The sequence below is a fragment of the Sorex araneus genome, chromosome 6 (assembly GCF_027595985.1).
Source record: "Sorex araneus isolate mSorAra2 chromosome 6, mSorAra2.pri, whole genome shotgun sequence".
Taxonomy (NCBI): domain Eukaryota; kingdom Metazoa; phylum Chordata; class Mammalia; order Eulipotyphla; family Soricidae; genus Sorex; species Sorex araneus.
This window is the reverse complement of record NC_073307.1, coordinates 56321679-56393767: the sequence shown is the minus strand read 5'-3', so window position 1 is coordinate 56393767 and position 72089 is coordinate 56321679. Positions and strand designations below refer to the sequence as shown.

Genomic DNA, 72089 nt, shown 5'->3' with positions numbered 1-72089 from the left:
CTTGATATGAAAATAATAAGAAATTTTTATCCTAAATTATGAACTAAATTGTGCCTCCCAATTTTGTGAGTTGAATTCCTGACTCCCCTCCCCCGCCCCAATATTAAAGAAGATGGCAGTGATTGGAGAGAAGAGTTTTTAAAAGATAAAAATTTGATGAGTTTGATAAGACAAGAGTTTGAAAAATATGATAATGTCAAAAAGGAGCTTATTTGGGTTGGACTATCACTGGTGTCCTTATAAGAGGAGCTTGTTTATTTATTGCTTTAAGATATTCATTAAGAGGGAGAGAAAAAGAAAGAAGTTCAAAAGAGAATGTGGGCTTCTCCAGAGAGAGAAAAGACTCCCTTGAAGTAGAAGAAAGGATGCAGCCCCCGAGTTCAGATGTGGGGAATTTCAGAGTGCAAAGAGATGCTTAGAACAGAGACCCAACCAGAGAGATATTGGGGAGAGGACATGGGTCAGAGAGCACGGGCATGTCAAACAGAAACCAGCCTTGCCAAAACCTGAGCTCAGCTTCCATCCATCAGCACTGGCAGAAACTAAGATACTGTGGGAGTTTTGTCTGCAGTCCTGGATTTGGCATTCCTCGCAAATTAACATACCCTACTTTACACTGGTCCCGGAAATCACTTCCAGGGGATTGGACATCTAAAAACCAAAGTTTTCCTGTTTCTTGTTCTGCTGCCCTCATATTCAGGTATAAGTCCCCTGCTTTGTCCTTCCATAAGCACCCTTCTCAATAAACTTTGGGAAAGAAAGAATGCTGTCCTCTCCCGAGTTTCTGTTCCTTGGCACTAAAGCACGTGCATGTAACCCTTTTCTCATAAGCTCACTAATTACACAGTAAGGTCTCATGCTCATAGAGGCAACTAAACCTAATGATGCCCCAAACATTCCCCTCCAAATATCCCCACATAGAAGATGAGAGCTCCACCACATGAGTTTTAGGAGGAGGGAAGGACGCAGTGGGCACCACAGAAGTTAAAAGGCATAAGAGGCTTCTCTGAGTTGACCTTTCCCCGGAACGTGAGGCCAGCCTCGAAGCCATGGAGTCAACCTCCTGGTACTTATTTCTACAGTTCTTGGGTGTTAGTCTCCCACTCTGTTATTCTATATACCATAGATGAGTGCAATCTTTCTATGTCTGTCTCTCTCTTTCTGACTCATTTCACTCAGCATGAAACTTTTCATGCCCATCCACTTGACTACAAAATTCTTGACCTCCTTTTTTCTAACAGCTGCATAGTATTCCATTGTATAGATGTACCAAAGTTTCCTCAACCAGTCATCCGTTCTGGGGCATTCGGGTTTTTTCCAGATTCTGGCTATTGTAAACAGTGCTGCGATGAACATACATGTGCAGATGTCAGAGAAGCGATCACCAACTACATTGTAGTCGAAGGCCATGTGGGGGAAGGGAGTTGCGGGCTGAATGAGGGCTAGAGACTGAGCACAGCGGCCACTCAACACCTTTATTGCAAACCACAACAGCTAATTAGAGAGAGAAAACAGAAGGGAATGCCTTGCCACAGTGGCAGGGTGGGGTGGGGGGGAGATGGGATTGGGGAGGGTGGGAGGGACACTGGGTTTACGGGTGGTGGAGAATGGGCACTGGTGAAGGGATGGGTTCCCAACTTTGTATGAGGGAAGTATAAGCACAAAAGTGTATAAATCTGTAACTGTACCCTCACGGTGATTCTCTAATTAAAAATAAATAAATTTAAATAAAAAAATACTATTAAAATAGAGAACACATATAAATAAGATATAGTTAGCATTTTCAGTCAAAATTAAATATATTAACAATAAAACTTTGTGCATGTGAACATTTCAATGAAATATGAAACAAAATATTTTTCTACAAAAAAAAAAAAAGGCATAAGAGGGATGTTCCCCTGCTTTTATTGGTCAGGAAAGGCAAATTGGAATGGTTTTGAATGGGTGTGCAAGCCCAGCAGAAGGCTGACAGTGTTGGCAGACAGTGGAACAACACCAGGCCACGCTGGAGAGGGTGTTCTTGGACTGACCTCCAAAGGATGAGACGTGTCCTACCTGCTCCAATTAGAAACAGGAGTCCTGTGACCAAGCCATTCCTGCCAGTGGGTCCAGCAGAGAAATGGGTTTGTTGCCAAACAAATTTCACCACAACAAAGCTGAAGTCACAATAAAGCAAATCAGCCAGCTCTTTTGTTTGTTTCTTGGTGCATATATAAATCATGTCTATACTCCACTATTGTTTATTAAATGTGTGCAATATTGTGATTTATAATATACCTTGGTAGAAGATATTGGTGGTGGTGGTGGTGGTAAACTTGCATTTTGGTGGTGGTGAACTGTGTGTCCAAAAAATAAATGTGTGTAAGAAGAAAAAAAAAAAGAACAACAACAACAAAAAAGAAACAAAAAAAAAAAAAGAAGAAGAAGAAAAAAAGAACAACAACAACAAAAGAAACCAAAAAATAAATGTGTGTAGGTGGCGTGATCTCCCCCACCATGTGGGTTCGGTGGCCATGAGCCTCTTCCCCACCCCAGCCTGTAGCCACTACCAACAGACGCATGAAGAAGGGAACAGGGCCACCAGGCTGGTTAGTGATCAGTTGCCATTTATTCCATCTCCTCTCCCTCTGCCTCCTTCCAGTCTCACCCACTCCCAAATTCCTCCTCTTCCCTATGCTCAGCTCTCTGTGTGTTCAGTGTCGCTGCTTTAGCCTATCCCTCAACCTACAAGCTTTGGGAGTAGTAAATACTCCTAGGTGAGGTAGCACAATTAACATAATGTAAGGCCCTTCCTTCCAGGGAAGCTCTTCTAAATCAAAGATCTCCCCCTGTGAGGAGATCCCTCAAGGGCATGTTTTTATCTAAGGACATCCTTCTCCTTTCCTTAGTCCTTAAACAATCATCTTAGGTTTACTTCTTAATAATCTTTCTAGTCATTTTGTATGGACACAGTAAGAGATATATTAATCATATGGGGTGATCATGGCTCTCCTGACATCTCACTATAGATCCCAGACTACAGTGCTCAGGCCATTCCTGAGCACTAGCAGGGTCCTTGTCCAGTCACTTTTCTTAGGGTCATGACAGAATTCATCCACAACCATGCTCCTAGCATATTATAAGTTTTATGGCACTTAGCCTGTCCTATTTTGATGCCAGGGTAGCTTACTGCTTGCCCTGGGTTCATCCAGTCCCTTTGTCGGGACCCTGCTTTAGGGTGCTAGAAACTAAGGACAATTGAAGCTTAAGTCAAGTACATATGACAGATGCCCAGGAGTAAATATTATGCAGAGTCCATTAACTCCAAAATTACAAAAGCATAGCATTAACTGTCTTCCTGTGTCTACACAAAAAGGGCATTGCTCTGAAGTAAACTGTGCAAAGGACATAAAGGAAGGAGAACAACAGTATTTCACTTACAAATACAGAATCCAGAGTCCTTAGAAGGATCTGACCTTACAAATCACAAGTCTGATTTGGGGATATAGGTGATTAACCTGTTGGGGAAGCAGAGCACAGAGAAGAGTTTAAAGATTAAACACAGAGGAATAGGAGTGCCTCAGGAGCACTGTGATGGATGTAACCCAATACCTAAGCTCTCTGTGGCCAGGGAGAAAGGACAAACCAATGTTATCCTACAGTGAACTTGCGATAACTTTGGACATCAAAACAAAATCATAAAATTAATACTATTGCAACCATGTTACCTAACTATAATTAAAAATTGTTTATTTATTTATTTTTTGGCAAAGAAATAGGAGAACATAAAGATAGTAGCAGTGTTATGGAGAATGCCTTGTATATAGCTGACCGTAGTTCTTGCTTGCCTGGAAGTCTCTTAACCAGATGCAGGGGCTCTGTTTTTTCCCCTCTGCTGCTCATTTGGTAATTATTGACTCATTTACATTTCTGCTCTGTATTATAAGTATATAATCCTCATAAAATTATGAAGAAAAGAACTAGCTTTTGATTCAGCATCTACTGTTTGTGCTTTGATATTTTTAGGGCACTGCCTACATATCTCTTAGATATGTAAAATGAAAAATTGAGATCCCTTGAAATTGAGTTCAAGAACTACTTATAACAAGTAAATGAAGAACTAATGGGATTTCTTTTCTGCTGTACACTGATGAATTTCAGTAACAAATCCAACCCCATTATTAACCCACGGATCTGAGTCTCTCTTTTCTTAAAGAACTATTTCAATAATCAAGTGTAAATTCCAATATAATTTCATCCATATCCACATAGAACCACATACCAATATTTATAAACATTTTCATATATATTAAGTAGTATTTTATTTGAATATATGATTACATAAAATAAAATATAATGCATGTTATATTTCTATAAATTATAACATATATTGGGGCCAGAGCAATAGTATACCAGGTTGGACTCTTGCTTTGCATGTGACCTACCAAGATTCAATCAGCATCCCATATGGTCCTGGGAGTAATTCCTGAGTAGAGTCTGGAGAAACCCCTAATTATCACAGGATATATGACCCAAAACAGCAAACAAAAATTTTAACAAATATTAAATCATAAAAATATTTTTAAAAATAAACTTGATACATTATGTGCATACATGTGTCTCAAATAATATTGTATCTACACCTACATAATATATTCATATATTAAAGACAAGACCAATTATATGAAAAGGGCATTAAACATTTGAGTGATGGCACTAAGAATATATTTACATCCTTTTGCCCTTATCCTTCTCTTGGTTCCGTTGATAGGATCCTTGAAAGATAGATGGCTATCCGTGGTCTGTTCTGCAAATTTAGGAATATCCCTCGGTTTCCCTCTTCTTTTATATCTCCATTTCAAAAGAAGAAATCATATGATGTCTCCTTAAAGCCAAGTAGCAAGGACAGTTTTGAGTGCATAAGATGAACGGACATGGAATCACCAAGAGAGATCTGGGCATTTTCCAAACACTCCTCACCCCCTCATGTTGAACACAGGAACAGTCAAATCAAGCTCTGAAACAATTCGGAAGATAAACGAGTGCTCAGAAAGGAAGGGAAAATGAAATTGCCTTTCTCCAGTTTCTCTTCCAAATGAGAAAATGCATTTCTGGGTCTTCCTCTAAGAGCAAGTAAATCAAAAGTTGGAAAATATTATGTGGTTCTTTCGGGGGGAAACAGGGATAATAATTTAAAACTACTTGTTTCTTTCTGAGTTCAGATTCCTAAGTGGAATTGAATTACACTGATGTAGCAGCTGAAAGACTCTATCCACGCTTCTGACGTTTCTGCTCCCTTCTTGGTATTTGCTGGGTCACTCTGGAGTACTGTGGCTCATTGGACTCTCCCCCAAAGGCATAGAAAATGCCATTCATTTGATTTCTAAGAAGAGAAAATGGAATCAGAAATTAGGTGAACTGTTGAAGAGCAGATAGCTGGAAAGTGACAGCAGGACTTGAAGTCAACTTGTATGAGTCCTAGTTCCAACTTACAGTGAACTTTAAAAATCATTTCTAGGATAGATAGATAGGGTACAGAAGGTAAAGCACTTGCCTGGTACGTAGCCAAGGCTCCTTCAAACTCCACATCACATACCCAGCACTGCCAGGAGTCACTCCTGAGCACAGAGAAAGATGCAGCCCTTAGGTAGGTTTCAGGATCAAAATAAAATCACTTATTATGTGCACAAATAGATCCAGAAAAGGCAAATTACATTCATGAGATCATCCCAATTTGCTCAAAAATTCTCCTGAGTTCCACATGTGCAGAGTTCTGTGTTGGATATCAGGGTACAAATTTTCATTATTCTTGTTTATTTGGGGGCCGTACCCAGTGGTGATCAGACCTCACTTCCTGGCTTTGCATGCAGGAGACTCTATGTGGTTATCAGGGGTTAAAACCAGATCGGCCATGTGCAAGACACCCTCCCTGCTGTAGAATTACTCTGGCCCAAGAATACAGATTTTTTAAATGTGTTAATAATAGAATAAGTATTAATAATAACAATAATAGCATAATAATAACAATAGCAACAATAATAGAGTAGAATATATAAATTAGATATAAACATAAGATAATATCATCTGTATCACCTATCATCCCATTGCTCATCGATTTGCTCAAGCAGGCGCCAGTAATGTTTCCATTTGTCCCTATTGCATGCTAGTGTAGCCCAGTGGTGTCTGCTCACTCCAGGAGCATGAAGAGCATATTTTATTAGCCTCTCTTTATTCGTCCTTCCCAACGCTGCTGTATTTGGGGGGCTCTTTCAGGGTCATGGGAATGAGGCCCATTATTGTTACTGTTTTGTGCATATTGAATACACCACAGGTAGCTTGCCAGGCTCTGCCATGCAGGTGGGATACCCTTGGTAGCTTGCCAGGTTCTCCGAGAGGGACAGTGGCTTTTAGGGCGTTCTCTAATTGCCCTTACAGGTGCTCTCAGTCTACCAAATGCAAGCTTTTGATCGACTGGCATGTTGTAACGATCCGCGTTGTTACAACATGCCATAAAACAAAGCTTCCGGAAGAGAGTGACGCAGAAGATAATATAAGTATGATATATATTAAAATATGATACAAGCATAGAGAATATAATCATTACCATTGAGTGCCCTGCCATAAATGCAGCTCTAGTTACAACATAATGGAGCAGGCTTCTTCTCCTGAGATATTGTTGTAGAGAAAGATTAGCTTCTTCACTTATGCTTGAAAAGTATCGCTTGAAGCAAAGATATCATTTAAATTCTGAGCTTGGATTGCATAGGATTTTTAAAAAATCAGCAAAATTAATTACTGCCCAATCGAAGCAGGCAGGTAGATAGGGAAGGGCCCATGGCAATGGAATTCCTGGGAACTAATAAAACCAATATCCCTAAAGCTGCAGGAAGCTCACCTATGAACACAGGAGCTAAGGCCTGATAAGACCTTCTGGTGCCAGCAGCAGACCCTGAGGAGGCTGGACCCTACAGAAACTACAAAGGTCAGCAGAGACAGAGACTACAATTAAAGGACTTGGAGGAGATTAACTGAAAACTTCAAAGTTATTCCTTTGTGACAATACCTGATCAACCCCCACCTATGGCAGAATACTCCAGACCGAAGCAACCTTAAGAATATCCATATGGTGGTGGGGAATGTGCACTGGTGGAGGGATGGGTGTTGGATCATTGTGAGATTGTAACCCAAGCATGGAAGCTTGTAACTATCTCACGGTGATTCAATAAAATTAAAAAAAAAAAAGAATATCCACATAAAAGTCAGTCTTAAAGGTCATTCAAAGTTCTTTCTGAGAATCCAACCTTCTTCTCTTGGGCATGTTACTTTCTCTCTCTTTCTCTCCCTCCTCCCCTTCTTTATCACAGACTTTATAAGTCCTAGTCTTCCCAGTCAGTGCTGGAGTGTCAGAAAGTAGATCAGGAGAGAGCAACCATCTCTCTCCTCTTGGCCTCATGTAAGTCACGCACAGGGCCCACTGACTTCACAAGTCTCTTAAATCGCCAAGCGTCTTAAATTGAATTCCCTTAAGAAAGTGAGACTCTAATTTGTCATTACTGGACTTCTGGGACACCTCAGATCTGAGCCAACAAATCTACGTCTTTACCATGGCCAAGTCAGTTTCCCACTTTTTAATTTTTTTTATTTAATGATTCTGAGTTTAGATCTTACTTTTGGACCAAGAGGTAGTACAGTGGGTAGGGTGTTTGTCTTGTAAATGGCTGACCCAGGTTTGATCCCCAGTATCCCTTATGGTCCCTTGAGTCCTGCCAGGACTGATTCCTGAACACAGAGCCAGGAAAAGCCCTGGGCATACCTGGGTGTGGCCCAAAACCTAACCAAAACAAAACAAAAATCTTAGCTCTAAAAAGTTCCCTAAAAACTCACACATTTATTATACATTTCTTCTTCAAGAAAAACTTGAAGAAAGAACCTATACAAATCACTTAACATTTGTTAACATTTTTTATTGTTTTCTTTTAATGGGTTATTTTTTCCACTTCTTAAGTTGAATCATGTAGTTTGTGTGTTTGTTTGTGACACCATGATTGACAAGACTGTTCATGAGAGGGTCTCATGCATACAGTGTTCTCGTATCACAATATCCACCAGAGAAGCTGATTGCCACAACCAGTGTCTCAGGATGCCCTCCTACTCCTGACCCCCACTCTATTTAGCTTAGTTCTATGGATCAGGGGCTGTTGCCTTGTTCATGACTGAGTTTTAGTCATTTACTGTTCCAACACTCATCTCTTCACCAGTGTACATTTCTGCCCACACCAATGCCCTAAGTTCCACCCATCCCCTCCCCTCAAGCCTACCTCTATGACAGACAATTCTTTCCCTCTCTCCCTCTCTCTATCTCTCTCTCCTTTTCAGTCGCTGAGATTTACAATATTGCTACTGGAAGGGTATCATGCATCTCACTTTACCTCCTTTCAGCACTCAAGCACTCAGTTCTTGTACAGAGTGATCATTCCAATCATCAATGTCATTGTGGTCCCTTCTCTGTCCTAATTGCAAGTAGTAGTATTTTATTGTGTGTCTGTGTGTGAATGTGAGTGTGTGATGGGAAAGTTAAAGTGATTTCCTTGCAATCTATTGGTCCCCAGTACTGCTCATAATCCCTATCCCTGAGTACAAAGTCAGGATTAAGCCCTGAGCATGGCCACACATGACCAACCCTACCCCCATCCCACTGGAAAAAAAACAGCACTGTAGCACTGTCATCCCGTTGTTCATCGATTTTCTCGAGCGGGCACCAGTAACGTCTCCATTGTGAGACTTGTTGTTACTGTTTTTGGCATATCGAGTATGCCACAGGTAGCTTGCCAGGCTCTGTCCGGCGGGCAGGATACTCTCGGAAGCTTGCCAGGCTCTCCAAGAGGGGTCAAGGAATCGAACTTGGGTCGGCCGCGTGCAAGGCAAACATCTTACCCACTGTGCTATCACTCCAGCCTGGAAAAAAATCCTAAAAAATAATTTTCACATTCACAGGACAATAAAGAGTAGATCCTAGTTAAAATATGAGAGGTGTCTGGTAATCCAGGCTGTAATCTCATTGGCTCTGTTGCTTTCTAATCATAAAGCCCCATTCATTGGCATCCCTGGGGCCTGCCAGAAACACAGTTAACAAAGTGAAAGAAATTAATGCTTGGCTGAAAGCATGTCCCTGAGAGATTCAGCGAGGACCTGCCCTTAGGGGGAGAGAATGAAGAACTTTCCTGTACATTCCTGGAAGGAAATTTCATCAGCCTCTCCAACACACCTGATGAAAATTGACTGCATTTGTCTGCTTGGAGCTACCTGCCCCTCTCCAGATGCTGGAATATTCCAACAGCTTTCTAGCCAACATCTCTCAGGGTAATTCTCAGGCCAAGATCAGTCCTTGATCACATTTGCGTTCTCACTGCAGGCCACTGCACTGTACCACTGCACTGTCTTCCCATCGATTTGCTTGAGCGGGAACCAGTAACATCTTCATTGTGAGACTTCCTGTTACTGTTTTTGGCATATCGAATATGCCACAGGTAGCTTGCCAGGCTCTGCCATGCGGGCAGGATACTTTCGGTAGCTTCCTGGGCTCTCTGAGAGGGACAGAGGAATGGAGGAATCGAACCCAGGTTGGCCGCATGCAAGGCAAATGCCCTACCCTCTGTGCTATCGCTCCAGCCCAACAGTTTAACTTAATTTTCTCTTCTTTGCTTCTTCTTCAGAGACTTAAGCCCAAGAGGACCCTTCCCACATGTGCTTCCCTTTTACTGCAAAATCAAGTTCATCTGGACAGGATCTTTATATAGCTCTAAGCAAATCACAGAGAGGAAGGGAAGGGTAACTTTTAGAAAGTCAGGAAGGATAGCCAAACCTACAGAATCCATATGGCCTCTGCCTTCAGCTAGAGTGCCAACCCCTTTCTCAGATGGTACCAATGAGCAACAAGAAGTAAGACGAGGGGGCTGGAGAGATAGCACAGCGGGTAGGGCGTTTGCCTTGCACGCGGCCGACCCGGGTTCGAATCCCAGCATCCCATATGGTCCCCCTGAGCACCGCCAGGGGTAATTCCTGAGTGCATGAGCCAGGAATGACCCCTGTGCATTGCCGGGTGTGACCCAAAAAGCAAAAAAAAAAAAAAAAAAAGAAGTAAGACGAAACCAATGCCAGCTGTGGCCCAGGTTCAGTCAATTTCAAATAGATCCCTGAGACTTGGTGCTTCTGAGAGAATCAGCAGACACAGCGGGACAGGGCCCATAGGAATCCACCCGAGGGAGCTAAGATCAAATGCATGGTCTCACTGCCATGTCAGTAATTACAGGAGCCACAGATGAGGCACAACCAAAAGGCCCATGTCCAGTGGAACCACCTCTGATGACCCATGGGATGCAGCCCTTCTGGTTAAGATCCACATTGTTACTGTCACAGTTTAGGTTGTCTCATAGGTCCTGCCACTGAGTAGCTGGAGTCTGTGCCAGCCCCCAGGCCATACTCCAGACCACTTAGAGTAGCTTCTGTTTGGTAGGACTTGGATTGGAGCATACCTGTCCAACGTGGGGCTATAGATACAGTCTCAGCTAAGCAGTGCAGTGAATGGTGTTAGGCACAGCAGGACAGGGCCCAGAGGTGTCCAGGGAGCATGCTCATGCCTCCTCAACAGGAAAACCCAAAGCCTGTCACATGCTGTAGTGACTGTTTGGGTCAGCTTGTTGGATCTAAGGGGCCAAGAGTTGCCATCCCTGCTCCCACCCTTGTCCCTCCCACAGCCTCCCTATATGGCAGGGTCTTACTTCCCTCCCCCTTTCCAACATTGCAGGTCCCTCCTCATCCCTGTGCCAGCACCTCTTATCTGATCACACCTTTTGTTCTGGAAGTATCAGAACAGACACCCTGAATTTCACGTAGCTCATGTAAGGCCAGAGTACTGGAATGAGGGTTAAGGCATTTTGCCTTGCAAGCAGTCGGCTCCTGCTGGCTCTGACAACATTTAAAAGAGTGGCCAATGGAATTATCAGAAAATAAATCAATTAAAGTTCATTTGTACTGATTGATAGCTAGGTGATTTTAAGCTAAGTAAATAACAAAATTCAAATCATGTCATATAATATAAGCACGGGCTGTTAACAGGCACTAATTTTGTATGCACCATTCAGGGACCCATCAGGAGCTCTCCATCCTGGTGCTAACATTAGTTTCTCAGTCTTTTTGATGCTGTTGACATTCAGAAAACACACAGGGGATCAAGAAACGTCTCTTTGCCTTCTTGGAAATGGGATCAGAGAATTGCAGGCTACAGGACAATGAGTCTTCTAAGTGCTTCTTATCCACGGCACCGCCCCCCCCCACCCCAACCCCACCACACACACCAATTCAATTGCTCCATGTTAGATGCAGAAAACCTCTTTTCTTTCAGCAGAAATTTCCCTTCCCCTAGATGAATTATGAGCTGCACGATTTTCTTCTGCTCTCTGAAATGGTCTGTAGCAACCAGGTCACAGAGACTCGGCTGAAATGGATTTTATTAAAATACTCCGGTAATGGATTTCAAAAGGAATGTGTATTATTAAATGAACGGAATATTCTGAACTTGAATTTTGACAACAAGGTCTTAAAGAGGCTTCCTGGAAAAGACCTCTATGCTGTTTTCTCATATTCTTCCTTGGGTGCTTCTGTAGTCTTTCATATATTTTCTTTAGCTGCTAAGAGCCTTTTAATGCATTTCCCTTCAGTATTAGAAATTCTAGTCTTACAGGACTGTCATTATCTGAGCAATTACATAATGAAACAACATGTCATAGTTTCTTTCAGGTTCCTATTTGCCTGTTGAGAAAAGCTGAGTTTGGGTTGTGTGTGAGTGTGTGTGTGTTATTTACAAAAATTGCAAAACTAAAAAATATCTAGAATTGACATCCAGGACCACTCTACACCACTGGCCAAGAAAGTAAACCTTTGAGTCCTTTTGCTGCTGGGGTGAGTAAGGAGAAACAGGAGCATTGATGGGTAGCTCTCCATACTGTTCTTGGTATTTCAAAAATGAGAACGCAAACCACAGGTTGCTAAGGGTTTGATTTCCTGCTCTGAATTGTGCCTGACAGTACAGCAGCAATAACACCCCTTGTTCATTGCTAATTTTTCCTGTCTAATTTCAGAACAGATGGGATTAGACATTGGGCTCTCTGCCTTGATGCTGGAAGCAATGAGGCACACCTCTTTCTACTTGAAGGAAGCAAACTACCAATGAGCTGTCATCTTATTGGAATTTCTTGGCTCTATTGAGACCCAAGTACATGGGAGGCCAGAGAATCCCACATGGGCATATCCAAGCCCTGTCTCTTGACCTTGGGATCACCTCAGCTAATGCTAGATCCTTAACTCTCTGTCCTGAGTGTCCTCATAGGACGGCCATTCTTGTGAATTTATGATATATGATAGCACAGTGGTTGGGCATTCCCCTTTCATGCGGCCAACCCGAGTTCGATTCCTCTGTCCCTCTCGGAGAGCCCTGCAAGCTACCGAGAATATCGAGCCTGACAAGCTACCCATGCGTATTGGATATGCCAAAAACAGTAACAATAAGTCTCTCAATGAGAGACATTACTGGTGCCCGCTGGATTGTTCTATGAGCAACGGGATGACAGGGACAGGGACAGGGATTTCAAGCTCTAATGAAACAGAAATAACTCTTTAAGATCTGAATCAGATGAATACCAGATTTGAGTTGGAAAGACTCTTTTGATGGCACTAGTGTCTACAAGAGGAATAGAAAGATATTTCTAAATGATCCTTCCATAGCAATGTCTGGATTGTGGCCATATTACTCTGAGTTCCTTTAATGAACACAAACACATAATGAGTTTTCCAGCAATTCCAACATGGCAAAGGGAGAAGCTTATTTGGCTAAACCTGTTTTCATCTCTGAAATGTCCAGTCCATAATACTCAACTCCCAGGACCTAAGGGAGAGTTTTTGAGTCCAAAGATGTCGAGGTAGTGACTGAGAGGTGTCCAGGTGAAACTCAGATTCCCTGGCATAAAATGTGAACAAAGATGAGGCTGAAAGGAGAAAGACGGGTCTCTTCTGGGTTCTATACTAGGCTGCCATGGCCAAACCACTGGTGATGTTCAAGTGATAGAGCATGATACATACTTGAGTGTAATCGATGCACCAGCAGCCTGGGGGCAAGGACAGAGTCAGGATTGATCTTGAAACTTAGATGTGGGAAATCATCTCCCTAACAACAACAACAACAACAAAACCCCAAGGGTGGGGTATTCTCTGAGGTAAATGGTTTGCAGCCATGCACCGAGGAAGGAATATAATAGCAGGTAAGAATAGATGACAAATGTTTGCGGACTGCAAGAGTGCACTGTCACTGTCGTTCCGTTGCTCATTGATTTGCTGGAGCGGGAACCAGTAACGTCTCCATTGTGAGATTTGTTGTTACTGGTTTTGGCATATTGAACACGCCGTGCGTAGCTTGCCAGCCAGGCTCTGGCATGTGGGTGGGCGTGATACTCTCGGTAGCTTGCTGGCCTCTCAGAGAGGGGTGGAGGAATCGAGCCCAGGTCGGCCTCGTGCAAGGCAAACGCCCTACCCGCTGCGCTATGACTCCAGCCCACAGAGTGCACTAGGGAAGTATAAAACAAGACTGTTTAGGGCATTTGAGGTATAGGAGAGCATGGGCAAAAATAGAATAGGAAGCTCTAGGACCTAACTCTGCTTTAAGGGTATATCCTGATAGCTTGTAAAACACCACAGGCTTGGATCTTCGTGTTCCTATTGAATGTTGAGGTGCTTGCAACTTGCCTTAAGGTCCCTGTTAAACAACAATCACCTGTTCAGAGCATAGGAAGGCAGGTTTGAACAAATGCCTGTCCAGGAGTCCAATGAGGACTTCCCAGGTAACCTTAGCGCTTGTATGTGTTATAGGATGGCACCCCAAAATTGCTCCATAAAGTCCAAATTTTGTCTCAAATCAAGGAACCTTATTAGCTGGCCAGGGACTGCTCTCTCTATCCCAGTGTGGGTGAGAGAGGCAGCCCTGAGTATAAAAAGCAAGGGAGTTTTAAGGAGCCAAATCACTTCGTGGAATTTCACTAAGCAAGCAAGCAAAGTTACAGAAGCAATTAGTTAAACAATCCATTGATTAACACTGCACTGCACTGTCTACACTGTCATCCCATTGTTCATCGATTTTCTCGAGCAGGCACCAGTAACATCTCAGTTGTGAGACTCGTTACTACTTTTGGCATGTTGAATACGTCCACGGGTAGCATGCCAGGCTCTGCCATGTGGTCGGTATATTCTTGGTAGCTTGCCGAGGTCTCCGAGAGGACGGAAGACTCAAACCCGGGTCAGCCGTGTGCAAGGCAAATGCCCTAAAAATAAAGCAATCAAACAAGAACTAAAACGTAAGTAGTTAAACAAAGAATCAAGTGGTTGAGTAGATACTATTAAGGAGTTAAATGGTTACACGGTTAAGCAAAGAGTTAAGTAGTTAGACAAGGAATGTGACAGTTCAACAGCAACAAGATACTCAAACAATAGATTGATTGGTGCAGGGTAGAGGGGAAGAATGGAAAAGAAAATGGCTAGTTCCATTCTTTAACATGGCTAGTTCCATTCTTAACATGGTTAGTTCCATTCATTCTTTAACATTCTTTATTGATTCCCTAGAGTTTTGCATTTTGTCTTTCTGTCAAGTGAGTGAATCCATTCTGGATGCCCAGGTCAGATCAGTCTCCCACACTACAGTGTGTGTGTGTGTGTGTGTGTGTGTGTGTGTTTGTGTCCTTGTGTGTCTGTCTCATTGTGCACATCCAACACGAGGAAGCACAGGCATGGAAGTAAAGAGGGAGAAAGACACAGTGAGGATCCAGTGAAACACTTGACAGAGGGTATTTGAACAGGGCTAGAAGCAGGGGGAGGCATGCAGGAGAGAAGGAAGTTAGTCAGACAAAACTTGAGGCTCTGGGTGGGGATTGGTGGGTGAACTTGCAGGGAACAGTATTTCCCTGTGAAGTGACCATAGCAACTTCAGACAGATAACTGGTCAATTGTTAGTCAACAAGATAAATGATCTAGATGGATAGGTAGATAATAGATATAAAGATAGAGATGACATGAATGGACAGAAATAGAGATGGTAGAGACACTGAAAACTAGATTCTAACACCTCCTCTAGTTAATGCTTAAACACTTGAGTCCCTGGGCCCAGAGTGAGGCTGCTGGCCTGTCATGCAGCGGTTCCAAGTTTGATCCTGCTCATGCTGTATAGTCCCCTGAGCTCCATTAGAAGTGATCCCTGTGCATAGAGCCAGAATCAACCCTGAATTCCACGAGATATGTCCCTCTCCCCACCAAAAAAAAAATGGTTGCTGTGATCATATGTTGCCATGATAGAAACAAGAAGTCTCATCTGCTTCTCCACCCAATATCTAGAGGCAGTAAACTATTAGTTTAATAATGTCATATATTTAAAGCAATGAAATTAATATTTATATATTTGGAACAAAATTTAAATAATATTAAAACATCACTTTCAAATTCCTTTTTTGTACTTAAAATGATGTTTATGCAAAATTTATTTAATCAACATATTCAGGACTAATTTATTTCTTGTAATTTTGGGTTGGAATGTCATTAACATAAGCATGCCTGCAGCTTACATATTTACTTTGGAATGCAATTTCCTTTACCATGCTTAATGGATAAAAAGATGACTACTAGAATAGTAAAACAAAGTATAAATTATTATCTGAAAAGAAATAAATGACAAATATTTATATCATATCTGGGAGCAAATTACATCATTTAAGTCTTATAAAAGTCTCGTGCTAATAGTGTGCAATTTACTAATTATATGCTATTAGCAGTGAGTATTTTCTGATTTGTTGATGAAAAACCGTGATATACTTATTTTGTTATTTGATGTGCTAGTGAAGATAAATTAAGGTCCACAAAGTGAACATTTTATTTAGTATTTTGAAAGAAAACTGGGCAACACACATTATGAGTATGTAACTAGAGCCAGGAAATATAGCCCACTGGACAGTCCATGCCTTTTTGAGTGAGACCCAGAGTTCCATCCCAGCACTGGGGATTACCTGGATCACCTGTCCCCAAAAGGGTCAGGGTCGTCCAGGGTCCCACCCAGTTGTGCTGATACAAGGCTGCACCCAGCAATGCTTAGGGGATAAAAGCAAATTCAGTCACATGCACACACTTCATACCCACTGTACCATCTCTCTGTCTCCAGGACTAATTTTGAGTGATAGGGCCTTGCATGAGGCAGACCCAGGTTCTATTCCTCTGTCCCTCTCAGAGAGCCTGGCAAGCTACACAGAGTATCCTGCCCACACAGCAGAGCCTATCAAGCTACCCATGGCACATCCGATATGTCAAAAACAGTAACAAGAAGTCTCACAACGGAGACGTTACTGGTGCCCGCTAGAGCAAATTGATAAACAACAGGATGACAGTGCTACAGTGCTACAATAGAAGGTAAGGGATAGTTCCATTTTTCCTATCATCATCATCATCATCATCATCATCATCATCATCATCATCATCCCGTTGATCGTCAAATTTCTCGAGCAGTCTCAGTAACGTCTCAAAAACCTTTTTACACGTCTTTTCCAATGGTGCGGCATTGGAAACCTCTTTCAGGGTCAGGGGAATGAGATCCATCATTGTTACTGGTTTGGGCATATAAATACACCATGGGGAGTTTGTGAGGCTCTCCCATGTGGGCAGGAAACTCTCAGTAGCTTGCCAGGTTCTCCCAGAGGGAGAACTAGGCTAAAAGAGGTCACGCAGCCTCGAAACGTGAGGCTTGTCCAAATGTGTGGAGAATCTCTTGCCCCCCCGCTGGCTGTCTTCCCCGGGGTCCCTCGAAGTGGATGGGCCTCAGCTTCCCTCTCAGCCCAGAGCAGAGCTCCCACGGCCAAAGACCTCCTGAGCCTAGCCACAGCCATTTTTCCTATATGAATACTAAATTCCCCAGTCCCACTGATGTGTTGGTGTGGTGATTTACTACTATAAGCCAATTGGATTGGCACCATTCCCCTCTGTCCAGCAGGGTCACTCTGAAAGAATAAAATAGACCCTGTGATGTGTCCAGCCCCAAACCCTGGCCCAGCTGGCCCTTTATCGCACATAGTTCCTGCCCCTCCACCCTGGCTCCCTGGCTCCACACTTGTGAGCCCTTCTTTACATTAATAGGCACATTGTAAAAATACGTGTTGGGGATTTGCAATAATGGTTTCTCATGGACATAATTCCATCACCACACCCACTACCAGTGTACTCATATTCCTCCCCTTCAAGCCTCAGTCCCCCTCCCTCTTGCCACCCAGCTCATTTGTGTGTCAGTTCCCCTGTTTTGCAGCCTTTAGGTCTTTGTTGCTTCCTCACTGTGTGTCTTTATGAGAGTGATCATTCCATATCTATCCCTTTTCTTCCCTTGGGCTTTACTTAGCATCATCTCCTCTTTTTCCATCCACACTGCTGCAAATTGCATGATTTTGTTCTTTCTTAGAGCTGCACAGCATTCCATTGTGCATGTGGAAGACTGACTTGACCTGGGCATCCAGAATGGATGCACTCACTTGACAGAAAGACAAAATGCAAAACTCCAGTGAATCAATAAAGAATGTTAAAGAATGAATGGAGCCAGCCATTTTCTTTTCCATTCCACAACACCCCCTCTCCCCCAGCCATGTCCAATCAATCTATTGAGTATCTTATTGCTGTTGAACTATCACATTCCTTGTCTAAGTACTTAACTCTTTGCTTAATCGTGTAACCATTTAACTCCTTGATGGTAACCTCTCAACCACTTGACTCTTTGTTAACTACTTACATTTTAGTTCTTGTTTGATTGCTTTACTTTTTTTTATTTCTGCATTAATCAATGGATTGTTTAGTTAACTGCTTTTAGGCTTCTATGATTTTGCTTACTTGCTTAGTGAAATTATAAGAAGTGGTTTGGCCCTTTAAAAGCCCTTGCTTTTAACACTCAGGGATACCTCTCTCTCACCCAATATGGACTGGAAAGAGCAATTAATGGCCAACTAATAAAGGCTCCTTAATTTGAGACAAAATTTGGACTTTATGGAGCAATTTTGGGGTGCCAAGCATAGTTCTAATAGTGCATATATACACCGCAACTCATTTTGTGAGTTCAAGTGTGTGATGCATTCAGTGGCCAAGACCACCTCCTCAGGCCTCCCCAGCAAAGGAACAAGACAGGGGACTCATGGATATGTGATCAAAAAGGCCCACTCAATACAGAGCTGTTAGCATAGTTACCGCATATCTGAGGGTGTTCCAGGTATAGGACTACAGATAGGTGTTATTGATCATTTATAGAGGCAAAGCATTTTGATTGAGGCAATTCTTTTGGGGGAACTAACTTAAGGGGGCACTACATCTCCCAGGAACATCTACATTGCTTTTCTCTTTCTCTTTGGTTGTACATATTAAACAATTAAGTTTACTTCTCATTAATACTTGCAGTTATTTGGATAAACACAGTAAGAGATAAAGAGTCCAAAACTTAGTCCTTTGGGCTCTGAGGACAAACAAGTATTTTACTGTAAATCCCAGACTAAGTCCTCAGGCAGGTCCAACTTGCCCTTCCCCACAGGTCCTGTCTCTAAGTCATAATGGCTTTCATCAGACTGTGCTTTTATGCTTTCTAGATTGTCCCATTTCGAGCTTTGTTGCTCGCCCTGGGTCCATTCAAGTCCCACAGTGAGGACCCTTCTTTTGGGGGTGTTAGGAACTAAGGGAACTGAAGCCTGAATCAAGTTATTATGACGGATGCCCAAGAGTAGATATATTTCAAAGTCAATCAACTCCCAAATATAAGGAGCACAGCATTAAGGTCTTCCTGTGTTTAAGCAAAGAACATTGGTCTATAGTACAATATGAAAAGGCTTTAGGTGAAATAGAAAAGCAAGCAATTCATTTCAAAGACAAAGTCCAGAATCACCAGAAGGTCTCAGTTTATAAGTAACCAACCCTGACTCGGGGAATTGTGACAATGAGAGGTAAAGCACATAAGAAAGATTAAAGATAAACTTGGGGGCTGAGGGGTTCTTGTAAGAGCACTGTAAGCTTCTCTGGGGGGAAGAAAGGGGGCAATTCACTCATGAAGCCTAAAACACTTAGAGTTAATATCCAACACTTTTTTAACCCAAATTTTATTTTATCAAGGCAGCATGGTTTATGTTGCATGAACATCCTTTTCACTGGAGGCACAGAGACAAGACACACGAGAGGAATGTACAGAGCATGGAGGGCCAAGGCGTCGATCTGGCTTGATGCAAACAGCAACTGCCAGAGACCTCCTTTTATTCTATTTTTTATCACTTACATCCTAATAACTTCATCACAGAGAAAGAATCACTAATGAGAGCACTAATAATTATAGGATAAGCATTTGTGAAAAGAGCATCCAGGTGCATATTGTCCTGTCAAAGTTATGCTGTCAAAGCTATGTTGTCAAAGCTATGATGCAATGATTTAAAACGTCAGAGGAAGCTATTGACCTGGATGAGTAGGCTCTACAGATTACACCTCCCACATTCTTGTGGCTGGTTTCACATAGGGTGAAGAGAAGTCTCATACTGAAACATAAAGGTCAAACCAGATGAAGGATGTGTAAGAGAGGGGGAAACTTCTGCTTTGTACTGTATGACCACGCGGGGATATGAGAGCATGCTATACTTTTCCAGATCATCCAGACTCACAAACTTAGCTTAACTGAAAGTGGGGTCTTGGTGCTGCTTCCTGCTTGCAAGGCAACATCCAGAAGCTCGTCCTAATGTCCTGACTTAGCACCAACAGATTTACAAAGTTTTTCATAGTTGGGTTGTGAACATACAATGTCCCATCACTGATCCTGTGATCAGTATCAACTTTCCTCCATCAGCATTCACAGGTTCCCAATTTTCCTGATCCTCCCCTGAACCTCAGTCTGCCATCTCAACAGGCACATTTTTAAATTAAATTTATTTATTTTTTCATTGAATCACAGTGAGATACACAGTTACAAAATTGTTCATGATTGAGGTTTCAGTCATAAAATGTTCCAACACCTGTTCCAACACCAGTGTACATTTCTCATTACCAATGTTCCCAGTTCTTCCCCCCCATCCAACCCCCCTACTCATCTTTTGGCATTATAGTTTGCAATACAGATACTGAAAGGTTATCAGGTATATCCCTTTACCTACTTTCAACAGCCAGTTCCTGTCAACATGATCATTTTCTAAGTATTATTGTCATACTGATTCATTCTTCAACAGGCAACTTTTAAAGTTTGGTTATTAAATTCATCCATAGTTGGGCATTTGGGTTGTTTCCATATCTTGGCCATTGTACCAAGTTCAACGGTGAACAGAGGTGTGTGTCTGTCCTTTCAAATTCATGTTTTTGTGGTTGGGAATAAATGCCAATATCCAAGGTGTGGTATTGCTGAATCATTAGGGATGGTTTACAGGCACATTAAGAGCAATGATTGGAATATTTGCATGGCTGTGACCATTGGGTGATACTCAATCAGCACGTGCCTTTGATGGATAGCATTGAATTGATGATAAACTCCTACATGGGAGTTTATTCTATTCCTACACGGGCACAGATCTGCAACCCTTCTTGTTTAAACTGAACACTTTTGTCCTGACTCTGCAAGGTCTCTAGAGCAATGCAGGACAACCTCCAGAGCAAAGCTCCCAAGCAGCACTTGATGTGCCCCATCCCAGTTACTGTTTTCCAAATGATATTGAAGCTAAGAAAAATTCATATCATACCATCTACCCTCCTCCTTGGCTTCAGAATGCCAAACTATAAAATCTCCCCTGCCACAGACTTTGCCTAAAATGATTTATGTTGTCCAGAGTTCTAGGATCTGCCTGAAAACCTCGGTTCCTCACTGCAGCTTGGACCAGGGGAGGGAAATTAGGCTGCTAAGCGGTAACAGCTTACACGGGATACATTCCCTTAGGCTGGAAAAGCTCCAGTATTAAAAGTCCACTTGACATTTGCTGGGCTTTGTAGTTTATGAAAAGGTCTAGTTCTAATTTTAGTCGCACAAAGAACATTCCATCTAGAATTATATAAAACACAAGATCTTGTTCTTCAGGGTTGTGTCTCTTTTAATCATCTTTCATGAGGATTAATAAGACCATTTTGTTGAGTAGATTGTTTGATGCAAGCAAGTAATTCTGACTTGAAAGACACATTCTCCTAAGCGTAGAACTGAATAGTTGTTTGCCCTAAAATTTCGTTCAAAACCTTTTGTCCACTTGCTCATTTTGCAGGCCCTGAGCCTGAGTTTGAGAAGACCTTAGTGCCATGAAGTGAAGGAAGAGACAGGACTCACTGAGATGGAGGAAGGCTTTGCCTGCAGGAGGTCTGGTTTGACCCCCAGGAACATGCAGCTCCATCAGGAGTGACGTCTGAGCCCAGAGACAGGACAGACAGCTCAGATACTGTTTATCAGTGTGGGCTTCCCTCCTTAAAAATAAGGGAACAACACAGGGCTTTTCCTTTAGAAAATGTGCAGTAGACAAAATCAATAGATAGATGAACAGTCAAAGAAACACAGATGGGCCTGAAGCATGCATGGACCATTCCTGACCTCAAACTTCTGTGAGTGTGGATTTTTGACACAGTCAAACACAGACAGTCCCAAACTTTCCATCTTATTTGAATCCCTTAAAATGTCCTATTGGCATTCTAATCTGCCTACTAGGAGGGTTGAGAGCCAGCACACAGCCAGTGAAGTCAGAGTAGTGGTTGAACAGGCTGACGTGGTTTTCGGCCTATTCTGGAGGTCCCATGTGTGAGGTGAGTGTTGAGAGCGGCTGCACTGTGTTTTCAACCTTTAGTCCATCCTGGCCTCCTTCCAAACTGTTTTATTCCTGTGGAACCCTGATGGCTTCATATGTTGGTGCCCATTAGAATGGTTTTTACCTGTAGCCCCCTCAGAACATCCCAGGAACCCTCAGGACGTCATATGGCCCCCAGCAGAGAAGTGTTGGTCTAGAAAGTCCCCAAACCCTGGCTCTGGGTGTGCATTCTCCTGGACACCCTTACCTGAGTCACACTAGTTCTCAGGGTGTGATAATCTCTAACCATCCTGAATCTGGAGTTTTATTTCTTCATCTGGTACTGGGATCCTTGCCTGAGAGAGCCAAACAGGTCTGGTCCCTGGAGCAGGGCCCAAAGGATTTAACACTAGTGAGACTTCTCCTATATCACTGTATCACTGTCATCTGTTGTTTGTCAATTTACTCGAGGGGGCACCAGTAACGTCTCTATTACACTCAACCCTGACATTTTAGTAGCCTCTCCTTACTTGTCTTTCCGAAAGACGAGGCTCTTTCAGGGTCAGGGGAATGAGACCTATCGTTACTGTTTTTGGAACATTGAATACGACACGGGTAGCTTGCCAGGCTCTGCCGTGCAGGTGGGATACTCTCAGTAGCTTTCTGGGCTCTCTGAGAGGCATGTATATATCTTTTACTGTATTTGGGATATAAATACGTCATGGTGAGCTTGCAAGGCTCTCTCCCATGGGGCAATAGAATCTTGGTAGCTTGTCAGGTTCTCTAAGAGGGAGAACATGGCTATTAGAAGTCAAGGCTGTCAAGGCTCTGCTTGGGGCAGGGAGGGAAAGGCAACCTATCCCCTCTGTGGGGCCCCAGTGAAGACAGCCAGGCGCAGGGGGTTTTCTGGGAGCTTGGTGTTATAGTCTCTGGATGTTGGCCGTTGGTGGGATTACACAGCACCAGGGGCAGTTTGTGGGTGTGGCTGACAAGTTGCTGGAAAATGGGGAGTCTGTGTGGAGAAGGCCCAGTCCCAATCCGAGCAGGCTTGGAGATCTCAGCCCTGGATCCCACACACCTGGGTTCCTCTGCCAGTTTCTTCATGTGTGAGGAGAGTGGCCGTGAGCATGGCTGTGGCTGAGGCTTCTCCTAGAGCAGAATAACATGAATAAACTATTACAGGCAGTTGCACATGACATTACATACATAACCAAGCTCAGGAGGGCTTCATGACCTTGAACTTGTTCAGAGAACATGAACAATACTGTTGACACTCTGAAAAAATAGATTCTTGCTTTTGTATATTATTTTCAAAATAATATTGACAAATGAAAGGAATCATCTTTTTAACATGAAAGGTGTTTCCCAATGAGGGCTGGGCATTACTGGGGCTGACACTCTGACATTTATTTGGGGACAAGTCATCCTGTCCTCAGTGTCATTCTTAGCTGAATGTCCATATGGAGCATATATTTGTTCCTATCAACCCCTCTGAGCCTCTTTATTTCAGTTCCTTGTGGCTTAACACCTGGGTGACTGAAACACTTAGTAATTACCTGGTTGAAATGTTTATGTGTGAATCCAGCATGGTGGCCTGAGCTGAGACTTCTTTGCAGAGGAGAAATGTTTTAAAAGAATTCCAGAAGACTATATTGCAACTGTCATAACTTCAAACATTCTCTCTTCTTTTCTTTCTGATTTTCTCTACTGGAATTCATTTTAAACGTGTTTAAATTAATCTCCCAACCAGCCATCACTTGCATCCTGCTTTATGTTTTCTTTTTTAAAATTTTTATTTTATAAAGTTGTTTACAATAATCAATTACATTCAATATTCAAGCACCACTCCCACCACCTTCTCACCACCGTATTTTGAATGTTTCCATCCCGAACCCCAAACCTTGATCCTGAAACAGAACTGAAGTAATTTATTTTGTATTGCTGGTTATGAATAATCCACTAAAAATGATCCAAAAAGTTTTTTTAAAGGAAAGTTTGTGCATATTGTTGCATTTCACCCAGGAGCTATTAAACCCTTCTATAAGAGATTAGTAACATGTTGTTAAAGGTTGAGCCTTATGTGCATATATATGTATGTATATATATGTATATGTATATATATATATGTATATATATAATTTGCCCCTAAGATTGGTTATCTTCTACTTTAAACCCCCATCAAATCTGGTGAGCAACTCTTGGTATATCAGTAGTGTAAAGTATGAGATGTCCACATTTGAGGCCCCGAGGTCCAGGAATAGATTCACTCATGGGTGAGGCTTGCCCAAGCCATGAGCACGGAGGTGATTGAGTTCTGGAGGTTTTCGGCTGCCAGGGCTGGCTCCATTGGGGCAGGAAGGGGAACTCACTTGCTCCCCTCCGGGTTGCCCTGAGTGAAACACCTGCTTCATGTTTTCTAGTTTTTTTCCCTCTGTGCTATTTTTCAAATATTTCTTCCATTAATTCCTTCTCTCTTAGCCTATGTCTAACAAGCTCTTTCACACTATAATGTTTAAGCTATTTCTTATCTCCAGAAATTCTCTTACTGCACTTAAAAATCCACACTTTTGTTAAAAATAATTTGTGTTTCCCCCCAATTTTATCTCATATGCCTTTAATGATTCTCAGTAATAGTTGGAAGTGTTGATAGTTTTATCAACCCGACAGTAGTTGGCTCTTATCATACAATTAATTCCTTCTGTTGGCTTGCCTTGATGATGAAGACTTTCCTTTTACACTTTATGACTGTAAATTCTAAGTTATTCCATCAGGAATCATGAGAATTTGTCCTTCCAAACAAGGATTACATTCTCTTCTGCCAGAAATCCCCCAAAAAGGGAGCCTGGAACAAGTTTGGACACAAATTCTCAACAGGGGAATTATTGGATAAACCCAGTGATAACCCAAACCCCCAAACCATATCACTGTCAAACAAGAAATTGTCCCTTCCTCCATTCAGAACCCTCTAAGGGAGTTAGGGGTGCACAGTAGGGTCTCTGCATTTCTAACTGGATATTAGGATCCAAATTTTAGATATGCATCTGCCTAGGACCCTAAAAACCTCGTCTTTGACCCAGAGTGAAGACCCAGCCCTGGAAATAAAAGCAAAGCATTCCACAGCTCCTAGTCAGTGTTCATCTGTCTTTTCTTTTTTTTCACTTCCCTGGAAATTTTCCTCACTTTATTTCAGTTTTGGGTTTTTTTTCTTTAATATTTTCTGGGTCACACCTGGTGGTGCTCAGGGCTCACTCCTGGCTGTGCACTCAGGAATTACTGCTGCAGACTTGGGGGACTGTATGGGATGCTGTGTATCAAACTTCAGTCAGTCACATGCAAGACAAATGTCCTAATCGCTGTGCTAATACTATAGCCCCACCTCACAATTTTTTACCCTCCGAAAGTGAAACATGCAATTTAAAGAATTTTTGTTAGAGCTTCCTGACACGTTATATTTAGCAAAGGATCAGCGTTTCAAATGATAAGGTCTGCATTGTTATAGACAGAGAGTTTGCTTCTTTAATATTTATCTGCTCAGACGGGCTTAGAGGCCATGTAAAAGTATGATGTGAAATTTTTTACTTCCAATCTCTGATATTCATTCATTGTTTGCTCTTAATCTTAATTCATGAATCAAAATAATCATTGTTTTTTTATCGATACGTTTGATGGCAAAGAAAGTCCGGTTGTAGCTGTCCAGAGCAGTAAGATATTCCATATGGAGAATTGGAGATATACAAAAGTGTTGGCAGAACCAGATTTGCTATACTTGGCCTCTGGGATGGTTGCCCAGACTTGAGGAGCCAGCCCCTAGCGCAACTGCTGTCTTCTGGGAGACTGGCGTCAGCTGCAGACAGAACCAGAAAGAACCTGCACTCAGAGGAAGCTGGTCTGGAACCACCAGTTCACATCAACAAATGCCAACCTCACCCCTTCCCCCAGCACCTTCTTGTATCCAGGCCTGAATGAGGCTGATGGTGAATTCTCATCTCTCCCTCCTAGTCTGCTGAGCCACCTCTGGCTTCAATCACAAGGAGTATTTATCTGTGCTCAAGCCAGGGTCTTGCTTGGTGCTCAGAGAGCCAGCTGGACTTGCCACTGCCAGGGAAATGCTGTGAGGGAAACATGTGGAGTGAAGTGTAGGCCCTGAGCCCCATTTGCAGCACATGCCCATTTCCGGTACCTGGAGTACTTCCAGGTCAAGGCTCAGGAAGGTAGAATTTGTTCTGCCTCAAAAGCCCCTCAGGCATGGGCCCAGGGGCCTATACAGCCAAGGGCTCATTTCACCAAAACCTGGTGTGTGGATGAGAATAAACAAGGTGTCCTCGGGCTCAGCATTGTTTCATTCCCATGGGACTTCCTGTAGCAAGCATGGACTATTGCCTCACAATTTAATTTGTCTTCCATAGTGAGGGAAAAACCTGAGCATTTCAAGGTAATTTTTGTCTTTTTTGGCCTATGGTACAAGTCTGGTACCAGAAATCAACCTCATCCTTAGATTAGTGATTGATTATAAGCCCCAAAGTAGGTGCAACAAGGCTTGGACAGATAAAAGGAGAAATTTCCTATACTCTAGAAAATGTATATAGTATTATATATGGTAAATTTATAATATTTTACTTAAAAATAAGAGTGGATTATAGTATATAGTATACAGCGGGAAAAGGCACAGGGATAGGTATGTTTAGCAAAAAGATGTCAAGACTTTCATTATGTGGCACACCATCTTTTCTTTGGGGGGGTGAATGGGGTCCCCACCTCCAGTATGAATGCTGAGCTGCTTTTCACAAACCTGATGAAACTGAGCATCGAGGCTGTCTCCTCTTCCTTGCAGATCTCTTTATTCAGCCTGTATTCAAAAATCAGGATCAGGGTTACCAATTTTTTTTCCAGTGGACATTCTTTCGGTCCTCTGAAACCAGGGACTAAATAGCAAATAAGCAATCGGAGATATCTGCATTTGGACACTCTGAAGTAGTGGGCCTACATCTCAGCCACGTATCTCTTAATGTGTGCACTGACAGGCATGGAGTGGCCAGTACCTGAGTTCTCAGAATTCAGGGCTTCCTTTTCAGAGCCCTGTCAAACAGACGCCTGCAAGCCCAAGGGAGATGGAAAACAGGTCCAAGTGTGCGTGTCACTCTGAACTTGATCTTAATGTTCTCAAACCAAAAATTGCCTGGTCCTTTTGTCCCCATAGGGGAAAATGTTCTAATGCTATAATAATCTATTTGTTGAAGATAAAAGAGACAAGTCTCCAAAGAAGATACGTAAATGATCAACAGGCGTGAAAAGATGCTCAGCATCTGGAGTTATTAGGGAAACAGAAATTAATGATACAGGGAGGTGTCATGTCACCACATTTGAATGGCAGTTTTGAAAAAGAAATGTGTCAGGGAGGTTGTGGGTAAATGGGACGTTTGTGCTATTGTAAATGTTTGTGCAGTGTTGGAGGGATGTAGAATGCAGTAGGGACATGAAAAACAATGTCATTCTTAAAAAAAATAAACCTAGAATTTCCATATGATCTGGCAATCTCCATGGCTAGGAATAGTGTCAGGTGTATTTTTGCTATAGTTATTAATGACATCCAAAGAGAAATTTTCTAACAACTTGGAGAATGATTTGAAACAATTTTGAGCTGACTAATATACGTCTTCACCTTTGGAACTTGCACATACCATCTTGGTTGTGGGAACCTGGTTTTCTGATTTAGCTTTCAGACCTGAAGAATCCATGTATGATGCAGAGGTGGAGTTGGGGGTAGCAGGAGGTACCACAGTTAGTTATTCTGTTCTTATAGATCTTGATGGGCGTTTGAACGCTTTCATTTTGATTACTGTGAAGAGTGTTAGGATGAAATAGGCTACATATATATCTCCATCCCTACCATTCACATTTAGCTTATAAATCTGTATATGCAGAGGGAGGAAAAAAGAAGTAGATGAGATATCAGAGATTCTTTGGGGGGAACTTCTGAAAGAAAAAGCCTCAGTTTCCCCTTGCCAATAAGAGAGGAGCCCACAATTTCCCTTGCCAGCAGTCCCATTTCTTCTCATCGACTGATCACACCTCATCCTCCAGGCCCTATCTCTCACATTCCTGGAGTTCTCCAGGACCATATTTTTGTGTCACAGAATTAGGAATCACAAGACCAAGACAAAGAAATACCTGAGGCAGGTGGCCAGAAAGACAAATCAGCCCAACCACCCTGCAGATTTCCCACATTCCCTGAAATAGTTGTTGATTGATGCAAAGGGCCTTTACAAAGCCTGACACAAACTCTTGCTTTTAACTTAATCCTATACTAAGTTCCTTCCCACTTCGGGATCTCCTGTTCTTTACTCTTCTACTTTCCAATAAACTTTTCTACCATCCAACTCTGCATCTGAGCATCTTTATTATTCAATATTTTCATCCTTGGGAACCTGGGAACCGTGAAGTGACACAGAGACCCACCACTGCCACTTTTGCCTCAGCTGCATCATTGGGGTTATTTGCCATGATAAATTCTTCCTGCTTGCCTCAAGTGTGTGTGTGTTGGTGCGGGGGTGGGATTTCGGGGAGACCAGTGAAGAGCAGAAGGGCAGTTAGCATAGAGACGGGACTAGGATGACAATAATAGACAGAAATGATCACTTATTGTATAAGAACTGAGTGTTCAAAGTAGGTAAAGGAATATACTTGATAACCTTTCAGTATCTGTATTGCAAACCACAATGCCCAAAGGGGGGAAAGAGAGAGAGAGAGAGAGAGAGAGAGAGAGAGAGAGAGAGAGAGAGAGAGAGAGAGAGAGAGAGACAGAGGGAAAGACAGAGACAGAGACAGAGAGAGACAGAAAGAGACAGAGAAAGAAGAAAAGTTGCTGCCATAGACATAGAGGCAGAGTGGGGATATACACTGCTGAGGGGACATATGTTGGAACATTATATGACTGAAATCCAATCATGAAAAACTTTGTAACTGTGTATCTCACTGTGATTCAATTTTAAAATAAATAAATGTAATTTTTAAGTGAAGGAAAAAATTAAAAATAATGAAATACAACTACAAGTACAAATAAAATAAAATAACTTAGGCGGTTTGGTCATTGTAAAAAAATTCTTTTTCCTATTTCTCTGTTCCCTAAATTTTTTTGCATGCAAGTAACTTAATTTTAAAACTCAAACAAATCTAGAGTTAATTGGCTTCCTTTTAGGACAGTACCAGAAACAAAACAGGCCGAAAAACTCACCAGCTGTAAACAATTTTAAATGTTTCTTTTTTTAGTGTAAAGATTTCCTTTCTGTTGAGTTGGGAAGGACACCCTATGCTGGCCAGCTGCTCAGAAATCACTTCCAGCAACACAGGGAAACCAGGTGGTGCCAGGGATCAAATTTGGGGTTCCCACACACAAATACATGCTCTGAGTCATCTCCCCAGCCATTTAAAATAGAATTTGAGTGGACAAGATAATAAAGAAATGCAAGCAAAAAAGCCATGAGTTAATTGGCAAATCATTTACAGCTACTGTCTTTTAGGGGCCCCACAGCTAGTAAAGGAATGGGAGGGAAGGAAGGAAGATCAAGATCCACCGCTAGATTCAGGGGCTGCAAGGGCGCATCAACAGACAGCGCCCCGAGACCTCAAAGGCTGATGAAGAACTGTGGGGGCACATTTGCCCCGTTTCTGGGAACCCCGCATCCCAGCTCTGCCCCGCAGAGCTGAAGCTGAAATTCCAACTCCTCCTTGAGTTAGAAATCTCAAGCTGAGAATTTATTCCCAGAGGTCCCCATGGATTGTGGGCTCTGGGTTTAGTGGGATGCAAAGTAAGGTCAGCAGCAGGAAGGGAATCAGTCAGGGAATGATGGCTGGAGGTGGGTGGGGCTGGGGTCAAGTGGTTAGGAAAGCAGCAAACGCTGGGATAGAACGACTCGCAATGACAACTCAGTATCACTCAAGAGTGCTGCAGCAGGCAGCCGGAAAGGTCCAGTCACAAAGGAACACCTCCCGGGAGGTCCCCAAGAAACAAAAGCTAAAGCAAAAGCAAGCTGTCTTTCTTCTTCATGCCCTACTCAGCAGGTGGATCCCTCTGTGGCCCGTTCATGGCGACCGCATCCTTCATCCCTTGGTATAACCGAACGAAGATGTGCTAGATGCCACATAGTGAGTTTAACCAGGATGGCTTTGATGACACAATGTTAAAGAAAAGCACTAGAGCTTCAAATAATGAATTTCTAATGTTTGGAGGTTGGGGGGCTAGTACAAAGGTTCAACTGCTTGCCTTGCATATGGTTGACTCTGGTTTGATCCCCCAGCTCAGCCTGGTCCCCCCAGCATCACTAAGTATAGGCCCTGAGGGTCCCTGAGTACTGATAAGGTCTCCAAAGTACTCCCCAGGACCGGAGGGAGTAGGGAGCTAAGAAATTGCTGAGAGGGCCCCTGACTCTCTGGAATAGTGCTTGGGAGACCCTCCCAAAACTAAAAGAAACTGCCCAATTCTGCAGACTATGCACTTAGTCACATCTCTCTGCAAAAGGCAGATTTAATCATTCATAGAAATCAGGACAGAGAGACTTGGGGTAGACAATCACAGAGCTTGCATATATTCACAAAACAATGGTCTTTCTTTGCCAATATATCATTTTCACAATGAATTAACCATGTTTTGAACCTCAAAGGCAATCTCCATGAGTTTTGAATTAATATTACTCAAGCCACATTTATTTTCACAAAGCAATGAAATTAGGAAAAAGAATACCCAAATATTTACATAACCTTAAGTGAAAAATCAATGAGAGCAGAAGCTACAAGCCATTTGTAACTAAAAAATAAACAAGAACACAATATTTCCACTTCCATGGAATGAGAGATGCCAGAGGGACATTTAGAAAATCACGTATTCTTGAGTGCATACATTAGATTCAAGAGTAGATTAAAAATAAATTAAATGAAACTCTCTGCTCAGAAATCTAGGTAACAGCAACACAATAATCCCCAAGAAATGATACGGAAAACATTAATAAAGAGAAAAACAATTTAATTCAATAAAATACCTTCCATACACATACACACACAAACTTTCAGATAATAAACTTGATCCCAAGAATATTCTGTGCAAGCTCCAATAAAACAAACTTTTGGCAAATGCAATAAAAGGAAAACAAGGAAGACAAATATGTAATATAAAAGACAAAAGGCGCTCTAAAATGCCACTGCAGGGAGAATTAAGATGTTATAAAAGATTTATGTGCAACGTTAGTTCAAAAATACAGGTTGTTTGGAGACCAGTGGCATGTATTGGCAATTCCATCCATCCTCTTTTATTCCTGAAAAAGGGTTTCCTGGTAGATAACAATTAAGCGGTCACCTCCTGTCTTTTATGTGATAAACCACACTCAAAAGCAGCCCTTATAAATGAGGATAATTCTGAAAAGTAGAGACTTGGGAAAGACAGCAAAGGGCAAATATCCCTTCCAGCAGAAGACGCCTACCTGGAAGGCACAAGGGAGCTGATCAAATAGTTTCTACTCACTTTCGTGTGATTTAAATAAATGGGAGGTGCACTGATATCCAAAAGCTATGTACTGTGCTTTTGAAGACTGGTTCCATCTCATCCTGCCACCCCTGGTCAATTCAGAGGGCCTCATAAATCACTCCCAGGGCCAGCTCTGTGAATTATCTATGACCCCATTGATGCAGGGGCTGGGAGCAAACTCAAGTACCCCTTGTGTAGTTCTAGTTATGGAGGGGGAAAATACATCTTCATCCTCTTTCCCCCCAGACTCTACCTGCTTTCAGAGCTAAATGTTCCCCAGGCTTGGCAGCGTAAGGTATGCTCTGCACAGCCCTTCCTGGCCACTCTCATATAGGCCTTCTAGAAATCTCTGAGAACAGGGTGAAATTGTCACATACAGGACCAGAAAGTCAGGCCTGAGAATTGGGAGTTAATCTGTAGAATGAGCTAATGGGCTGAGCTCTTGCTTTGCATGTGGGAGCTCCAGATTTGATCCTCAATACCACACAGCCTCCTGAGCAATGCCAGGATTGATCCCTGGAGTACAGAACCAAGAGTATCCCCTAAAGACTACCAAGTGTGACCCAAATCGCTCCACAAAAAAAAAGGCCATAGAGTCGAGTATCTCCAGGTGGCTGAAGTGTAAATCAGACATCAGCTTTACTTGTTAATTTATTTTTTTTAAAGTACAGGACACTTGCCTTACTGACCTGGGTTCCAATCTCGTCATCCCATTACGGTCACCCGAGCACCACCAGGAGTGATTCCTGAGTGCAGAGCCAGGATTCTTGAGCATCACTAGGTGTGGCCCAAAAACCAAAATAAAGAAAAAATACAAAAAATTTAAAATATTAATCTCACTTGTCAACACTTCATGAAGCCAATACAAAAGTTTGTTCTAAGTGACAAAAATGATGAGGTATCTTTGGCAAATCTTCTGACTCAAACATGTCAGAATGCTTAAGTTATCCTTTTCTTTCTCCGACTGTCTTGGGTGGGAACAAAGTACATATTCTCTCGATATTAGCTGCTTTCCCCCTCATAACAAACTCTGCTCCTAATTCCCCCAGGGCTACAGTCTTGGTTCATTCAACAGACAAATTCCCAATTGTCTGTCTCTTTCCAAAGTGTCCATTGAGACTTGTCTCCAGTGCTTTCCTGATGATCCACTTCAAAGTCAGATTTTCAGTATGAAAATGAGATTTTGAAGTTTGTTTCACTGCCTTTGTAACAGATACATTCCTTGTCTTGGAACAGAATTTCTGCTGTATTTCCCAGACTGTAAAGTCTTAGAAAATAGCATCCTACTGCCTTTTCAAAACTGGGAGCACCTCACAGGGGGTGCTGATTGGGCACAGGGGACACCCCTGTCACACTCTCAGCCCCAGTTGTGCAGGTATGATATAGTGTTGGCCAGGCCTCCCAGTTCTGGGGACTCTCCCTCTCTCTCCTCTCTCTCAAATTTTTTGGGTCACACCTGGCGATGCTCAGGGGTTACTCCTGTCTCTGCACTCAGGAATCACTCCTGGTGGTGCTTGGGGAACAATATGGGATGCTGGGGATCAAATCCAGGTCAGTATCCTCGAAGGCAATGCCCTCCCCACTGAGCTATCACTTTGGCCCCTGGGGACTGTCTCTTAATGGGGAATGTTTATGTTCAGGCCTGAGCTTTGCAATTAGTTGTATTATGGTTCTTTCTTCATCGTTTCTCACTAGTACCTAATCATCTATGTGAACACCAAGGAATTGTCTCTCTAGTTTTGATGTTCAGTCATTTTCCAAGGATACATTTAATACCTCAAATTTGGACTCAGACTTTCCTGTGAAATTTAATATAATGTTCACATTTTTTAAAAGGGAATGCTTTCTTTAAATGCATCTTTAAATATTTTCTCAAACTTGTGCTTACATCATATTTCTTGTTTTGGTCATCTTGATTTTTTGATTAGTGGGGGACTCCCAAGCTGAGTGGAATGAAAGCCTTATGATATTAGGGGGCCACACCTTATGATATTCAGTCATCTGGAATAAAGCAAGTTGGTGCTCTGCTTGAACCCAGAACCACGTCTGGCAGGGATTGGGGGGCTCGGGGCACTACTAGGCAGGGCACACCATTCTTTTTTTTTTTAATTAGTGAGTCACAGTGAGGGTACAGTTGCAGATTCAAACATTTCATGCTTGTTTTTCCCTCATGCAGTGTTCGGGAGCCCATCCCTCCACCAGTGTCCATTCTCCACCACCAATGAAGCCAGTATCCCTCCCACCCTCCAGTCCCATCCCCCCTCCCCACCCTGCCTCTGTGGCAGGGCATTCCAATTTGTTCTCTCTCTCTTCTTTTGGGTGTTGTGGTCTGCAATCAGGGGTATTGAGTGGCCATCTTGTTCGGACACTAGTCCACTTTCAACGTGCATTTACCTTACCACTTGGGATCTCTACTCACAATTTACTTGGTGTTCCCTTCTCCATTTGGTATTACTTTCCCCCAGCGTGTGAAGCCAAGTTCCCAGCTATAGAGTCAACCTCCTGGTATTGTATACTACTATTCTTGTTATAACTCTGTTATTTTATATTCCACAGATGAGTGCAACCTTTCTATGTCTGTCCCTCTCTTTCTGACTCATTTCACTTAGCATGATAGTTTCCATGTTGATCCACTTATATGCAAAGTTCATGACTTCATCTTTTCTAACAGCTGCATAGTATTCCATTGCATAGATGTACCAGAGTTTCTTTAACCAATCATCTGTTCTTGGGCACTCGGGTTTTTTCCAGGTTCTGGCTATTGCAAACAGTGAGGGCACACCATTCTTGAGATCAAACCTGGGTGCCTAGTATTTCCCCCTGATCCTGAGCTCTCTCCCCAGCCTGTCTCAGTAATCTAACACATATGAGTTCTGTCAAACTCTATACATTCGGATTTTAGATACTGCAAGCAAACTTCCCAGGGATTGAGATCACTCTTTTGAGTACCAGAAACCCTCACAGGGATTTATGCCTCTTACAATTGTCAAGCGGTATATTCGAAGTTAGGACGCGTCCAAAATTCTCTTCTTGAGTCCCTACCCCAGTAGCTGAAATAACACAACTTCTTCCCTCTGATCTTCTTGTATAGTTAGTTCACTGTGTCTCATGGCAGAGACCAGAAAGGGTCAAACAATATTCCTGTTTCAGCTGTTTTTAAACTTTGCAATCTGAAACTGTTTTTTCTTTATTCTTGAAATGTCAGAATTTCAGAAAGATACGATTGGCAGTTGGGTTTCAGCTGATTCTTTCTCTATCCCTTGAGGTTTTTTCTTCCATCTGCAAACTCAGACTTTATTTTTTCATTTTATTTTGTGAAAGAACAAAGTGTGAGATAAACTTAAGGGACAAAGTTGTAGCTCATCTCTCAATTTATCTCTCCTGCTGGACTGAACTTTTGAAACTATGCATTAGCATTTCCCCATACCCTACTCCCAGCTCCCTGTAACCTCCATTTCACACTGATTCTGTTTATTTGAAAATGTGTAAAGAGTAGGTAGATTGATCCATACCCTGCAGTGCTCAGGGTTTACCCCTGACTCTGTGCTCAGGGATCACTCCTGGTGGTGCTTGAGGACCATATGAAGTTGCAAGGCAAGTGCCTTAGCCTTTGTACTATCTCTCTGGCCCCTTGAATATTTAAGATATTTATCTAAGAGAATCACGAAGCACTTAACCTTTTTTATTGCCAGTTTATCTCACTTCATCTAATGTCTTCAAGATTCTTTCATGTTTTGTGTTGCAGAATTTCCACCTTTCCTGTTGTAGAATACTATTCCATTACAAGTCTGGTAGATTTTCATTACCCATTTATTTGCCCATAGAGACTAAAGTGGTGTCGTCGTATTTTAACTCCTGTAAACATTGATGAAGTGGACATAAGATCCTGATTTCAGGTGTTTGAGACAATGCCCGGGAGAGGAAAGGATGGATGATAAGGTCTATTTTTAACACTTTGGAGAAATGTTACACTATCTTTTCTCATTGCTGCTCCAACATGCATTTCTAGTGACACTGCAAGGATCCAGTTCACCACATCTTCACCGGTCTCACCCTCATTTTTCTCTTTGATAACTGTCATCCTAATGAGTGTGAAATAGTTTTATTGTGGTTTTGATGTGTACTTCATGATGGTTTGTGACATGAAACTTTCTCATATATTAGTCATTTGTGTGTTTCCTTTGGAGAAATGTGTTTCCGGTCTCTTGCCTGTTTTAAAAACGGTTTATTCATGCTATTACAGTTGAATGACTGAGGATACTTACATATATTGTAATCTAATATTCATCATTCATAATGAACCTCTATCTGGCACGCAGCTTATAAATATCTTCTCCCTTTCTGCAGAATGCTTTTTCTTGTGTGGGTTGCTTGTCCTTTCAGTTAGATGCAGTCTCACTTGTTGCTTTTTTGGTATGATTCCTGTCTCTGTGCTCCACCGTGGTGGTAGTTGTTGTTTTTGTATTCTAGAACTTTTTTCAGTTTCAAACATCATATCTAAATCAATTTTGAGTTGATTTTTAATGTAACATAACAATCCTTCTAAGATATGGGTCCAATTTCATTCTTCTGCCTGTGGATTTATAGTTTCAACTCAAGACTTTAATTATCACAGAGAATTCTTCCTCTATTACTGAATTATTACTTCCCTTTGAGTTGTTTATTTGATCTCTCTGGGACTGTTTAATTATTTGCTTGTTACATTTCTTAACACCCCTTTCGGTTTCCAATATCTTTCCTTTCATTATTTCCATTTCCTTGACACTTTGGTTCTACGTTGTGACATATTTTCCTCCATTTGTCTATAAAATTCAAATTTGGGAACGTCATTTTTGTGGTTTAATTGCATCTCCTCTTAAATCTTGTTACTTTTTTGTTAAAATTGTCAACCGATTGTTCTGCCAGTTGCTTCATTGATATTGACTGGCTGCTCACAATTCCCCTTAATTGTATTGTTATTCTTCTTTGTTTGTTCATAATTCTGCACATGGGCATCTCAAATGCCTTCTCACTTAGGCTTCAGGGGGGTGTTGAACCAGCAATGAGGAACTTCTGTTTCCAGTTGTAACAACTGGCAGTGGCCAAGCTTGTGAACTAATAAGCTGTCTTGAACCAAGAAGGTTATATACATACATGTCTATATTGCCTGTTCATAAAATTTGTAACTGTTGTTCTGTTGCTCCAAATCAGTTCTTCAAGAAAAAAACAAAATTATTATATTGCATTACCCAAGTCAGGTCCTGAGTTATATTTCTGGCATAGCACCAAAAAGAAAATGACCAAAAAGAAATGTATTTGGGGTCAGGGAGATAGTTCAAAGGGTTAGTGTATAGTTCAAAGGACTTTGTATACAGAAGCTCTGGGTTTGATCCCTGCCTCAACACAAAGTGGTGCAAAGCCAACACCAAAAGTGATCCACTTTCATATGTAACTCTGTTTGAACCCTGACATTTTTCTTTATTTATTCTTCACCTATCACCTCTTTCTACATCTGAAAAATTGCTTGAACGTCACCCTGGGCTTACCATCATCTCTGTACTCAGGGATCACTCCTGCTGGTGCTCCAAAGACCCTGCAGGGTGTTGGGGACTGAACCAGAATTGACTACGTTTATGACAAGTGCCTTAATCCCTGCATTCGGGAATTCTCCCACTTTGAACACTCCTTCTCCAAACATATCTCAACAAGCTGATGTAGGCTTTGCACATCAGAGGCCCAGATTTGATCTCTGCAGCACAGGATACCCTGAGTCTCACCAGAGTTACCTCTGAGCACTGCCACGTGTGACTGGTTTTGAGTTTTCAAGGAAGGCATGTGGGCGCACAAGGCACTCAAGCATTTGGTGGCTGAGAAGCATTCTTTTGGCCTGTCCATGGTGACAAATGGATGAAGGATGGAAGGATGAAAGACAGGGGGCACAAAGAAACAGGGCCGCAACCTAGTTGGTAGACATTTTATTTCTTTCTCCTCCCCAATATAGTCCCATCTCTCCCCTTTTGGCTGGAACGATAGCACAGCGGGTAGGGTGTTTGCCTTGCACACAGTCAACTGGGTTTGATTCTTCCATCCCTCTCAGAAAGTTTGGCAAGCTATTGTGAGTATCCAGCCCGCACAGCAGAGCCTGGCAAGCTACCCGTGGCATATTCAATATGCCAAAAACAGTAACAACAAGTCTCACAATGGAAATGCTACTGGTGCCCGCTCGAGCAAATCGATGAACAATGGGACGACAGTGCTACAGTGCTCTCCCTTAAAGCACAATCATAGTCCTAGTTTTGGTCATAGTCCCAGTCGTCATAGTTCCTTCATCCTAGTCTTTGCCTAGTCCTCAATTTTCTAGTCCTCTTCTTTCTCATTTAGTCCCATCTTACCTTACATCATAGTTATATAGAAATCATGAAGGGTGGGGATACACATAGGTGGGCTTGAACATTATCATAACAACAAACAGAGGTAAAGCCACTCCTTCAGGGGAAGTTCTAGGAGATTTACTCAAGGACAAAAATCTCATGTAAGCGTTCAGCTCTCTAGATTACTAGGAGATCCTTTCAAAAGTGGGATTCCACCTAAGGTGTATTGCTTTCTCCTTTCCTCAGCTAGTAATCCATTTAAACAATCATAGTGAATTTACTTCTTATAATATTTCTAGTCATTTTGTATGAACACAGTAAGAAATATGTTAAGCTTAAAGTTTGGCTCTTCCTGGGGACATCTTGCTATATATCCCAGACCAGGTTACCAGTCCTCAGGCCAGGTTACTCTTTCCTAACAGTATAGTCCTTATTCAGTTACTTCTTTTTGGGTCATGACAGAGCTTGTTCCATGACCACGCTCTTAAGTTATTATACTTCTTATGGCACTTAGTTTGTCCCTTTCCAATGCCAAGGTAGCTTATAGCTTGCCCTGGATCCATCCAATCTCTTCATCAAGACTCTCCTTTTGGGGGTATTAGGAAGTAAAGGCAACTGAGGCTTAAATAAAGTAAATATGTTAGATACCCAGGAGTAAATATTATTTGGAAGCCCATTTTACATTACTAACATTAACTTCTATGTTACAAAGCATTGCATCAACTGTCTTTCTGTGTCTATACAAAAAGGATGTTGCTAAACAAGCCATGCAAATGACATAAAAAGAGGAAAGCAATATAGGATTATTAGTGCTTGATAGAATTGGGTGTGCCTCAAGGGCACTGTTGTGGGCGTAGCTCAATAAACCTAAGCTCCCTGTAGGAGGAGCAAGGACAACCTAATGTTATTCAACAACCCACACCTACCCCTTAATGTACACTTTGTGCACAGATCTAGACAAGCTTGATCCTCAGACAATTCTAAGAAGACTTCAAGAGCTTCAGTTTTCCTTCTACTCTTTCAGTAATTTCTGCCGGACACTTGCTGAGGAAGAGCAGAGGCTCACCGACGGACACAGTGTGACCACTGAGGGGCTGCCTGTACCGACGTGTCTCCACTGGAGTTGGACTAGATCAGTGTCCACCACCACCTCCACAGCTCAGCCTGGCTGACTGGTGAGGGACTCGTGGCTGTGATCGTCTGGCACAGACTCAGTCACGTGAGCCCTCTCAGGAGCCACAAGTAAGGCCCTTCTGAAAACTTGAAGCAGAGATAATTTCAGGTGTAAGAGCGAATGTTCCAACTGGCTCGTGGCTTACATGCTCAAGGGAATGGGAGCGGTGGGGCCTGAGGGTCCCTGAACAGGCAGAGAGGAGGCCCCACTGGTGGGGGTGTCCCTGAGGGGCAGCCCGACCCTGTCTGTGGAAATGAATCACTCACACTTCTGAGAAAAAGCCCTGAGAGCTATGCCTCCAAGGGCCTTGAAAGAGCTCTTCAAACTTCCCGAACCGATTCTAATTCTAGCACTGCAGCTGTAACAAAGCCAGAGGCTTGTGAGTCCTGTTTCTGGTCTCAACATGCATGAAGATTGGAAAAAGTTGGAAGTCAACTACACATTCAATACATATGGTGAGGGCCCAGGATGGCCCAGTGGTTGAGTACCTGCCTGTGTGCCTGATGACATGAGTTCGATCCCCAGCACCACCATATACACTCAATCCTGGTCCTCCCAGTGGCTGATAATAGGCAGATGAGCAACCAGAAATTGGGCACAACTACAAAGCAAAGGGGTAGGGGGGATGGTTTGTTTCAAAAATGTACTTGGGGCCAAGGAGAGACAGCACAGTGCCTTAGCACTGTCTTTGCATGTGGCTGGCTGTGCTTCCATCCTGGCACTGCATATCGTTCCTGAATATCTCCAGGACTGATCCCTGAGCAGCGCCATGGGCTGCCCCTTCCCTTATGTTTATTTTTTTATATTTGGTAGTGTGGGACTTGGATAATTGGGTAATTGGGACTCAGGAGGTGTCTGTGGTGAGGCTTATATACATAAGTGAATCTATATATTCCCCACATTGTAAATCAATAGCATTATGAATCAATAAGGAAATCATTGTGAATCAATAAGAATATCAACATAATATTCATCAACAAAACATGAATAGCATTGTGAATCAATAAGGAAGTAAACAGAAATATATGATATTTTTTAAATTTTATATATTATACGATATGTGTGTATACATGTGTGTGTGTGCACATGTGTGTGTGTGCACATGTGTGTGTTATTTGCCTTGATTTCCCACTCAGCTGTGCTCAGGGCTTCCTCCTGTCAGGACTCAGGGAACCCTCTGGAGCTCCAGGATCAAACCTGGGTCCCCCTACACACTGTATCATTGCTCTTCCTTTAAAAAAAAATTAAGAAAGAAGCTACATTTTTTTAAAAAAGTGGTATTGTTGGAGATGGCCAAACCTTTAACAAAATTCTAGTTGATTCCTTAAAAGGAAAAAATAAAACAAAATATGGCAAGATAAATAAATGCACAAGAAAAAGAAGCAAAAGGCTTAGTGGCAGATAAACTGAGTGGGACACCTGTGGGGGAGACGTGGGTAGCTATGAGGATTTAGGTGATGCCCACATGTTCCTTGCAACCCCGTCATATCTACAAGATGCTGTGATTGAGGCTAAGGTGCATATGGAATCACATGTAGACCATGAAGCAAGATGATGCTCCTGCTGCAGACTAGGGCTGCTGGAGTAAGACATCAGAGCGAAGCAGATAACCTGGCTGGCCGGCTGAAAACCAGCACGTGCAAAGGCTCGTGACTAGAGAGGGTCCTGCCTGACAGCCAGGAGGCAGCACTGGAATCTGCAGAGAGCCCAAAATGTGGGCTAGAGACAGAGCTCAGGAGTAGAAGCACTGTCTTTGCATGTGGCTGACTCTGCTTCCATCCTGGCACTGGATGGATGCGGCTTTCGTGGCCATGGCCTGGCCCAAATCCTCAGCACCACGAATGAGCGCTCCCGAGAGTGATTCCTGCAGTCCTGCGACTGTGTGTGGCTCACCTCCCCACCCCCCCATAAAGAATAGCTGACAGTTAGAGAAAGTTGTGGGGACACCGACAGCCCAGCTGCTTCTGAAGGCCGCTTGTAGGTGCTCACCAATCTAATGGCATCATGGCACTGTGCCCCAGCAGGCTCAGAAACGCAGGACATGCATGCCCTCTCAGACACTCAGAGTCGCTTTGACCCTACTTGACCCCAACTGCAAGCAACCAAGATGTCCTTCAGTTGGTGAAGAGATTAAGAAGAGAGATTGGAGGGAAGACAATCCAACACTATTCACGACACATGGGACTGGGTTATCAAAACCCACAGAAACACGGGAAGCATCAGTGGCTGTGGCAAAGCAAAAGAAACCAATCTGAAAGGCCACGGCCCATGTGGTTCTGCAAACGAGGGTGCTGTAGTGATGATGAGCAGTTGCCAGATATGGGAAAGAGAGAGGATTGAATCACAGGGGAGGTTTGAGGGGAGGAAAACTATTCTGTATGAGTCTGTGTCTTTATCAAAGTACATGGGACTTCACAGGATGAAGAAAAAAGTATTTGCAAAGTTTAAAAAAATCATCTTGTGGTAGTGACTTAGCAGAGAGATAGGACAGTGGTTAAGGTGTTTGCCTTGCACTTGACCCCAGTGGATCCCTGACACCCCATAGGGTCCCCTGAGCGCAGAGCCAGGACTGGTCCCTGAGCACAGAGCCAGGAGTCAACCCTGAACACAGAGCCAATGGCGAGCCCTGAGCACAAAGCCAGGGGTAAACCCTGAGCCAGGAGTGATTCCTGAGCACAGAACCAGGAACAATCCTTGAGCATAGAGCCAGGAGTGAGCCCTGAGCACAGAGCCAGGGGTGAGCCCTGGGGTGAGCCTTGAGCACAGAGCCAGAGTGATCCTGAGCACAGAGCCAGGAGTGAGTCCTGAGCACAGAGCCAGGGGTGAGCCCTGAGCACTGAGTCAGGAGTGAGCCCTGAGCGCAGAGTCAGAGATGAGCCCTGAGCACAGACCTAGGAGTGAGCTCTGTGTGGTTCTCCCCTACAAACGAAATTATCACAGGGACATGGAGATAGTAAGTGGCCTATGTGACAGACCCTAATTGGACTCTTGGCTTACACAGACCTCTGAGCATCACTGAGCACAGCCCTGGACACCTTGAGCATCACGGGAATTTGCCACCAAGGCTCTCAGGCCACCTGAGGACCACTTGGGAGATGCCTCCAAATTCATGAATTAATTAAATCACCTGGAAATCAGGGTCTTTGGATGGAATGCAGACCACAGTCAGAGAGTCTGCTACTAATTTATGGTGCAGCCCCATTGAACCTCTCCCCATAGTCTGGAAATTTGCATCCAATTTCTCCCGAAACATGCAGAACTTAGGGAAGCCAGAGCTGAGAAGCTGCTTCTCCTTTTTGACTCCCCCAAACCTATGAACAGCTGACTCCTGACCAGAGTCCTAACAAGTAGCACCAACAATAGCTTAGCACATTTTGTACGTTGTGTCTGTTCTGTACCGGATTCTTATTTTAAAACTCCCGAGGGCACTGGAGATAGAACTCAGTGCACTAGAGCGCATTGTGTGTGTGTGTGTGTGTGTGTGTGTGTGTGTGTGTGTGTGTAGGATCCCCAGAACTTAAGGTCCCCTCTGCAATCACTCCCCAGTCCCAGGGCCACTGAGCACTGCGGTGTGTGGCCCCCAAAGTAAATAAAACCAAAAGGCTTTCTTTGCAGAATTGCAAATAGCTTAACCAGGTACTGCACATTTTCTTTAAAGGTAGAACACATCGGATCTGGGGAGAGAAGTCGAGGTTAAAACATTTGCCCTGCGTGCACAAACCTTGGTTTCGTCCCCGGCTCTGCCTGTGCACTGTCAGGAGTGAGCCCTGAGCAGAGAGGCAGGGGTCAGTCTGGAGCTCAGCTGGGGGTGTCCCCTTGATAACTGGAATGCAGCGACTCTCCTGAAGAGTCTGTTAGGGAAAGAGGAGAGGGCATGATCACGTAATCCAGTGACTGCAGTCAGCATCCAGAGGAAGGCCAAAACTTGGGCATCAGCTGAGCCCTGGGTCAGACATGGTTCCCTCCCTCCTGCTCTGCCACAGGTTGGCACAGAGAAGGAAGCATCAGGGCTAGGTACCAGCTGAGGGCAGGGCAGAGACACCACGTCAGACTCTCACAGGCTGGCGAGACTTCCCAAATGAAAAAACTCTGGGAAACTGTCAAAGGCCTGACAAAGTCCTCGGACAAGGAACAACCGAGCAAGAGATCGTGCAGTGGGATGATCCCGAGGTGGCCCTTGGGCGAGTAGCATCGGAATATGGCTGTGGACAGCGGCTGTAGAAGTGCATGAAGAAGCTCCTGATTTGCAATGAACAGATCACAGGAGTGTAAGATGTTGGTCAGGGAGAAAATTGGACCAGAGAGTAAGTACCAGAGTGAAGGTGCTGGCCTTGGAACCCTGGCACCTCCGAGATCCTCCTGAGCAACCTTAACCCTAATCCCCCTAAACAGAGGAAGAGATGCAATGCAGTATCTCTTTAGAGAGAAGAGATGCAATGCAGTATCTCTTTAGAGAGAAGAGATGCAATGCAGTATCTCTTTAGAGAGAAGAGATGCAATGCAGTATCTCTTTAGAGAGAAAATATGCGATGCAGTATCTTTATTTTGTAAAATACCTATTACTGCTTTAAAAAAAAATGTGGTGGGCCAGAGCCATGGCTCCGTGACCAACTGCAGACCACGAACACGCAGCTCAGTTCTCTTCCATCCTGCACAGTCACGGTGAGCTGCCAAGCGAAGGAACAAAGATGCCCACTAAAATACGTCCTCTCCCTGCGTACACCTTTGCACGCGCAAGTTTCATTCTTAAAAGTACAGAAATAGTGGAGTCTCGCTTAACTCATCAAAGCAATCATCAGAGCTTAATCACAGTGAGAAATGCAGCGTGGGTCTCAGAACACCCAAACTATTGAACTAAACATTTCTTTTATTTTGTTTTTGGTTTTATTTCTGGTGGGGGCAGGCTGTGGGAAGAGAAGGAGGTGAGCAAGGGTACACACCTGGCAGTGCTCAGGAGCTACTCCCAGTTCAGTGCTCTTAGATAGTGGGTCATCCCTGGGCCTTCAGCATATGCCAACAAGCCTTTGAGCAATGGCCCACCTGCTAACTTATTTTTTAGAGCCAGACCAGGAGATAATTAGGGGTTACTCCTGGCTCTGTACTCAGAATTACTCCTGGCGGGGCTGGGGGACTACATGGGATGCTCGGATCATACCTAGGGCAGCTGCCGTGTGCAGGGACAGCAACCTAGCGGCCAGCTATGCAACCACCCTGTCCTCCCTGCTAGCACTTTCAACAGTAAGATCATTGTTAAAGACTCAGCTCCTGCCAAGGCTCTTTCACTGTGACGCTGAAAGATTTTCTTGGCTCCCGAGCTCCAATTACATGGGCTGTTACGCAAACACCCTTTCCAGTGCAAAGAGAAACTGAGCTTGATAACTTTTTCTTTCTCTTTGGGACACTTTTGACTGACCTTCTTATCCCCACAAGCTACCATGGAAGAGGTTTTTGTTGTTGTTGTTTTAAAAAGCAATTCATCTGTGCAGTAGCTCTAGAATGTGAGGAGACAAAAAGATATAGGAAAGCAACTTCAGAAAATAGCTAAATATTATCTGCAAGGTGAAAGGAGAAAGATTATACATGGGGGGAGGGGTGGGGAGACTTTCACATGGACAAACACTAAAGAGAATGTCACACAGAGATTTTGACAGAATGTGAGTCCTTGAGAATTGTATCCAGTTGTTTGATCAAAAAGCCCACGCTCCAGAATCCCCAAGGATGAAGACGAAGGCGGCACCCACCCACACGAAACAAAAACCCATCTCTTTTAGACAAACAAGCTAACGCCCTGTGAAGGTTTTCTTCCATTTTTGTCTTCTGAAGTCTCTAGAAAATGTTCAGTCCAAGAGGACGCGCATGTAGTGGAATGATCTGCCAGTCATTTTTAAAAGAAATAATCATCTCTGCCATGTCTGGCTTCCAGCTGTGGAAGAAAAAGCAGAATGATCTTTGAAAAGGCCACCAGCATGGAATCCCACGGACTATTTCAAGATGTGGTATAGAGAAGTGGGTTCTGCTGAGGAAGCTCGAGTCTAAATTGCATTTAGAAACCTTTGTATTGATCCGATGAAGAGCTGAAGACAGTCCAGGGTTTAAAAACCTGCCTTGCACACAGCTGGTTCCTGCTTCCATCTCCTGCTCCACATGTGGTTCCCCGAGCACCTCCAGGAGTGACTCCTGAGCACAGAGCCAGGAGTAAGCCCCAAACACAGTGGTACGGCCAAAAAGAAAAGGAGGATAAAGAACGAATGTGGCCATGAGATAAAAACCTGGGGCTTGGCTAAGAGTCATCTGGGGGCCATAGAGATGGTACAATGGTAGTGTGTGTGCCTTGTGCACAGCCAACTTGGGTTCCATCACTGGCACCACACAAGGACCCCAAGCCCCACCAGAGGTTATCTCTGAGCACCAGGAGTAAGCCCTGAGCAGAGCCAGGTGTGACCCAAAACCAAAACTCAGAAACAAATAAAAGAGGCTAGTATTCCCCAGTGGGAACCAGCTACTGGTTCCAAGCAGACGTGAGATAAAAGAATGCAGTTGGAAAGAGAGCACGGCAGGGAGGGCACTTGTCTTGCACACGACCCACCCAGTTTTGAGTTCCAATATCCCCCATGGTCCCCTGACTACTGCCAGGAATGATCCCTGAGCACAGAGCCAAGAGTAAGGCCTGAGTGACAGTTGGTCTGGCCCCCAAACAAAACATTATTTCTGGATGTCAGAAGGGCATGGGTGGTCTCCATGCAGGAAGTCTGGAGGGGAGGGCTCTGTATGTCTCGCCTCAGCCCTCAGATATTTCTGCTTTCAGTAGGAGGATAGAAAGGGCCTCACAGAGGAGGGGAGGTGAACCTCCCTTCCTCCTCCTGCAGATGGGAGGGGAGTAGGGTGAGGGGGTGTGGATGCTGTAGGGTCTGAAAGAAAATGTTCCCCACCCAATCCCACCCCCCTCCTTTCTGGCTCCTCTGGAACCAAGAAGAACTTGACCAACTCATCCAGTTAGTCACTGGCTGATGAGCAGAGAGACGATGTAGCCATGTCAGTGTGGGGGAACCCTAAGCAGTGTCAGGATAGAACCCAGAACCCAGCACTGCCCAGGGCAAGGCAAGCACCTGGAAGCTGTCCTACCTCTCTGAGTGTTGATCTGGGGTGGAAAGACTGGACAGGAGCCAGAATGTCAAGGAAAGGGGAACGAGGGGGTGGGGGGAGGGAGGGGCAGGCATGCTCAGCTCCAGGATGAGCATCTCATAGCACCAAACCCAAATGCTCTGGGGGTTATGTCAGCACTACCATATCAGGAGATTTTTTTCCCCCATTAGGTTGTTTTACTATGGCAGTACTGTCAAACCCAGGGTCTCACATGTACAAAGCAAGTCACCTCCTCAGCTTGCACTCTTTTTCTTTTCTTTTTAATAATGTAGAAGTACTGCTATTTATTCGGCCATTGACTAAGCTGATTGAATTAGACATGAACTCCACATTATTATTTTATTCTATTCTGAAAGCTAATTTTATTTTGTTGTTGTAATTATTATTATTATTATTATTATTATTATTATTATTATTATTCCCCCCTTTTTTATTCACTGTGAGATACAGTTACAAAGCTCTTATGTTTGAGCTTCGGTCATACAATCAAACACCCTTCCCTTCACCAGTGCACATTTTCCACCACCAAAATCCCCAGTATTCCCCACCCCACCCCCGTTCCAACGCTTCCCCTGCCTGTGTGGCAGACAATTTCCCCCATACTCTCTCTCTACTTTGGTTACATATTTCCACACCAGTCTCACCACTTTTCAAACCTGCTGAAAAGGCAATGCTAGACGATTTGTTTTGTATTGCTTATTATGGATAGAAACAGTAACAAGTCTCACAATGGAGATGTTACTGGTGCACACTACAGCAAATCGGTGAACAACGGGACAACAGTGCTATAGTGCTTATTATGGATAGAATATAATGTCCAGTAAATTCTGTGTCGTTCTCTTCCGGGAGCTTTAATTTATAGTCTCTGGGTCTTGGTCGTTGAGATTACATGGCTCCTCGGGCAGTTTGTGGGTGTGACTGCCAAGCTACTGGAAAACTGGGGACCTAGGGAAAGGAGGCCCAGTCCCAAACCAAGCAGTCTTGAAGATCTCAGTCATGAGTTCCCTTATTTTCTAGTTTTCCTGACAGTCCGCTATCTGGTGAGGCTCATCCCGTCTTGGGTGAGACTCATCCCTTCTTGTTGCCCTCTTTCTTAAAATCTTCTTTTGTGCTTTGAGGCCACATTCATTGGTGCTCAGGTCTTCCTCATGGCTCTGTGCTCAGGAGGGGCTGAGCATAGAGCCTATGCCATGCTGGGACTGGAGCCCAGGTCACCAGTCTGCAGGGTGAGCACCTTATCCACTCTCCAGCCAGTTTTTCTTTGGTGTTAATTTATTTCTGTTGGTGCTGTTGGGGGCATACCAGTACAGGACTTGGGGTCATTGCCAGGAGACCATGGGATGCCAGGGATGGCACCAAGTCCTCCCGTGGGCCGAGCCTGTACCCCAGCCCTTTTGTGGTCTCCTTAGCCGGGTCATTCTTGAAAGCCACCGTCCGCTGAGTGATTTCTCTGAACGCTGCTCTGCCAGTGACTAAGGAAGTGGTCCCATCTCTCTCCACACTGCAAGGCTCTATTGACCTTAACTTGAAGTAATCTACAGCCCACGGGCTCAGCTGTCTGGTGAGGCCTCCCTTGAGAGTGTGGGGAAGACTAGCCATTGCTCAGCCTCGTGGATGGACTGTGGAGTCTGTGTCCCAGGCCTTGTTCCCCAGCGGTGGGAGGCCACAGGGAACAGGAAGAACCCCACGTCTCACTCAGGGAGCCCCAGAACTTACTGCGTTCTCCGGCAGAGCACCAGCCTGCACACAGGTCCCCCTCCAGGGCCCTTCCCCAGTGCCTGCAGGCCCCTTAGCCCCCAGCTAGACGACAGTGAAAATAGATCCGCCCCCCTTGCCACGTTTCCACACCTCTGAAACAACTGTACAGATATGCTCAGTTGGGGTTTGTGCTTCCACATACCCCATCCCTGGACATCGTGCCTTGTTTTCAAGTGTGTGATCATGGTGAGGCCATTAGTAGCCAGCAAAGTCACTGGCCTCTTCGTTATTTCCATTCTGGGGCTTTTTATCCGGATTCTGAGGCACACTGCTCTCCCAGTCCACCACCTGCAACAACTGGTTTGACTGCAAGATAATTTATCATGGTTCTGTCCTAATGAAGTTTTCTATTCTTTGGATTTTTTTTTTTTTTTGGTGGCAGGGGCGTGGGGGGGGGGGGGGAAGCTGGAGCGATAGCACAGCGGGTAGGGCATTTACCTTGCACATGGCTAACCCGGGTTCAATTCCTCTGTCCCTCTCGGGAAGCCTGGCAAGCTACCAAGAGTCTCCCGCCTGTACGGCAGAGCCTGACAAGCTATCCATGGCATATTCGATATGCCAAAAAACACTAACAAGTCTCACAATAGATACGTTACTGGTGCCTGCTCAAGCAAATCAACGAACAACAGGATGATAGTGCTACAGTATGGAGGGGTGGGGGGATTTGTTTTTTGTTTTTTGGGTCCACACCCAGTGATGCTCAGGGATCACTCCTTGTAGTGCTCGGCAGGCCATTTGGGATGCAGGGGATTGAACCCAGGTCCTGCAAGGAAAGTGCCCTACCCGCCATACTCTCTCTGGCCCGTTTTTATTGTTCTGATCACAGGGGTCTCAATCATTCTCAGTGATTAAGAATCTCCTCACTCCATAATCTCCTCATTCCTGCGTGATTCCAGGCTCTCCTTGGAGGCCAGGCCACTTGCTTTCGTATCAATGTTTCTTCTGCTCAGGGTCTGGGAAGTGATTATAAAACAAAACTGGGTTTGCAATTTAGAGAAGACGAGTAGGATGAATTGGGGTACAGAGTGAACCCCCAGAGTGCTGCCTTTCACACACCTGCCTGGGGCTTTTAGTGAATGCATGCAGAATTCAGGCCTCGTATTGATGCGTGCAAAATTCTATCCTGGTCTTCTGAGTATATGGGATTCTATCCTGGTGTTCTGGTGCATGTAGGAGTCTCCCCTGCTGTTCTGATGCACATAGTATTCTCCCCTGCTGTCTGGTGCATGTAGGATTCTACCTGGCTGTTCTGAGCATACATGATTCTAACCTGGCATTCTGGTGCATGTAGGATTCTCCCCTGCTGTTGTGGTGCAGAATACAAAGGTTTCGCTGGGCTTTGTGCCCACCTTGTCTCTGGCTGTTCTTTGGTTTTTATTCCCCCAGTTTAAGAGTCAACACGGAGCTTTACCGAGTGTCTAGGTTTCGCTTTCATTTTTTGCTAACCTCAGTTCTCTAAAGCAGATCCTGGAAACAGCAGTCCCCTAGGGGCTAAACTGACAAGGGGTTCACCCGCTAGTCCCCTGAAATGCAAATTTTCAAAGAAAAATCCCCCAGACCAGTCCCCACCTTCCAAGGGGGGCTGGGGGGGAAGCCCTTTGTAAAAATCTGGCTCCTTGAAAGCTGCTCTCAGCTTCAAACTGACGAGCTGAGCCGGAGTGCCAGCCTCAGACTGCGGCCCTCTGGACTTTCAAAGCTTCTTTTCCTCAATTCTGCACTGGGGGAAACTGAGGCCAGGCGGGGGGTGGGGTGGGGGCGGGAAGGCGCAGCCGTCCGCGGTAGGGTGAGTGACGTGGGCCAGGACCCCCGTCTGGGGCGCTGGGCACCGCCGGGTTCTGCCTAGCGCCGCTGCTAGTGGCAGCGGCAGCGACCGGGACCGCGCAGGCGCAGAGGGCAGCAGAGCGCGGCCGGCGAGCAGGCCGGAAGCGGAAGCAAAGCTTCAATTTGCCCTCAGCGTCACCCGCCCTCGTCGTCTCCCACATGGTCTAGCGGTTAGGATTCCTGGTTTTCACCCAGGCGGCCCGGGTTCGACTCCCGGTGTGGGAACGCAGACCTTTTTAAAAAAAACGAAACTGCGAAACTTCATTTCGCGGCACGTTTGGAACCGAGGACGCTGAATAATTGTTGAAACCCTTAATTCCTTTGGAGATTCATCTGCCCGGACGGACGTGGGCCATCTGATATCACCGTATTTTTAAAAATAAGGTATAATTATTAATTATAATCATTAATTTATTAATAAATATTCTATTTATATCATAGAATTACTTAAAAATTACTTAAGAATTACTTAAAAATCCCGTCGGACTTGTTATTTTCCACATCATCCAAATCGTTTTAAATGCCATGGCACACGATCCTGATTTCACTGTCATGGTGAAATGGTCTTAGACACAGGAATTCTTCCCGTGGCGCCAGCTTTGTTGAGATGATAGTGACAGGTGGCACTGGGTCGAGTTTAGGGTGTACAGCGAGGTGCTTTGATATGCCCAGTTGAGCATCCATTCACCTGGGTGCCACCTGAGCGTGACTGGAGCAGCTGAGGGAGGGGTCTGGGGGAGGGCTAGTGTTCTTTTTAGACAACGGATTTACACTGAGTTCTTGGGTTCTGTTCATTTGCCCCCAGTCTGCTGTACCGGAGTTCCCAGAGTAGGAGGCTCCCTTGCACGGGGACAGGAGAAGCCAGCGTGGCGCAGTGGGTATTAGCACAACCTTTTACAGGTGCCAGGAGACCAGTGCCATCTCCAGGACGGGTCGGGAATGGCTTTCTATACCCAGGTGAGCATTCATTTACCTGGCCTCCCCCAGGTGAGCAAACGGACCAGCCAAGCCCAGCCGTCCCCTCTGAGAGTTCTAGTGTTTGCACCATTCACGGAGGCTGGTGAGTTCCCGGACCCCCACCATGCCCTGAGCATCACCAGCTTCCGGGTGAGGACAAGGAAGAGGGCTAAGTATCTAGGGCATCTGGCAGAGAGACACAGGCAGAGAGGGGACCCACTCTGGGGGAAACAAATTGGGGAACCTGGACGTTTCTTCTTTTGGGTGGGGGTGGTCATACCCTGCGATGCTCAGGGGTCACTCCTGGCTCTGCACTCAGGAATCACTCCTGGAGGTGCTCCAGGTTCTTTGGAGATGCCCGAGTCAGCTGCGTGCAAGGCAAACACCCTTCCTGCTGTATTATCGCTCTGGCCCCAGGATACATCATTTTTTGTCAGTAAACCTAGAGGCTTATAAAAGAAACCAAAGGAAAAATATTTTGAAGCGTCTTTTATTAAAAAAAAAAAAAAAAAGCAAAAGGCCAGGACTTCCCTTTGGATGGGGGTATACTCCAGAGCTGCTCTGTCTCTGGGGGCACTCCTGTGGAACATAGGGGGCCACGAGGTGCTGAGAACCGAGCCCCAGACCTCCTGGAGGGAGAACATGCCTTCCAGCTGCTGAAGTACCTCTCTGGCCCGTGAGCTCAGGGAACCACTCCCAGGAGGAGCAAATTAGCTGAAAGGATCTCGTGGCTTATAACCTTCAGTGCAGAGAGCTGGCAGCCACCATTTTCTGTGAAGATCCCCATTCTCAGGAGCTGGTTCTGGCTCACTGCTTCTGGATCACACTTTCCTTCATAGGGTTATACTTGTTCCACTCTGGTGTGTTGGCTGGTTGTGTCTTTTTGTTTTTTAATAGAAAAAGCCATTTATGGTCACGTATTAGTAAGAGCTGGGCCTCATAAGAGGTGATGAGGCCAGGCGAAAGAGACGCCTTGGGAAGATGAGGAGGAATACTTCTCACCTTCTACAGCAATGCTGCAAGGGTTGGGCTCGTGCTTCACATGCTGCAGGCCCAAGTTCCGGCCCCAGAACCACATGGTTTTCTGAGCACTTCTGGGCAACTGGGGAGCTACCTCCAAGCACCACATTGTGTGATATAAAAAAAAAAAGCAACTAAGTTGAACTCTGAGGGCCACAAGACTCTTTTCCTAGTTCAATGACTGTTTCCAGCCCTAACTCCATTCAGTCCTCCCTACAGACCAAGCTCAGAGAGTGGCCTTGGCTAGGCCTAGGCCCACTATTGTTTCAGACAAATGAATGGCACCTTTCCCTTCCACCGGTTGGGGAATCCTCTGTTTCTCAGTTGAATTCTGACCGCTGAGAGAGATCACTTGGTGATCTTCAGGGACTGTAGGGGAAGGAAGGAAGGAAGGAAGGAAGGAAGGAAGGAAGGAAGGAAGGAAGGAAGGAAGGAAGGAAGGAAGGAAGGAAGGAAGGAAGGAAGGAAGGAAGGAAGGAAGGAAGGAAGGAAGGAAGGAAGGAAGGAAGGAAGGAAGGAAGGAAGGAAGGAAGGAAGGAAGGAAGGAAGGGAAAAAGATTAAAATGTACAAACTCAAGAAAGATAAGGAGCAAATCCCAGAGCTCGGCACAGTTTTCCAAGTTATTGCTGCAATATATATGATATATATCATAATATATTATATGAGCTGCCATCTAATCATGTGATTTGGTGTAAAGAAAGTAAATCCCCAGTGAATATACTGGTTTGTGTTCTTTGCATACTAACATTCAGGACCCAATTGTAATGAGGTTGGAGGTGAGAGAATGCACACTTGTGTGTAAATCAGCGAGCTATGGGCCCTCAGCTGCTTGTACCTCCCACAGTGGTGATGGCCTTTATCCCTATAGAGGTTATTAGGAGTTGTTAGTGTTAAATAACAAAACTCTTAAGGGACTAGTATGACAATAATAGTTGCAAATGATCACGCTGGATAAGACTGACTGAGTGTTGAAAACTAGGTAAAGGGATATACATGATAGATTTTCAGTATCTGTACTGAAAACATAATGCCTAAAAGGAGAGGGAGAGAAAGAGGGAGAAAGAGAGAGAGAGAGAAAGAGAGAGAGAGAGAGAGTAAGAGAGAGAGAGAGAGAGAGAGAGAGAGAAGAAAAGTGCCTGCCATGCATGGGTGGGACTAGGGACTGGGTGTGGGAAATGTGCACTGGTGAAGGGTCGGGTGACGGAACATTCTATGACTGAAACCCAATCATGAACAACTTTGTAACTGTATCTCACAGTTAATAATAAAAATATTCAAAAATAAATCACTCTCAGGCCTTGAATTTAAACTTTTTCCGTGGATTGGGAAGCAACTGTTATCAACTGAAAAAAAAAAAAAACAGTGTCAAGGGCACTTCTGGTTGTAAATTCTCAAAGCCTCCAACACAATCTTTTTCTCAAGGTAGTTACTTTGTCACCTACTTTCTGCCTGTTTCAGAAAAAAATCCTTTTAAAATTAATTCCTTTCTGATTTATTATTTAAGAAAGAACTCTTTATTGAAATTAACTTGAAAGTTTGTCCTGGCCTTAAAAGACTCTACTGTATTCCCATGTCTAATAGGTAAAGCATGCATAGCTTCTTCCCCATATGTAAGGAATGAAGAGGAAATTTGGGGAGAAAGTTCTCCTCACCCCTCCTTCTGTTCTCAATAATAAAGGAACTCAATAATAAATAAAGTATCTAAATGATAAATAAACACCAGAGACTGGCAAGAGAAAAGCCATTTCATTTCTTTCACCTGGAGGCCCATAAACCTTGGAACCCATCAAATAACACAACCACCAGTTTCCAGAGTCTTTAGACAGGGAAGCAAGACATCTCTAAAGAACAGACTAGGACAAACCAGGTTCTGGACAGTTGGGTTTGGAGAGCTTCACATATGACAGAGGGAACTGATTCCACGGCTACCGGGCTGCCCACCAGGCTCTCCTGCCCGCTCTGCTCTCTCTCTGTCCCTGCAGGGGTTCCTTTCCATAAAGGTTATTTTCTGAGTCCAGATACCTTTGAGGACATGAGTCAGAAGGAATCTCTGTTCTAGAAGAAAGGGTGATTTAGATTCTTATTCATTCTCATATATCAAACTAGTTAATAAGCCATTTTGGCTCATCATGGAGCAGGCTGACCTGGGACCAAGCATATTGAATTCATCATTTTTAGACCCTGAATGTGCCCTTTAGTACCCAGAAATACCTGAGCAGGTACTCTCTCATGCCATCTCTTTGGGGTGGGTAGGTAGTGATAGCACTATTAAGAATTGACAAGGCTCACTGTATCTCATGGTGATTCAATAAAAAACAAAAGCAAATAAAGATTACAAAATGAAAGTAGAAAAACTATTCACAAGGCTGGCTGCCTCTTTCATTTAGTTGGGAGAAATAGGTTACCCAGGGACATTATGTATAGATTCATAATTATGTACACACACATATTTTCACTTTACAGAGTAGACATTAAAGCACTTAGCCGACGCAGGAATCACAGTGCCTTACGTCTAGTCTTAAGCTCATGGTTTTTTATGATACACAACGGCAGTGCTTTGTGATGATGGCTGTATTTTTAGTTCCCTCAGAGGCTTTGTTGGAGACAGCAGCTTCTGCAAGTCACAGGAGCGCGGGGCATATACATTTATCATGAGGTTTTGGACAACTGCCACCAGCCATGTCTCAGCGGAGACGCCCTCTCCCACAGACCCCACATGCTTCAGTCGGTTCATCTCGCACTGCACAATCTTCAAAGCCAGCTCCTGATTTCTGTGTTTCTTTATTATTCAATAATAACGCTCCTAACAGAGCTGCATTAATTAAAAGCAGGCACCACCAGAAACCTGTCACTGGCAAGTGTCATTTGTCACAACAACCTGATGTTCTTTTTCTTTCTGTCATTTTTAGAACTTTGGTTACCATGACAACCCATAGCAGCTTTTATATATAGCATCACTTACATGCCTTTGGTTTATTTTATTCTTCTTCCTTTATTTTTAACCGCCAGGAAGACAAACTGCTTTTGCTTCTTTTAACAAAGCACATAACATGGTAGAGTAATCAAGCTTAATGATAGGTTGATCCACAAAGGAATATTACATGTTAAATGAAAAATTAGTATCTCCCATCTGCATATTGAGAGGCTCTGTTAAAAAAAAAAAAAAACAGCATCTCAGGGAAGAAGTGGATCAGGTTTAACCTGGCAGGTGCCGCCAGCTCATTAGAATCCAGTGCAGTCTGTCCTAATTAGCATCCCATAAAGCATCCAACAAAACAAGAGCAGGTTCCTGGGTCCCAGGTCTGCACAGCACCAGACACTCAGCTCTCATCTGTCCAACATCCTTAGGGAGGCTGAGGGTGACTCAACTAATCTGAGTCTCTTCTGGCTTTCCTGGGGCTTCCCCCCACTTTGCTAGAATCATCTCCAATGTGGACCAAGCCTTTCTAGGACAGACAACTGAACAGAGCTGGGGGTAACATCTTCTGTGGGATACAGATGACATTCTAGGAGATTCCAAACAACTTGCCCAGTAGGGAGAACCCAAGAAGGAGAAACCAGAGGCAATAGATAAAACTTAGTAACATCAGGGGCAGGAGCAATAGTGCAATAGGTTGGGTGCTTGCTTTGCACATGGCCAACCCAGACTCGATCCCTAGCATCCCATACAGTTCCCTGAGCACTGCCAGGAGCAATCCCTGAGTACAGAGCCAAGCATAACTCCTAAACATTGCCAGCTGTGGCCTCCCAAAACAAACAAATGAAAACTTTAATATAATCAAACCATTTAAAAATCATTTTTGTAAAGGCACTTTGATTTACAAAGTTGTTCACAATAGAGTTTTAGGCATACAATGTTCTAACATCAATCCCAATGCCAGTGTGAACTTCCCTCTACACTGTTCCCAGGTTCCCTTGCTCCAGTGAGCCTGTCTCCTGAACAGGTACATTTTAAACTTTGGTTGCTGTAGTTTGTGTTTCACACTTACAGCGTTGGCAACTCTGCGTTCTAATGTATACAAATACCACTACATCACTGATATATCCGGGGTCTCTGTCCCTGTAACTCCAGCCCTGATCACTCCCCACTTTGATTTCTTCCCTTGCCATTTCTTCTCATTTTTTTCTAATCTAGAGTCAGAGTTAATCTGGGTACCCCCTTGGCATCTTGCATTCCTTTGTTCTCTTATTTGATCTACCACAGATAAGTGAGATTATCCTGTACCTGTCTATCTTCTGACTTACTTTACTTAATATGATACCCTCCAGTTACATTCAAGTCACAATGAATTGTGTCCAAAAACATCAAGGACCTAGGAACCAAGTAAATCAAAGAGGTAGGAGACCTATAAGGCACTTACAACAGAGACAGAAGAAAACCAGAGGAAACAAACAAATACTCCATATTTATGGGTTGAAAGAATCACTATTCCACCAAAAGAATTATATAGATTCAAATTCTGATGACATTCTTCAAAGACTCATCATGGACAATAATAAAGTTTGTATGGAGTCATAGAAGACCCAAATAGTCAAAGTTATAGTAAGAAGTAAGAAGTTGGGAGGTATCATTACGTACCTTGAAACTATACTTTGAAGCTGTACAGATCCAAATATCATAGAATAAATATGAGCATCAGATCAGGCTAAGATGAGGCTGTACAGGGTGCCATAGTGCTGGTCCTGAAGCCTAGAGCCAATAACAATCGCCAAGACCCTACACGAGACAAGGGGCTCATTATTCCCTGGAACCTGGCACCTGCATGTTCAGCCTCCATATTTGTGGATCACAGCCCCCGCCCCCACTGAGGATGTGCTTATATTGCATTGTGAACATTCCTTGATGAGTTTACATAGTAACTACATGTAATTGAGTCCTAAATAAAGCAGAAAATCAGCAATCTTGAAACCTGAACCCCATATAACAAGGATTATACACCATATAGCCAAGTGGATATCTTCAAAACTGCAAGGGTAATTCAACATAAAAAAAAATCAGTCATTGAAATATACTCTATTAATAGAAAAATATTCTCAAAAATTTCATTGATTCTCCCAATAAATGCAAATGCATTTGACAAGATTTAATACCCTCTTAATATAACAATATTCACCAATCCAGGTCGAAGTAAACTTTCTCAAACTGACAGACATATTGGTTGATAAAAGTCGATTTTTGCCCTTATTTCAACACTTCTGAAGTTCCTATTCTAGACGGAGCAATTAGTCAAGAAAAATGAAGACATATTCGGATTAAAAAGGAAGACGTAACATTGCCTCCATTCACAGTTGACATAATTATATATACAAAAAAAAAGTCTAAGACACAATTTGTTTTTGGAGATCAGCTTCTTCTTAAGTCAAAGGTGACAACTTATTTTCTATGTGAAGGTGTGGATAAATTTTTTAAGTCGGGTATAGGATTTGGTATAGGATTTCCTTATAAGTTACACGTATAGTTTTCAGTTCTGTTCTTTAAGATGCAGAGGATGAGTGACTAATGCTTACCTCAGTCCATCTGCCCTGACACTGATGTTATAAGCATGAGAACAAGCACCAAAAGGCAAAGCAGGCAGTGAGCCAATGGAATCAGCTGTTACTGAACTTTGGAGTTTACATTTAAATTTATTCTTACACTGAAAATTAGGTGAAATAGAGAGGTGCACCTTTTACAGTCGGCAAGTGACTAGATGCAATTGTGGAGGTGGCAGGGGAGCGAGGAAGACAGAGAAAACACCTGGGCCCCTGACCATCAAGTCCCTGAGGTGATTAAGCACCTGACTCTGTGGTCAGAGAGAGGACCAGCCTCTCTGAAACCAAGGAGCATGTTCCCAGGAGCCAGAAAGAGAGTGCAATGGGTAGGGCATTTGCCTTGAATGCAGCCCACCAAGGTTTGATCTCAACCCCTGAGAGCAGAGGCATGAGTATGCCCTGAACAAAGTCAGGTGTGCTCACCTCTACTCCTGCCGCTGTTGGACATGGAGCGGGGCAGGAGCAACTCCATCATGCCTGGTTCCTGCTTCACGTTTTCTTTTGCTTAAACCTTTTTGTTTTTATTAAAACCCTGCTTCTCCCCCCTGGCCATCTGCAAGGGAAGGACAACTGGGCTGAAAATTTGGCCTTGGCAAATAGTTTCGTAACCGCTATCTACTGTCTATAGAAGCCACCCAGACACAAGCAGGGTGGGCAGCTGCCAGGATGTTCTGAAAACATGTCTAGATCACCTATCTGTAACTGCTTGTTTGTACTATTTGAAAGTATGTTTTCTTCTGAATTATGAAGCTTGCATTTTCACTTATGTTTTTGTTAAAATTCTTAAGTGCAGGCTATGATGTAAGCACTGACTATAAAACTTGCAGCTTTTCCCTTGTTTGGGGGTCTTCCTTTGGCCTGCGTGCCTGAAAGCTCGACCCCAGTTAGCTGGCTTAATAAACTCCATTTATGTGTTACATTACTGGCTGAACTCTTTGTGCGGATTCTGAGGGGGAAATTATTGATACCAGACCCTAACACCCCTTCAAAAAAAAAAAAAAAGAAAAGAAAAGAAATGCTTGACCCAACCCTAGTGTGAGAATCTTCATAACATCACCAGTGTGTACTGTCCCTTTAATAGCTCTCTACTGTTATTACACTGTCTTGTTCTCTAACAGAGCAAAGACCAGGGACCTCCAGCCTCCTGGAACATGTTTGTAGAAGGGGCGCTTCTTAGTCAGGGGAGCAATCGGCCGTGTACATGCTCCAGCCATGCTTTCAGAGGAAAGCACATATTTGTGAATGAGAAATGTTCCCTCTGTGAGGATTCCTTTCTCAGACAACATAGTCAAATCTGTCATAGCTGTCTCGGCTCCCTCGGCCCACTTTGTCCAATCTTAATAAGGAACATCAAGGCAGAAATAAATATGGATGTTGCTGAAGAAAGTAAAATTCTTTCTCCCTCTTTCCTTTCCTCTCTCTCCTCTCTTCTGCCCCTCTCTGACTCCCTCTCCCTCCCTCCCCCCTCCTCTCTCACTCTCTCCCTCCATCCCTCTTTCTCTCTCTTCCTTTCCCTCTCCCTTTTCCTCCCTCCTCCCCACCCCTCTCTCAGGATCTTTGGAAGAAATGAAGGTAAATAGATACAGAAGCAGCCAGAAAATCAAGTATTTGTGGGAGACTGAATCTAGAATACCCCAAACAGTTTTCCAGCAAAGCTTTATTTTTGTTTGAGGGGGGAGGACAAGATGGCTGGAGAAGATAAGGTGAAAGGAAATTGTTCTGCTTGCCTGAGAGACACTTGCCTTTTCCAATTCTTGTTTATTTTGTAAAGCAAGGCTGGTATTTGTAAAACAATGCCAGGAGCTTTGACAAGTCTCAAAAGCAAATGAGATTATTTTTTCTATCCACCCAATAAGTAGAAAGGTTCCATAAATATTTCTTCCCCAGGCTAACTCAAATGCAATTTTACATTTTTCTATAAGACAAATATTCAGGTTGCAATATCCTGAAAACCAGAATCTAAACCCAGTAGATATGTGTAGGGTATGAAGATTCCCTGTGGCAAAATCCCTCTCCCAAAAAGGCTGACTTTTCACTTCATTCTCAGGCCAGCAGGCAAATTTCAATCGAGTTCCCATTACCCTCACCCAGAGCTTTATTGGCAAGCATCAGCCTTGGTGACTCTAGAATTATTTTTAAAAAATTTAAGACTTTACTTATAAGTCATCTAACTTCCCTTAAGATGTTATTCAAGGCCAATAATAATTTCTAGTTCAACATTTATTTCACATGCTATTTTGTTTGCAATGAGAATTTGGGGGGGGGCAGGGGCTGTATTGTTTGTTTGATTGGTTGGTTGTTTAATGAATTTTAGCTCTGACTTTTCTCATTTTGAAGTTAAGCAGTTTGGGGGCCGTAGAGGCAGTACAGTGGGCAAAGCACTGTCCTTGCATGTGACTAAGCCAATTTGATCCCCACACCACAGAAATCCCCTGAGCAACACCAGGAGGGATTGATTCTAAGCAGAGTCAGATGTTAAATCCTAAGCACAACTGGGTGTGGCCCAACACCCTCTCACACACCACCACTCCCCCCTGAACAAAATCCCTAAATTATCTGCTTAATCTGTGATCAGACCCCTATGTAAACAAGAGAAATGATTTTGCGCTCATAAACAGGAGACTCTGGAGATGCCTTCTCTTTGGAGATGGATCGAGGACAAAGGGTGGAGGAAACTTGAAATCAGAAAATAGTGTGCAACCTACGTTGACACAGTTATATCCAATAATAATAAAAGAAGCACACAAAGACAGAAGATGAAAAGAAGCTCTCTCAGAATAACTAGCAGGGTTTTTCAGCGGGATCCTGAGCATCATAGAAGTAGGAGTAAGTAGCACAGGGCAGCAGCTGCAGATCTTGGGAAACTAATGCTCCAGTAATATTCTTACAACCTTGTGGATGGCCTTCTGAGACTGACAGAACTGCAGTCCTTGGAGATGAATGCTGAAACGGTTGCCAAAACATTCAAAGCCCCTCACTGTCTCACCCAGCTAATGATTCTACTGGGAGCAGCACCTGGCTGATTAGTTTTGGGGTATAGCCCTCATAGCAGTGCTTTAGGGGAACAGGCAGCCCCAGGGATTGAATATGGGACTCCTGCACATCAAGCCTGCATCCCAGGAAAGGGACCTATCCCCCTTGATTGATTTTTCTATTTGTGTTGTTAGGGTGGAGCAGATCTCTGCCCACGGGAGGCGCGGAGGAACAGTCCGAGACAACTCTTTCTGCAACAGCAAGGGGATTTATTCAGACCAGCATGCTGGGGTTCTCACTCAGCTCTCACTCCTACACAGAGGAGGGTTAGAGAGAGAGAGAAAGAGAGCTCTGTACACAGAGTTCAGGCTCTTTTTATACACCTTAGTAAATAAGATTAGTTTAATCATTATTCCCATTTTTCTCATTTTTCCAAGGTTACTTGGATCAACGTTTTCATTTTTCCCAGGTCACTGTGATCAACATCCTTATTTTTCAGGATCAAGGTGGGTATGTCCGTGTCTTTCCTGGACATTACCAGGCATCTGGTCAGTTTTATTTCCTGAAACAGGTCCTTGTTTTGTGTAGCTTAGGTCATACTGCAAGGTATTGTTTTACAGAGTGATCAAGCAAGTTAGCAAGTTACAGAAAGCAATCAAGCAAGTTAGCAAAACATTAACCCTATCCTTTGCTGCTACATGGCCCAAACCGCTCAGTGTCTTTGAGTTTTATCCCTCACACTGTCATGCTCAAGGCTTATTCCTGGATCTGTGCTTAGGGAATCATTCCATCATCTCTCGTGGTGCTTGGGGGCTCCTGAGTCATGCTGGGGACTGAACCCAGGTCAACTATATTCAAGGTAAGCTCCTCACCCACCTACGAGCTCTTCAGCCCTATCAGTAGTCTTTTTGTTTTATTTTTTCCCTTTTTAAAATTTTATTTTCATAAAGTTGTTCACAATAATGGATTATATTCAATATTTTAACACCAATCCCACAACTGTTACACCTTCCCACCACCATTATTTCAAACTTTCCCACCACCACTCAAGCCTGCTCCATAGGCAGATGCTAGATAATCTACTTTGTATTGTTTGAGATGAGTAGCATGAGATGTTGCAGTTATTGCAGCTACGCGCTCCTGGAATTCTAAAATTTTAAATAATTAGGGTCAGGAGAAATCTCTACAGTAGAGCTGCTCAGTTTCGAGATTCATTTGTGAGTCTTGGATCAAGGCTGTTAATGTGCTTAACTGGCACCTGGAGGCAGTTAGTGGGTGTGACAGCCAGGGCCCCAGAGGGGCCGGAAGATGGGAAGGAGCAGCCTGTGTCATCCCTCCCAGGAGCCTTTGAGGCCTGGAGCTTGCAGTCACTGGTCCCTCCTACCTGGGTTTTTCAATGGGTTCTGGAAATTTTCGACCTCTGGAATTCATGGGGGCAGGCCGAAGGATGATACCTGTTCCCATGGGAGGCACCTGGTAAAATCGGCCTAGTGCAAGGGCCTGAGGCAGCTTTGCAGCAAACTGCTTGGTTCCAAGATTCATTTGTGAGTCTCTGTGGTCGATCTTTTTAAAGTCTTAAAAGTTAGACACCAAGAGTACTGAATCACACAGGGAGAAAGTAAAGGCTTAAACAGAACTGCATATGTTCCCAAATCCTGGACCTTCAAGACCACCCTGTTTTCTTTTAATAAGGCAGTCACTACTCCTGCTGCAGTAAATCTCACGATTGGTTTGAGCCCTTTTTGTTTGGAGAGCGTCATCAGATAGAGGTGCTCCCTTGGCAATAAATATCAAAAAGCTTCTTAAAACTATCAGACAGCATATGCTCCCAGGCTGAAGAGGCCAGCCCACTCCTGGCAGCTGGACCCTCTCCTGAAAGGCCAAAAGAAAAGCCCTAATAAAACTTTGAATAAAACCACCAGCCTTGACAACACCCTAGCAACGAGCTTAACCTACAGAGAATTCCCAAGCTGCCCGGCAGGAGAAGGCCTCTAAGCCAACTCTGCAAAAGCAAGACCTGTGTCCCACCACACTCTGGGTTCACCAACTGTCCAAGGAGGAATGGAGCGATTGGAAAGGGGCTGGTGCAAACAATTCCTTCCTTTGCCTTTTCTCACACCAATTTGAAGTTGCCTGCACTTCCCACATTAAGGCACATGATTTCTTTTATTTTACTTTATAAATCACATCCAACAGTGCTGGAGGTCCCAGCTTGGTGCTAGGGATAAAACCCAGGCTTCTATTATTTCCTCAGTCACTAGCAAAGCTTTTTAGATTTTTTTCCTAGGGGGTGTGTATTATCATTGCCTTATATCACGCAATTGTTAAAAGACGGGTAACTTGCACTTAAAGATCTGAGACCACACAAGTTTCAGTAGTAGGAAGTGGCCGGAGGCCTTCTGTGACTTGAAATTCCACTGGCCGTAATTCCGTAGAGGCCATAAAGGGACTCTAACTCTCAGGCTCTAGTATACAGAGGTTGTGTCTGGATACATTTATTATATCATGAAAACAGAGCTGGGGTATCTCTCCTATTCAATCACAGGCTCTGATGCAGGAATGATACCCAATGACAGTGTGGTTTGCAAGATAAATAAAGGGGCAATAGATTGCAGAACACAGAAAGCAGATGGGGATTTAAAAAATATGTCACAAAGTATTTGGGTATCTGGGAATTTCAACTTTGAAATTTAAAAAAAAACCATTTGTTTAAGCATAACTAGAAATTGCTTATTGGGAACTACACTTTTTTTTTTTTAACTTTGAGTCAACAAGATGGATTAAAAGCACAGGAATTTATTGTCTGTAAATTAGCCCCGTGACTTTCCATGCTTATTTATCACTGCAGAATGCTGTTGCTGAGTAAATCCTTCTGTGATTTACTCATTAAAGTACATAACCACATTGAAGGTGAGAGAGGCCAGGATATTCACGCAGCTCCACTCCCCTCAGCTCCCAGAACACACTTCACATACCCCATTCACATTCTTCTGAAGAGTGCACTAAGACACCAGTATCACCATGTCATGCCATGTGCCATCTATGTGACAGATGAGAGTGCCAAGATGTTTAGCTAATATGCTACACCATATGCTTCTTGTAGCCTGTGTTTGGCTAATTTCTGGTATCACCAAGTGTACTTGGGATGTTTTCCATCGTGGATATTCAGCAAATGTTTCTTACACTGAATGTGAAGATTTTCCGAGGTTAAGACTGAGTCTTTTATAGTTTGACATTTCTCCTCATGTGTTTTCATATTTACAATGCTTTTTTTTAACTTATTGTTAATTATTGGTAGCTATTAAAAACCAGAATTATTAGTGATCAAAAGCAGTGTAGCACTGCACTGTCACTGTCATCCCACTGCTCATCAATTTGCTTGAGCCTGCATCAGTAATGTCTCCATTGTGAGACTTGTTGTTACTGTTTCTGGCATATCAAATACACCATGGGTAGCTTGCCAGGCTATGCCGTGCAGGTGGGATACTCTTGGTAGCTTGCTGGACTCTCCAAGAGGGACGGAGGAATCAAACCCAGGTCAGCAGCATGCAAGGCAAATGCCCTACCCACTGCACTATCACTCCAACCCAGAAGCAGTGTAACAAGCTTAAATTTATAAGTTGATTTATTACAAAAGACTTAAAGAGTCTTTAAGTATAAAGTTAGAGAATAGGGGAAGTTCTTTGACATTAGATGTGTCTCTGTCATTAAATCACCTTTTCTGTACAGTGTATATCAATTTAAACAATGGTATTTTTAAAGTTTATATTCACCCTGAAAGAAATTATAGGATAATAGATAAATATTGAGAAGCTTAGCCTCATTTGAAGTAAATTATATGAAACATCTGACTTTTAGATTTGTTTAAACAACCTCATAACACAATGTCAACATTGGGAGACCAAAAACAGTGTGTGGTAGATAATCAAAATTTCTGTATTAAATATCCCATTATTTCTTAACCTGTCTGTTCTGAGCATTCAAGCAAATCAAAGACAATGTTTACTCCTTCCATTTTATTTAAGCGCTCATTTTTTAATGATGTAAGAGGGGTAGATATTAACTTAATGAAATATTTTTATGTGTAAAAAGTTTATTATGCTCTTGAGAAGAGGATGAAGTAGCAATTAAGCAGATAATGAAATCGTCTCTGACGATAGCCTCTGTACTCACTGGAATACAGTACAAATAAATTTCAAACTTGTACATAATATCCTCTTGATCTTTCCAATAAATTTCTGTCTCCTCTATCCTCCAGTAATGGATAATGAATATTTCTTATACTGCTGGGTTCAGAGTTCCTATTTCCAATGAGACTGAATGGCAGCATTTCCATCTTCCCGGCCTATTATGTGACACCTCCACTTACTCCATTACTCTTCTGTGGGGATTGATTGTTTCCTTCATGAGTCCACATTGACATAGTCACTCTTTATCTCTGCCCTGTCTTAGCATGTCATCAAAGCATCTAATAGATAAATCAGATTCAGTGCATCCGAAATCACAATCATATCCTATTGCACCCACTTCTCTCTCTCCCTCTCCCTCCCTCCCCCCTCCTCACTCTCTCTCTCTCTCTCTCTCTCTCTCTCTCACACACACACACACACACACACACACACACACACCCCTCCCTCTGTCTCCTTTTTCTCCTGAATTGGTAAATTGCATCACTATTCACTCAGTTCCTGACCTGACAACTTGTGAGGAATCTTTGGAGATGGTGCATGGAGCACAAGAGTTGCCAGCATGACACAGGAACCCAGCTTTGTCTTTCTATTCTCAAGCTTCACTCTCTGATTTTCTCCTCTCTATTCCTTGTGATAGTTCATGTTACAGGTGTTTTCTCAGACTACAAGTCTTCCCCTATGATTAATTTATTTCATATTGTGGTTATATTTGATATAGGTAGTTAGATAGGAATGAGTCCATGGCAGTGGACTTTCTAGGAAGTAATAAAACCATCACTGAAGGTGACAAAGAGCCCACCTTTTGAGCTCAGAGGCCTGATCTGACCCTCACCTGGTGCCAACATACCCAGAGAAGGCTGGACTACCTTCCCAGAGAAGCTCCAGCAGGAGCAAAGGCTGGGAAAGGAATTTCAAAGAGGACCACTCATCACTCCTAACTCTACCCCCTTGGCAACCTCCTTAGCAATGGACTCTTCCCTAGCTAGAAGCCCCATGTTGGGCAGCTTGTAGAAACCCTATGAAAGCCACCTTGAACAAAGGAAGCATGTGAATATGCTTCCTGAGCCCATGTGCTGCCTGTGCCTACATGGCCGAGCACATATGGTGCCCTAGCACATATGTCGCCCACATCTCCCTTCTTGAGATGTGTACTAGGGCTCTCTGTCTCTGGAGAAATCTGCATTCTCTCTTGAGCATGTTACTCTCTCTCCCTTTTTTCTCCCCCCTTCCTCTCCTAAAAACCTCCAAATCAATTCTATTTTTACTTCGCTGCTTGTCTGCTTCTGTGAGAAAGACAGATCTGTATGGGCTTAGTAAGGCCTAGGACTGACTTTCCTTTCCTGCAAAGAGCAGTTCCCAGCTCCAATCTGAGTCCATGGCTCCCCAATAAATCAAGTGGTGGGGATAAACACCTGTGCCAAGAAGATCAAACAGACGTCAGGTGTGGCTTGATGGCAACCTGGTAGGGCTGGTAGGGCTCTAGCCAGTGCCACTTATAGGAGCTCATCAGAGGGGCAGACTTTATTCGTCCTAACCTTCTTAGCTGTTCCCAGAGTGGCCAAGGTGGATGAGGAGCAAGGACCGCCATTCTCTTCTCCGTCTCACATAAGCCACCTGTGGGGGCCCATGGGTGATCCCAAATGCACAGGTATGAAGCATGGTTTCTCTTCCTCAGAGTCTTTGGGTGGCTTCTCATAAGCCCCCATTGTGTGAGAATAGACACAATATTCTCTCCTTCTCTCCTTATTGCCATAGTACCCCCAGCCAAACCAAACACACACACACACACACACACACACACACACACACACACACACACACAGAGACATGCCCTTTTACTCTCCTTGAAGCCCGTTCATCCTCCATTTAAAGTAGTGCAGACCTTGGACATTTTTTTCTATCAAACTTCCTTCTCTTCTAGAAATGTCTTTCTTCTTTCCACTCAACATCACTGCCCAGCTCAAATGATACCCATGTTACCTCTTCTTTGAAGAATTCATGACTCTTCAAGAAAAAAAACAAATAATTGCTTTCTCTCCTGGGGTTCTGTGGCATCCTGTCCATATAGGCAGCAGGTACTTTGTGGCATCTCTCCACACAACTGTGTGAATGTAGCTCTGTACTCCCCAGGGCATGGGAGTGGCCCCTGGATGCTCGCAAAGTGAAGAGTGGAGTTAATGAAAAGAGAAATGAGTGAGCACTTAGTACATCCGTGGGTAAAAGTTATATGGGGAAAGCCAGTGGGAGGCTGTTTATAAATATAAGTCTTTCTTGCGCGCCCTGTGTTCCCAGCAGGATGCCTTTGCTATGATGGACAAACCATGGCCTCAATCTGAAGCAGCATTCACATCTTCACCAGGAAAGTGACATTTAACAAGTAAAGAGTCACACAAAGATGAGATTGTGAGAAAATTGTTGGTGACACCACATCAGCTACTAACACCACAGGTGGGGATTACTTGGAACAAAACAAAAAGACGAAACGGACAGAGTGTGTTCACATTGATCATTGCATTCCCTTCTGCCTTCTCTCCTTAGGAGAAGGGGAGAAGTTTAGTCTTCGATGTGCCACCCCCTCTCTATTCCACTGGAAATAGAAACTGTGGAAGAGTTGAAGGAACCATGGGTTCCAGAGTTTCTGATCTATGCCTGTAAGGAATTCTCAAGTGTCCTAATCTCCCTTAACTAAGGCTCTGTTCTAGAAACAGACTCCTGTTGACACATCAAATAAGTTTCCTCACACTTTACAACAGAATCTTGTGTGTAGGTTGATTTAAGAGAGAGATAGAGAGCTAGAGAGAGCTAGAATTTCTTCCCTGAACTTGCCACTCAAGGGACAGACATAGAGGGACTGCACTCATTTGTGGAGTATAAAATAACATCACATGAGGCTGACACCCAAGGACAGTAGATACAAGGGCCAGGGGGATTTCCCCATAGCTGGAAGACTGCTTCATGAGCAGAGGGGAGAAGGCAGATGGAATAGAGAAGGGATCACTAATAAAATGATGGCTGAGGAACCAGTTGGAATGGGAGATGCATGCCGAAAGTAGATAATGGACCAAACATGATGACCTCTCAGTGTCTATGTTGCAAGCTATAATGCCCAAAAGGAGAGAGAGAGTATGGGGAATATTGTCTGCCATGGAGGCAGGGGGAGGGTGGTAAAGGGGCGGCATACCCGGGATATTGGTGGTGGGCAATGTGCACTGGTGGAGGGATGGGTGTTTGATCATTGTGAGATTGTAACCCAATCATGAAAGCTTGTAACTATTTCATGGTGATTAAATAAAATTTAAACAATTAAAAAATAAAACAAAACATGGACTCTGAAACATTTACTTATTCACCTGCTCTGTTCTCCCCTGTCTTTTTTTTAGGTAGGTTGTTCTCACTGGTATGAGGTCAGCGCTCAATACCATTTTGATTTGTGTTTCTCCCATAACATGTGGTGATGAGCACTTGCTGGCCAACTGGCTGTCTAAACAGTGGAAGGAGACAGTGCCCTATAGTTTGATGACAAAGAGTGTCTGGGCTCTGGACTGAAGGAAGGCAAGCTCACATGGTAGGACTGAGCTCAGTATGAGTGGGAGTTCCTTGTCAGCAGTGAAAGAAGAGATTTTAGCATTGTTCTTAAGAGGATGCAAGATGATGAAAGAGGAGCTGGACCATGAGACTGAGATGCTCTGAGTCAGATCCATCTAGAAATCAGGGATAGAGAGTTCCTAATGACTTTCTGCTCCAAGGCTAGCCCAGGTGGGCAGTGCTTGTGATCCCCTCGACACCACATATTGCTAACATCACCTGCCCAGAACTTGAGCCTGTGACTTCTGGATGTTTTCAGCAGACGTTGCTATTGGCACATGCACTTGGTTGGCTGTTGATCAGGAAAATACTTCCACCTTGTCCATGAGCCACATGATACTTCTGGGGTGTCTTTCTCCTTGCTGTAAAGAAGGAATTTGCAAGGACAAGGAACACAATAAATGATAGGGGAGCCCACATCTACTGACTGCCAATGCAGCTCAAGCCCTTTGTTGTACGGAGGATGTTTGGAGAGTAGTTCACATCTTAAATCCCACTGGGGAGTAGAAAGGGCAGGAAGCACAGTCCAAGGAAGAAATCTTAAAGGAGCATGAGGGGAGAAGAGAGGACAGGGGTGTTACTTGCACTTAGATGAGCTCTGTCCTTTGACACAGCTCAGGTCAACCCTGCAGGCCACTCATTGTCTCTCAAGCTTATCAGTTGAAGGCCAAGACCCACACACAGGCTCTATGGGATTAAGTGACTCCACCTGAAGTCTTTGTTTGTTTGTTTGTTTTTATTTTTTTTGTGTTGTTGTTCTTCCATTATTTTATTTATTTTTATTTTATTTTATTAGTAAATCACCATGAGACAAAGTTACAGACTTACAGGTTTTCATGCTTACGTTTCAGTCATACAATGATCGAGTGTCCATCCCTCCACCAGTGCCCATTTTCCACCACCAATGGTCCCAGCATCCCCCCCACCACCCTCACTCTGTCCCCTTCACCCCATCCTGCCTCTGTGGCAGGGCATTCCCATTTGCTCACTCTCTTTTTGAGTGTTGTGGTTTGCTACAGAGGTATTAAGTAGGCATCTTGTTTGGTCTATAGTCTATTTTCAGCCTGTATCTCCCTTCCTTAGTGGGCCCGCCTAGCACCCTTTGCTTGGTGATCCCTTCTCTATTAGAGCTGCTTCTTCACTTAGCATGTGAGGTCAGCTTCCAAGCTGTGGAGTACTCCTCTTGATACTTAACTCTACTATTCTTGGATGTTAGTCTCCCATTCTGTTGCTTTATATTCCACAAATGAGTGCAATCTTTCTATGTTTGTTCCTCTCTTTCTGACTCATTTCATCTAACATGATACTTCCCATGTTGATCCACCTATCTGCAAATTTCATGACTTCATCTTTTCTAACAGCTACATAGTATTCCATTGTGTAGATGTACCAAAGTTTCTTTAGCCAGTCATCTGTTCTCGGGCACTCGGTTTTTTTTTCCAGATTCTGGCTATTGTGAACAGTGCTGCAATGAACATACAAATTCAGATGTCATTTCTGCTATACTTTTTTGCCTCTCCAGGATATATTCCCAGGAGTGGTATTGCTGGGTCAAATGGGAGCTCAATTTCTAATTTTTTGAGAAGCGTCCATGCTGTTTTCCAAAACGACTGAACCGGTTGGCATTCCCACCAGCAGTGAAGGAGAGTCCCTTTCTCCCCACATCTGTGCCAACAACCGTCACTTTTGTTCTTTTGGATGTGGACCAGTCTCTGTGGTGTGAGATGATATCTCATTGTTGTTTTGATCTGCATCTCCCTGATGATTAGTGATGAGGAGCATTTTTTCATTACACCTGAAGTCTTTAGCCCTGGGAGGCTAGACCACAGGAATAGTGGAAGTGCAGTCTTCTTGAGCAGAAGCAGCAGTAGTAAGAACCAGGAAGAGCTGCAAATCTCTGAAAGGAGACACATCCCCGTACATCCAAACCAATTGATTGGCCATGAGTATGCACTCGTCTCATGTTCTTAAGATGGTCTCAGTAGAGACCATGATGCTTGCCTAAAGTGCTCTGTTCCCAGGATCTAGTTCCTATCACAGGCTATTAAATCATATCTGATGAATGCATAACTGGGGGTGGGTGGATAAATAAATGGACAGATAGTTGGATGGACAAGTGGTTGGATGAATGTATGGGTGCATGGATGGATGGATGGACAGATGGTTGGATGGCTGAATGGATGAATAGATGATAGATGGATGGACGGATGGATGATTGGGTGGATGGGTGGATGGTAATTGCTTGGATGGGTGGATGGATGGATGGATGGATAAATATATGGATGAATGAATGAGTGAGTACATGAATGGGTGAATAGGTTGATGAATGGGAAAATGACTATAAGAATAGAGGAAGGGATGATGAAAATAAGGAGAGAGATAAATAACTATGAAATGCATGAGAAGAGCAGAGGGAGAAAGAGAGGTAGGGAGGAGGAATGCTGTAAGGATCTCATATTTTAAAATATGTTGCAGATGGCTCTCAGGTTGAAAACCTTTGCGATAAAGGTAAAGAAGAGATGCCTTTCATAATTGTATTTGCCCTAGATTCAACTTTCCCTATATGTAGGAAAACGTTGGGTTTGTCCATTTAGCCTTGCTGCAGGGAACTTAGTTTACCTTAAAGCAATGTCCTTTCTGTATGGACACAGGAAGACAGTTTATATTATGCTTTGTAACTTGGGAGTTAATTGACTCCAATAATATTTACTCCTGGGTATCTGCTTTCTCAACTCAGTTGCCCTTAGTTCCTAGCACCCCAAAAGCAGGGTCTCAACAAGAGACAGAATGGACTCAGGGCAAGCTGTGAGCTACCCTGGCATTGAAATGGGCCAGGCCAAAGCACCACAATACTCAACTATAAGTTGAGAGAATGGTCATAGATAAATGCTGTCATGATCCAAATGTAATAACAAGACTAGGACCCTGCTGGGGTTAGGAAGACTAACCTGGCCTGAGGACTGTGATCTGGAATATATAGTGAATGTCCTCAGGAAGAACCAAACTTAAATGATATATCTCTTACTGTGCTCATACAGAATGACATTGCTAGAAATATTTGAAGTAGATTTACTACAACTATTTAAGTGGATTACTAGCTGAGGAAGGAAGAAAGGGACACACCCTGACACACCCTTGTTTGGACCCCACCTTTGAGCAGATCTCCTAGTAATCTGGAGTAATCTCCTTAGATGTGATTTTTGTTAATCTCCTGAAGGAGTGGTTTTACCCCTCTTTGTTGATTTGTTAATGTCAACCCACCTTTGTGTCACCGCCCTATGTGATTGCTATATAAACTAAGACTGTGGGGGAAGAGAGGGAGAACAGCAGAGACAGAAGAAGAGGCAGCAGGACACAGACAGAAGAAGACACAGCAAGGAGAAGACACAGAAGCGAGGGAGAAAGACAGAGGCAAGACAGAAGTAGCAGAGAAGACACAGAAGCAAGAGAGAAGACACAGAAGCAGAGACAGAGAGAAGTCAGAAGAGACCAGAGGAGAGACTACAGAGACAGAGACAGAGAGAGACAGAAAGAAGGGAGCACAGCGGTACACACAGAAGCAGAGTACAAGGAGGACTGATCCCGGTCCTGTCCATACACAGCAGCTCAAGAGCACCGAATGCGAGCGGCGCGCATGAGAGAGAACTGTCCCGAGGGCCCTCAAACAACACAACAAACATCATATCACATCACCCTCCCGAGCGTGCACGTCTTTGTAATTTTTTACACCTATATGCAAACTGAGTTTGGAGGAAGCAATCTCTCCTTCCTGCTTTCCTTAGGACAGGATGCCTGCCCCTTGCAAGCCCTGCTATATTTGTTGCCTGTTTGATTGGCTGACTTTGCATTTCATCTTGATTTCTCACTGGCAGCTGGCCACATCCAGGAGATGCTCAGAAGCATAGGATTAGGAGACAGCTTGGCTTGCATCCTTCTGTAAATTCTTGCTCAATACTTTCCAATAACATTTTGCCTCCTGGTTATTTTGTTACTCTTTCCTAAATGCAGCTTTCAAGACTTGAATTCATATCATTTTCAGTGAACAGATTATAGCAGCGCTATGCCACCAATTGCCACACAAGCAATTAAGAACCTAGAATGATTGGCCCCAGCCGAGTGTTGTTGTTGATTTGGAATTCTTTGGACTCTGCGTGGGTATTTCCAAACAGAACCAACTTCACTGAGTGTTTGACAAGTCAGGGTCACCTGCTTCACTTAGGTTTTGCTCTCAGAGATTTACGAAAACTAAGGCTGGCTTTGCATCT

At 43.7% G+C, this 72089-nt stretch overlaps 1 non-coding gene across 1 annotated transcript; it reads left to right on the top strand.

Annotated features, from left to right (window-relative positions):
• The first annotated feature begins 49719 nt into the window (after positions 1 to 49719).
• Positions 49720 to 49791, top strand: TRNAE-UUC (transfer RNA glutamic acid (anticodon UUC)). The gene has a single exon. It is a non-coding gene; the product is annotated as a tRNA-Glu (tRNA).
• Positions 49792 to 72089: the final 22298 nt, after the last annotated feature.